Below are 72,089 nucleotides of genomic sequence, written 5' to 3' on the forward strand. Positions count from 1 at the left end.
GCCACACCTACAAGATCCCAATTTTATTTTTCATTTTTTTGCACTGTTTCCCGAAGAAGCAGCGGGAACTACTATGTTGTCGCTTGTGATCACATACGGCAGGCAGCAAGGAGGAGCAGGCAGGGCAAGGTGAAGTTACAGCATAAGTTACGGAGTTTAAAATTAGAAAGGTAGCAGTGGATATAATGCTTTTTGGTTTACATGTTTCAGTAGCATTAAGATAAATAGTGTTGATGAGCTTGCCAGGTTTCCTCCCCCCCACCAGGCTAAGCATCACTTATTCATGTAAAATTTATTTATTTTTTCGTGTTTGACTTTAACCGCATCTAATACTGTATTACGGCGTGAGCGCAACAGCGACAACTTAAGATCGATGTGTGAGCAGCCTGAGAGGTCGGGTGTTTTCATCTGAACCCTTAAAACCTCCAGCAGGCTATGCTGCACTTTTGACGTTTTAGTGCGCGGCGCTAACAACTTAGCGACGAGACATGTCTCGGAGAAAGCGTAAAAACACGTTGGACGCTTTTTCTGAAGTGGGAAAATAACACTTGTTCTTAAGCAGAGTACGACGTCGCTTTGGGGGGGTGGGGGGTGGACTATAATTTCTCAGCAATTAAAAACACATTGTTTTGTATTTGCAGACTACCTTTTACGTTGTGGTTTTAGAAGACAATACAGGTTTACTGATAGCATTTATGTGTTTAAGCTTTTGTGTGTGTGTGTGTGTGTGTGTGGGGGGGGGGGGGGGGGGGGGGGGGGGTCCCCCGGGATCTCCGCCTATGGTTGTGTATAGTTTTTGTATGTTGCTCCCCAAATTTCTACACAATAAGTCAAGTATGGAACAATCAGTGAATTGTACAATGCCAACAAACCAGAATTAGTCAGTAAAAACGTGACTATGTAATACCCCTAAGGATGTGGCAATTTTACTTTTTATGTAACTAATATGGGATTTCCATGACAAGTCTTCATCAGTAAGTACTCCAAGAAATTTAGTTTCTTTTACTTTTTGAATTGAAATCCTATCTATTTCCAATGACACACCACTGTTCTTTTTATTATTAAACTGTGTAACATTTGTTTTATTAAGATTCAGTGTCAATCTATTTAAATGGTAAATGGCCTGTATTTGATATAGCGCCTTCTAGAGTCCTGGAACCCCCAAGGCGCTTTACAACACAATCAGTCATTCACCCATTCACACACACATTCACACACTGGTGGGGATGAACTACGATGTAGCCACAGCTGCCCTCGGGCACAATGACAGAGGCGAGGCTGCCGAGCACTGGCGCCACCAGTCTCTCCGACCACCACCAGCAGGCAATGTGGGTTAAGTGTCTTGCCCAAGGACAGCAACAGCGACAGACTGAGCGGGCTCGAACCTGCAACCTTCCATTTACGGGGCAAGCACTTAACTACTGTGCCACCATTGCCCATTTATATCAAACCAGTTTTTAATTTTAATCAGTTCATTATCACTTTAGCCACCTCCTCGATATTTGATCCTGAGCAAAACAGTGTTGTATCATCTGCAAATAGAATGGTACCGAGTGTCTTAGATACATTTACCAAGTCGTTACTAAACAAAATGAACAATTTTGGTCCGAGGGCCAACCCTTGTGGCACTCCACAATTCATTTCACATAGTTTTGATTTATGGTCCTTTATGTGAACGAACTGTTTCTTTTTTTCTAAATAAGTTTTAACCCATTGATGAGCCACACCTCTTATTCCATACTGACTTAATTTTGAAAGTAACCTTGCGTGATCAATGACGTCAAAAGCTTTTTTTCAAATCAATGAAAACACTAACAAAGTCATTTTTATTGTCAATTGCTGTTGATATTTTATCCATTAATTCCATTATTGCCTTTGCTGTGGAATGTGTAGTTCTAAACCCATATTGTTAATTGTTAAAAATATTATTTTTTTCGATGAATTTATCCAACCTTGATACAAATACTTTTTCCAATATTTTAGAAAACTGTGGAAGCAGTGACACCGGCCTGTAATTATTGAAACAATGTTTATCACCATTCTTGTACAAAGGAATGACTTTCGCTGTTTTCATTGCATCAGGAAAATTTCCAGTAGAAAGTGATAGATTACAAATGTGAGTGAATGGTTCAATGACAGATTCTATGATGGTTTTAACAGTTATCCTATCCAGGTCCTGATAATCGGCTGATCGTTTGTTTCCACAGTTTTTTTTACAATGTTTCGTATTTCTTCTTTATCTACTTTGTCAAGGACAATACTATTGGCATTACTAATCATTATGGTCAATTTATCTTCTATTATTGGTTTGTTCTCCATCAAACTCCGACCTACATTTACAAAAAAATCATTAAACTCATCAGTGATTTCTTTATCATCATAAGTATCTTTTTTTTTCCCTTGACAAAGTGATTTGGAATACTGGATTTTGTTTTCTCTCTATTAGTCACACTGTTTATTATTCCCCAAATAGCTTTTGTGTTATTTTTATTCTGATTCAATAGATTACCATAATAATCTTTTTTTTTTGCTTCCTAATTATTGTTACCAATTCATTTTTATATTTTTTATATCTATCTTCTGCTTCCCTTGTTTGCAATAAAAAAACTCCTATATGAATTATTCTTTTTTGCACACGCATTTTTTAATCCCTTGGTCATCCAAGGTTGATTTTCCCTTTTACCTGTAGATTTGATTAATTTGCAGTTATCATTATATGACTTCAACAGTATTTTCATGAAGGATGTGTATGCAGCGTTGACATCGCCGACGTATACCTCCTTCCAATTTTGTTTATTAAGATCTTTGTGTAATGCCTCCATGGCTTTAACTGATTTATCTCTTCTGTAGTTCATGGTGATGTTTTGTTTTATGGAATATTTATATTTGAAGACTGCGAAAACAGGTAGGTGGTCACTAATATCCAGAGGTGGAAAGAGTACTAAAATGTTGTACTTAAGTACAAGTATAATTACTTTCATGAAATTTTACTCAGTTACAAGTAAAATTACCTGCCTCAAAATGTACTCAAGTAAAAGTAAAAAGTAGCTTATTTCAAATGTAGTCAGAGTAAAAGTTACTTAGTTACTTTTTTGACTGTGCAAGGACGGGCTCTTCTGAATAGTTAAAAAAAAGACAATGGGGTATAAATGTCAAAGTGGCCGTTTTTTTAATTAAATGAACAAATATGCATATTGAAGTACAAAGGCAGTTAAACTGCAAACTAGTAACATAAATTAGGTTATAGTCACAAGCCCATGACTTTTCCCTGAATGCTTATTTAGAGCAGCTGATTTTTAAAGTTAGCAGAGTTCATCCTTGGTAGTGGGTTCACTCACTCATTTAAAGATATCGGCCAGAGGCAAAATTTGTTTGAACAGCATGTGTAAATGTGTATTAAAATCTCAGATGAAAAAGGTTTTTGGATTTTGATGGCTGGAATTGTAAGAAAATCTGAAGTTTGTGACTGGCGCAGGAAAAACAGAAACTAACTTCCAGTCTATGCCCTGGGCAGCAGTTGACGTTTCACATGGAGCTCTGCTGAAACAGCAGTAGTAAGCAATGCCTGGCTCCGCTGTTTCTGCGTTAGCGTTATAGCAGAGAACAATGTGTCATCAATCAGATGTAGCTTCTGAAGCCTCTACTAGTCCATCAGATTTGTTTTTTTCTCTGGGATAAGGCGACGAGAACGGATATTAGATTACTGGAGAAGTTCAACCGAACTTCAACCCCGCCAGCTGGATATCACTACCAGAGGTGCAGACATGTTTTAGACCGTTTGACTCAGAAGACCTGTGACCTGATTTGGACATAGAGGAGGATTCTGTTCCTCTTCAGAACCAAAATCGGAACAGTTTGTTTACTTTTTTTAAATATTTCATTTCTGTGCTCCACTGGAAGCTCTAAGCTGACAAGTTTTCAGCTGGTCTTAGCTCCATCATGTGTCCCAATATAGTTCAGTAATCTACAGTTTTACTGCTGTGTGTATTTACTGACATAACTCTGGAAAATAATGAACCTACAATTTACCAGAATAAATCTTCCTGATGCCGGAGTAACTCCTTAGCTCAACTCGTTGTTTGCACTAATCCAGGATGTCATGGAGGTTTTAATGTTGAAATATAGAGATCATCTTTTAGATTATATCTGTGTGTGTGTGTGTGTGTGTGTGTGTGTGTGTGCGTGCGTGCGCATGTGTGTGTGTCGTAGCTTTCCCAAAGGACTTGTTCTTCCCTTACCGGAGCCAACACGGTTAGTTTTGCTGCAGTCATGCTAACGGGACTCGTCTGGAGTCCAGAAGTAGCGGTGGGTTCTAGATGGATTTATAGATGTAGGTTATTATTTTAGATCAGACCTGTTATTTAAAAATGCGTGTAGGACACAGACACATGGCTCAGACCTTTTGCTGCAGCTGTAAACGCAATTTTACGTAATAATTAGGAGCATGAAAGTAAGCAAATAACAGCGATTCACAATATTAGCATCAGCAGCTAGCTTGTTTTACGTGCTGGAGTGACGTATGCGAAACACAGTTCTTCACTGTCTGGAGGAGAGGATTTGGATTTTCTGTAATCATTTATGACAAAAGTCCTTAATAAAATAAAAAACTGGACCCATACATGTTTATATAGATAATAAAGTGTAGTTATTTTGCATTTCTACAATTTTAATGCTGAGCCAATACCTTTAACCCTTCACCACTGAAATCAGTTTGTTCATTCCAGTCCTCCTAAATAATCCTCCAATCATCCAACTGGAATCCTTAAGGGTCCCGTAACATCCATCCTGTCAGAGTAGGCCTTGGGAGCCCAGGTGTTTCTAGAACTAATGGTGTCTCCTCACCAGCGTGAGCCTCCAAACTGTGAAGGTTGGTCTCCAAACATGAACTTTAAATTCATGCATTTATCTCCTCTTGTAACACTTAAACATGTTTTAAAAGGCTTGTATCATGATATGTTACACCTCCCAGACCAAAGATAGGTCCAGTATAAGATAAAATATTATCATAAACACTGCAAAGACATCATTGTTTAATAAATACAAGTTATTTTCCTGAGCCATTACTTCAGCCAAGATATAGGATGCATGGATTTGATGAAGCTATGCTGTCTTATGCAGTCCTACACACTCACAGAGCCGGATTAACGCAAAGGCAAAGTAGGCACGTGCCTAGGGCCTGATTGGCTGGATGGGGCCCAGACAGAGGAACAAAATTAAAAATAAATACATTAAAAATTAAATGCACAAATGTCCTATGACAGAATTTGTAGATAGGACTCCTATCTACAATTTATTTCAATATTTATTAATTAATTAAAAATAGTGACAATGTTTATCTTAACCATAGACCGTTTCATTGGCTACGTCACATTAAGGCGCCACCCAATTAAGGACGTCAGAGTCAGAGCGGGACACAACAAAGCTAGCAGGTGTTTTTGAGTAGGCTAACTTTCACGATGCTTTCGGGTGCGGCAAAACGTAAAAAAAAATAATAATAAAAATGAAGAGGAACAAAAGAAGAGACAGCGGTGGGCTTTTCAGAAGTTTCTGTCGGGCTGCTCGGGCAGCCGTCCGACAGCTGTGAACCTGCTTGAGTCAGCAGAGCCAGAGGCCGGGCCGGGCCGGGCCCAAGTCAGACCCGGAGGAGACACGACCCAAAGACGCGCTGGAAGATGCGGCGGAAGACGCTGTAGCGCCAACGCCGTCAACATCAACGCCTTCTCAGACGGACAAACTGGAAGAACAGCAGCCAGCCACAAGTGAGCCCAATATAGTCTTACAGCAGGAGCCTCTAGACCCAGAAAGGGTATTAACAACTAGCTACCCATCTGATCCTGCAGTGGTACCAAACTGATGACACGATGCGTGAGTACTTTGCACTAAACCATCCCTCTCAAAATATTGGATATTCTTCGGCATCACAGAGGAAATCTGGAGACATAAACCGAAGCTTAACCAAGGAACATTTCTTTAGACGTGTTTCTGCTGTGACTGAGGCCTGTGATGCTGGAAGGCTGAAGATGATCCCGGAGTGGAGAATGCGAAATGGTTTCCTTGGTAAGTGTTGCTGGTTTTATTAATTATTTTTCAAATAATTTTATTAATGTTCAAATAGCAAAACAATAAGTTCACACTCAGAAAATTGACACAGAATTTCTGATTCAGCAGAGGCAACAACAGCCTGAATGAGCATAAAGCAAGATCAAAACTTAAGATAATGTTTTCATTTTATTAAAATACTTTCTTTTAAGATTATAGATTGTATTAAATTTATACTGTAATAATTTAAGCTGCGTGTTTAAAGTTTGTTTTTGCACCTTTAAAAACATGCTTCAGTCCATTCAAATTAATCTATTTATTCTTGAATGTCTTTGCAATATCATGTGATTAATTTGTCAACATTTATAAATGTTGTAAGCTACTGTATTTAGCAGAAAATCTTTTTAATTAAATGTAGTGATTATATATAAACAGAGCAAATAAGAGACACATTTTTGCTCTGTTTACATAGTTTAATGACATCTAGTGATTTACTCGTACCGCCGTGACAATGACACTCTCAATGGATAAGATGAGGATAATTTATTAGCATTTAATACAGCTGTGTAATGATGTATAAATTATTAATATCAAAAATTTGTCTGATAGAATGTTTTACATACAACACATGACTTATTCTGGCATACAAACAACCAATTTGTAACAAAAAACTAGGCTTTGTAAAATGTGAATGAACTTTTATTAGTAACTTTGATAAGTTTCAGATTTCAATTCATTAAATAACATTGATGGAGGGGTGTATGTGTGTGTGTGTGTGTGGGTGTGTGTGTGTGGGGGGGGGAGCTAAAAATGCAGCCTGCCTAGTGTAGTCCATTTATTTAATCCGGCTCTGCACACACACACACACACACACACACACACACACACACACACACACACACACACACACACACACACACACACACACACACACACACACACACTGCAGCATGTTAGAATCATGTGAATGACTAATTTAACTACACTGAACTGCTTTAGTAATACTTTAATCTCTTATTCTGGAGTAAAATTAAAGAAACAAGCTAAATCATCACATATCTGTGGCATCAAGGAGCATCTTCCGAGTTCAAACACAGGGATGGAGCACAATGTTTACACCTGAACAGTATCAGGATTAACTCACAGAGGCCTGCAGGTCTTCTGTTTTATGAGCAGAGCGCTGATAATCCGCTTCTTAGGAGCGCTAAACGTAATTTTGCCGCTTCCGTGCGCGGTATGGAAACACATTTCAGACACGGAACCGAGTCTGGTTGCCGAACCGAGCAGAATTCTGATGACGTCACACCGGTGCGCGAAGGTGCGGGTTCCAACCCACAGGAGAGGAGGGAGAGAGGAGGTAAACTGCGAGTGGATCACAAGGACTTAACTGATGTTTTTGAGCAAAACTGCGGTAAAAATGGCTGTTTGTCCTCATCATAAAGCGTGTAGCCCCCCCCCGGTTTAGACGTGGCGCTCATGCAGGTGTCTCTTTCTGTTCCGACGCTGCTACACGTAATATTTTTAATTTATTAAGCCTACAATTTATTTTTACTCAGTAACGGATATGATTTAAAATGTAGCGAATTACAATTCTTTTTTAAAAACTTACTCAAGTAAAAGTAAAAGTACATATTTTAAAAACGACTTAAAAAGTATAAATTTACAAAAAAGCTACTCAATTACAGTAACGTGAGTAAATGTAATTCGTTACTTTCCACCTCTGCTAATATCCGTCATTAATATCCCTGTTTTCCTGACATCATCCTTCTTGTTAGTGAACATATAGTCAATGATTGCTGCAGTCCGAGATGTAATTCTAGTTGGCTTGTTTATCAAGGGAAAGAAACCTACACTATACAGTGAATCTGCAAAATCCTTAGTGATCTATCCAGCCTCATGTTCTAAATTAATATTAAAGTTCCCACACAGAAATAATGTTTTGTAATTAATGTGATCAACCAATTCAATATTTTTTTCATTAAATGCCCCAATACATGATCCTGGTGCTCTATAAATACAACAAATTAAAGTATTTTTAGCAGCTTCATTGCTGATTTCTACCGTTACAATTTCCATAACATTATCTTCCATCATTGTCATTTCCTTAACTAGTTTACATTTTAGATCTGATTTAATGTACAGGGCAACCCCACCACCTCTTTCATTTTTTTCTATTTACAAAATAAAGTTCATACCCTTCCATTTGTACTTCATCCATCATATCACCTTTGAGCCAAGTCTCTGTTATAGCAATCACACTAAATTTGTTTTTGAATTTATTTAAATTATCTTTGATAATTAAAAACTTAGGAAATAAGCTTCTACTATTAATGTGGATAAGTGACATTGTGTCCTTAGTCATTCTCCCACAGTTCAATTGTTCTTCTCCAATATAATCACAACTTATGTTTAATTCATATACATTTCCATCTATTTTATCATCAATATCATATATTTTATCATCTTTATCCATTTCAGTTGAGTGATGTTTGCCAGTTTGAATCAAGACCAATATCAAACTGAGTTATCCATGTTAGTTTTTACAGTGTCCTAAATAAGTTTGGATGCATACATTCTGATGATCTTAACCATAGTTTGTAAACTTGTTTATATACTCATTTATCACTTGTATTTTTCTAGTTCTGTTAGTTTCTTAATGATCAGAATCTTTGCCTGCTCTGGAGACCCATTCAGTTTAATGAATACCTTACAGTTTGAAGTCCATGCTGACTGTATTTTCTTTTGCTTTCTCAGAAGTCTCGCTTGCCTCGCAATGTCTGCATTTTTCTTGATTAGGTGTTCATTTATATATACATTGGTTCCCTTCAGCTTCCTTCCTTGTTTAAGCAGTTCTTTCTTGTGTTTTCTGTTCATAAATCTGATAAGGATTGCAGGTTTCTGATTTTTATTTTTACGTGGAAGAGGATGACATCCCTCTATGTCCTTGGCCTCTAGATGTATCCCTTTGCTACCAAGGAAGTCCATTACCTGCCTTTCTAAGTTGTTAAATTCTTGTTCAGGTGGTTCTCCACTCTCTGTAGCTGTTGCTCTTGCATAAATTTGGTGTGTTGTTTCAAGTCTTGTCACTATTACATCATTTATTCCTGAATATTGTTCCAGTTCTGACACTCTCTTCCAGTAAGGTGATTTTCCTGTCCTTTTCCTCATTTTTTCTTCTTAGGACTTTAACCTCCTCCACTAATTCCATAATCGCTTTCTGTTGTTTAGAAACTGTTGTAATTTCTTCTGACATAAAGCTCAGTGAATTCTTTATCTCTTCCAGTTCCTCCTCAGCAACATTGTTTCTTTTTGGAGGCATTGTTACTGACTCACCCCAGTAGAGCTTGGTCTGGTAGCTGGAGCAGAACCTGGGCCTGATAGCTAGAGCAGAACTTGGGTCTGGTAGCTGAAGCAGAACCTGTCGCTGGAGCAGCGCCTGGGCGTGGTAGCTGGAGCAGAAACTGGGTCTGGTAGCTGGAGCAGAACCTGGGTCTGGTAGCTGGAGCAGAACCTGGGCCTGGTAGCTGGAGAAGAAACTGGGTCTGGTAGCTGGAGCAGAACCTGTCGCTGGAAAAGAACCTGGTCATTCATTGTTAACTTAAAAGTGAAACTAATCTATGAGACTGACTACATGCAAATCCAGATATTTCACGTGTTTATTGGTTATAACTGATGACTATGGCTGCAGCTGATGAAAACCCCACATTCACCATCTCAGACTATTGTGAAAAAGGTTCAATATTCTAAAAGGTGTCACACTCTAATCAGCCAATGAGCCCAGAACACCTGAGCCTTTATGGTGTCGCAGATGAATTACTGACATAAATGAAGTTTTTCGGGCTGCGCAGTGGTTAGAGCTGTTGCCTTGCAGTAAGAAGGTCCTGGGTTCACTTCCCGGCCTGGGATCTTTCTGCATGGAGTTTGCATGTTCTCCCTGTGCATGTGTGGGTTCTCTCCGGGTACTTCGGCTTCCTCCCACAGTCCAAAAACATGACTGTTAGGTTCATTGGTCTGTCTACGTTGTCCTTAGGTGTGTGTGTGTGTGTGTGATTGTTTGTCCTGTGTGACTCTGTGTTGCCCTGCGATGGACTGGCTCCCTGTCCAGGGTGTACCCCACCTGATTGCCCATTGACCCCTGGAGATAGGCACCAGCCCCCCAGTGACCCTATGTGGACAAAGTGGAATCAGACAATGGATGGATGGATGAAGTTTTTCACCATATTGTCATTTTTCCAGATTCACCTGTACATGAGAACAGTATGCCATCAAATTATATGAAGTGCTGCAGTTTAATGTATTTGAGAGGCGCTGAAGCCATCCCAAACAGACACTCTTTTATTTAGGATGGTGGGCAGTAGGACTCAGGGGAATTCTGAAAGAAGCAGTGAAGTTTCTAATCATGACAGTTGTTGCTGATGTCAGTGACAGTTAAGCTCAGGTGAGTCTGTCCGTATTCACTGCCTTGAGCTCCACCCAGCAGGTGAAATCAGATGAAGTACAGTCATCTAATGATCAAGCTCCTCGATGTTTATCTGAGTTGATCAACCCTCACGTTCATTAAGATTGGCTGATCACCTGCAACTGTGCACCCCCAGAGTGAAGTACAAATCATCTGGATTGTGAATCTACTTGTTTGCCACCGCTAATCCCTGGAGCACGATCCTGCTCTCTGTGAGGTAGGCGCCCACATTTGCGAGAATTAAATCAGGTACTTTTGGTTGGTGATCAATTCTTCGTCTGTTTCTTTTTATTCCTACTTTTGTAGCCTTCTTATTTTATATGAATCTAAATGTTTCAGTGTTTGGATCATTATCTGGTTCTGGTAGAAAAACCTCCACCCAGCCTACCACAAGGTCTCAAATGGTGGAAAGACCAACATGAACATTGAATGAACAGGACACGCTGTGCTGGACTGGAGACCTGTCCAGGGTGCCCCCACCTGTTACCAGATATAGACACCAGCCCCCTGTGACCACAGTGAGGAATGAGGAGCAATCTATTGTATTATGAGAGATCACCAGTTAAATAAGTGAAAAAAATTGCTTCCATTCAAAAGTTTGATTGGAAAAATTTAGAACAAAAATAAAAAGAAAGCCAGGTAATGTTTCTGCTATCACTTTTAAATGGTAAATTTTTCCTGAGAATAATGTTGAATAAAACAATGAGGCTGTTGAACACCTGCACAAGGCCTCATCTGAAGTGACCACCTGGGTCTGGTAGCTGGAGCAGAACCTGGGCCTGGTAGCTGGAGAAGAACCTGGGTCTGGTAGCTGGAGAAGAACCTGGGTATGGTAGCTGGAGCAGAACCTGGGTCTGGTAGCTGGAGAAGAACCTGCGTCTGGTAGCTGGAGAAGAACCTGGGTCTGGTAGCTGGAGAAGAACCTGGGCCTGGTAGCTGAAGCAGAACCTGGGTCTGGTAGCTGGAGAAGAACCTGGGCCTGGTAGCTAGAGCAGAACCTGGGCCTGGTAGCTGGAGCAGAACCTGGGTCTGGTAGCTGAGGCAGAACCCGGGTTTGGTAGCTGAGGCAAAACCTGGGTCTGGTAGCTGGAAAAGAACCTGGGCCTGGTAGCTGGAGCAGAACCTGTGCCTGGTAGCTGGAGCAGAACCAGGATCTGGTAACTGGAGCAGCACCTGGGCGTGGTAGCTGGAGCAGAACCTGGGCCTGGTAGCTGGAGCAGAGCCTGGGCCTGGTAGCTGGAGCAGAACCTGGGTCTGGTAGCTGAAGCAGAACCAGGGTCTGGTAGCTGGAGCAGACACAGGGTCTGGTAGCTGGAACAGAACCTGGGTCTGGTAGCTGGAGCAGAACCTGGGCCTGGTAGCTGAAGCAGAACCTGGGCCTGGTAGCTGGAGCAGAACCAGGGTCTGGTAGCTGGAGAAGAACCTGGGTCTGGTAGCTGGAGCAGAACCAGGGCCTGGTAGCTGAAGCAGAACCAGGGCCTGGTAGCTGGAGCAGACACAGGGTCTGGTAGCTGGAGAAGAACCCGGGTCTGGTAGCTGGAGAAGAACCTGGGCCTGGTAGCTGAAGCAGAACCTGGGTCTGGTAGCTGGAGAAGAACCTGGGCCTGGTAGCTGGAGCAGAACCTGGGTCTGGTAGCTGAGGCAGAACCCGGGTTTGGTAGCCGAGGCAAAACCTGGGTCTGGTAGCTGGAAAAGAACCTGGGCCTGGTAGCTGAAGCAGAACCAGGGTCTGGTAGCTGGAGCAGAACCTGGACCTGGTAGCTGGAGAAGAACCTGGGCCTGGTAGCTGGAGCAGAACCTGGGTCTGGTAGCTGGAGAAGAACCTGGGTCTGGTAACTGGAGCAGCACCTGGGCGTGGTAGCTGGAGCAGAACCTGGGCCTGGTAGCTGGAGCAGAGCCTGGGCCTGGTAGCTGGAGCAGAACCTGGGTCTGGTAGCTGAAGCAGAACCAGGGTCTGGTAGCTGGAGAAGAACCTGGGTCTGGTAGCTGGAGCAGAACCAGGGTCTGGTAGCTGGAGAAGAACCAGGGTCTGGTAGCTGGAGAATAACCTGGGTCTGGTAGCTGGAGCAGAACCTGGGCCTGGTAGCTGGAGCAGACACAGGGTCTGGTAGCTGGAACAGAACCTGGGCCTGGTAGCTGGAGCAGAACCTGGGCCTGGTAGCTGAAGCAGAACCTGGGCCTGGTAGCTGGAGCAGAACCAGGGTCTGGTAGCTGGAGCAGAACCAGGGCCTGGTAGCTGGAGCAGAACCTGGGCCTGGTAGCTGAAGCAGAACCGGGGCCTGGTAGCTGGAGCAGAACCAGGGTCTGGTAGCTGGAGCAGAACCAGGGCCTGGTATCTGGAGCAGAACCAGGGCCTGGTAGCTGGAGCAGAACCTGGGCCTGGTAGCTGGAGACGAACCAGGGTCTGGTAGCTGGAGACGAACCAGGGTCTGGTAGCTGAAGCAGAACCTGGGCCTGGTAGCTGAAGCAGAACCTGGGCCTGGTAGCTGAAGCAGAACCTGGGTCTGGTAGCTGGAGAAGAACCTGGGTCTGGTAGCTCGAGCAGAACCAGGGTCTGGTAGGTGGAGCAGAACCAGGGTCTGGTAGCTGGAAAAGAGCCTGGTCATTCATTGTTAACTTAAAAGTGAAACTAATCTATGAGACTGACTACATGCAAATTCAGATATTTCACGTGTTTATTGGTTATAACTGATGACTATGGCTTCAGCTGATGAAAACCCCACATTCACCATCTCAGACTATTGTGAAAAAGGTTCAATATTCTAAAAGGTTTCACACTCTAATCAGCTAATGAGCCCAGAACACCTGAGCCTTTATGGTGTCGCAGATGAATTACTGACAAATGAAGTTTTTCGGGCTGCGCAGTGGTTAGAGCTGTTGCCTTGCAGTAAGAAGGTCCTGGGTTCACTTCCCGGCCTGGGATCTTTCTGCATGGAGTTTGCATGTTCTCCCTGTGCATGTGTGGGTTCTCTCCGGGTACTTTGGCTTCCTCCCACAGTCCAAAAACATGACTGTTAGGTTCATTGGTCAGTCTAAGTTGTCCTTAGGTGTGTGTGTGTGTGTGTGTGTGTGTGTGTGATTGTTTGTCCTGTGTGTCTGTGTTGCCCTGCAATGGACTGGCTCTCTGTCCAGGGTGTACCTCGCCTGATTGCCCATTGACCAGTGGCGGCTGGTGAAAAATATTTTTGGTGGGGCTGTGCTATTTTTTTATTTTTAAACAAACTTGTGCTTTCTGAGCTTTGTGCACAACTTCACTATTTCCTGAATTAAGCACAGCTCTTTTATTTCCTGTCTTACATCATTGGACAAACTGATTAATCCAGGTGTGTCTGACTATTGGCACGCTGCCTTGCAGACCAAGGTTGAAAAATACTGCATTAAATTGCACATAAAATAACATGACCATAAATGGTAAATAGGCAATGCAAGAGGCAAGTAACAAAAACATTTTGTTTAATTTCAACATTTGAGTGAACACCAAAAATTATGAGCAGGTCACTGTTACAGTAATGGTAGTAAACACTACTTAGACAAAATGCCAGAAATTTACACTGTTAAATATTTCTGGAGTGTTGTGCCAAGGTCAACTTTATACAAAGATCAAGTGGATGCATTTGTGTGTGTGTGATACCTCATTTGTACAGAAATTTTGCCCTTCTGTCCTTCTGAGTGGCAAAGCTCTCGATTAGCTTTTTATTGAAGTCAGGAATGTTTGTGACAAGCTTTTTTTTCCATGGAGAGCATGGCAAGAGCATTCAGCCCATCCTGTGTCATGGTGTTCCTCAGGAAAGTCTTAATCCTCTTTAAAGTAGAAAAGCACCTTTCTGATTCGGCTGTGGTCATGGGTGTGGTGACAAGAATCTTCTTTTGCATGGCTCAGGATGGTGTGAAAAACCTGTCATATGATAAATAAAAAACAACAGATAAGTTCATAGGAAACACTTTTATAGGAAATAATGTCATCAGTATCCTCCTACAAATGTCATATTTCCCAGTTTTTGGGACAATAAAACATTTCTGATTCTCAATCAGATGTTTTTACATTTGAGGTAAAAACATCTAATAGAGAATCAGAAATGTTTAATTGTCCCAAAAGCTGGGAAATTTGTTTGCTGCAGCAGAAGTGTAACAAGTAAACTGGAATCAGATTGATGTATGTACAAATTTACATGAAATACACATTTACATGATTAAATATGTATAATAGGTATGTGTGTTGAAATTAGTTTTTTACAGTTATTGCACATTAAACATGTTATTAAACAAATGTCCCGGTTTGTGGGACAACCAAGGATTTCTGATTCTGATTGTCTTGTTCACAGAAATGTAATGTACAGCTTACCTCTGCACCCAGCTGCTGTTGTTCCCTGCATGGCAACGTTAGCTCTGCTGCCTAGCATGGCTAGCTTCACCGTGTTGTTGTCCATGTGTGCCCGGGATGACTCGTGTTTCTTCACCTTCTCAGAAAAATGTTTCATGTCTGTAACTCCTGACTCATCCATGCCTTATCTGTCCCAGCCGTTTTGAATAACAAACACGGAAAGCAAAATAACGCATTAGGGTGATTGCATCCAGCTAGCCAAGCCTCCCTGGTGTACCAATTTCGGGAGAAGCCTAGTGTGTACAGTTTACCTCTCTCCTTCTCCTGCTGGCTTATCTTTACGTCGGGCTGATCTGGTCCAAGCTCTTTGACATTAAGTTTTTCCACCATAGTTCTCCTCTCGAACGGATACTGGAGGAGACCGAACTGAATTCAGTGGCTGCTGAGATCCGGTATCCATGCTGGTTGTAGTCACCGGCGGCGTCCATGTTACATCTGCGTCACGACCAAAAACGACTCTGCCGAGTTCTACCGAACACCAACGAATCCTTTGGCGGTAGCTCCATCGCCCATCATGCTTCTGAAACGTTCTGAAACAACGTCGACGCTGATTGGATACATTCCCATTCCTACCCTTTGATATTCTTGTCAGCAATTGGACAGCTGGTCTTGTCCTGTTTGGGCGATTGAAAAACAGCACACAGCCTCCACCGCTCGGCAGAAACCGGCAGAGACCAATATAGATATATATTTATATATATGATTTATTTTTGTTACAAAACACACAATTAACTTAGAATATGTGATTATTGTTAATTTTATTTATTTATTTTTTAAAATAAAAATTAAAAACACAGAACAACTGGGAGGGCGGCGCCCTATCGCCCTCTACTTGCCAGCCGCCACTGCCATTGACCCCTGGAGATAGGCACCAGCCCCCCAGTGACCCTATGTGGACAAAGTGGGCTCAGACAATGGATGGATGGATGAAGTTTTTCATCATATTGTCATTTTTCCAGATTCACCTGTACATGAGAACAGTATGCCATCAAATTATATGAAGTGCTGCAGTTTAATGTATTTGAGAGGCGCTGAAGCCATCCCAAACAGACGCTCTTTTATTTAGGATGGTGGGCAGTAGGACTCAGGGGAATTCTGAAAGAAGCAGTGAAGTTTCTAATCATGACAGTTGTTGCTGATGTCAGTGACAGTTAAGCTCAGGTGAGTCTGTCAGTATTCACTGCCTTGAGCTCCACCCAGCAGGTGAAATCAGATGAAGTACAGTCACAACTAAGTACATTTCAGCAGACTATTAAGGAATTGATTAAATTATGAGGATATAAGCATGGATCAGTGGTTAGCGATGCTGTCTGCAGCAAGAAGGTCCTGGGTTCAAATCTCAGCCTGGGGTCTTTCTGCAAGGAGTTGGCATGTTTTCCTTGTGGGTTCTCTCCAAGTACACCAGCTTCCCCCAACATACTGTCAGCTTTATTGATCTTTCTAAATTGTCTTTAGGTGTGTTTATGTGTGTGTGTGCATGGTTGTTTGGTCTGTGTGTCTGTGTTGCCTTGCGATGGACTGGTAACCTGTCCAGTATGTACCACGCCTGCTTGCCTGGAGACTGCTGGAGATAGGCACCAGCCTCCCGCGACCCTGCGTGGAGAAGCACATACAAAAAATGGATGGATGAGGATATAAGTGGACACTAACACCAGAACTGTACTTTCTGGAATTTATCAAAAGGATGGATGTATTTCTACGTCCATGAACCCAGGAGAACGGATCAAGTCAAGTACCAGCAGAGGTCAGGTGATAATTCTTTGTGTGTAGTAATATGGCTCTCTGGTGATGGATTTTAATTCCTGGTTAAACATAAATAATTCTAGGGGTTTAAAGGCTATGAGCCAAAGACAATATAAACCAGAGATGAAGGTTTGTGCATTTAACAAGAAATTCCATAAATAATCATCATGGCTGCTGTAAAATCGAATCCAGGTTAGAATTATCCTATCAACTCTCTCATGATCAGAAGCAGATGGATGTTTATGACCACAAAGTTTCAAGTGAAGCACACTCCTCTTGTGACATTTAATTTCTTGAGTTTGCTCATGATCCATATTTCCATTTAGAAACCGTCTCTCCTCCATAGATGTACCTGCATGTCAGAGCATCTAATCACTGGTTGGTCAGATGATGCTGCTGTCAGTCATTGCAGGAATGTGTACGGTGTGGGAGAACAATTTTATTTTCTCTCCTCTGCCTGAGCTGAAGGTGACGTGCGGCGAGCCTCGCGGCAGTGATAAACCTTTTGCGCAAAATGTGGTCCTTCTCTGAGATTTCGACTAATGAATACCTGGAAAATTTACCGGTATGCACTGTACCCTAGAAAAAGTACTGCCATGCTGAAAGGTTATATTTAGAAGTGGCAGCGGTACCGGTACAAAGCACTGCTCTCTGTCCCTAATGGATATAAGTCTGATGATCTGATCATCAGAACCTGATCATCATGATCAGTTCCAGACAGCCGCTGTTTCTCCCTCCCCAACCAACCCCATGTGTCCAGCATTGCGCACTGCACGATAATTAAACTGGCCCCAAAACTCCACCTTAAACCAGTTCTCCTAACATGACCACATACAGGCCAGCCTGGACATGCATCTGTGGCCAGAGCTTTCTTCTTTTTCAATCTCTCTTTTTCTGCTCCACCTTTCCTGGTCCGTCTAGGTCCATTTTGCCTCTGGGGCCGAAGATGCTCGGGGGGGGGGGGGGGGGGGGGGGGGCGGCTTTGCCAGACCCCGACAGTGAGAGGAGGGCATGTCTTTGTGCCCATTTCACTCCATTTGTGTGAGCATCAGGAGAGCAAATATTATTTATATTATATATATTAGATATTACACACGTCATGACCGGCAATCAGTGAGAGGGGCCAGTTTAACAGCCAGGCCACCGGGAAATCTCCCGTTTCTCCCGATTACCAGTCCGCCACTGACCACCTCCCTTACCCATGGTGTCCCACAAGGTTCTGTGCTGGGGACTCTACTCTTCCTCCTCTATCTGCTTCCTCTTCAGCACATCCTGAGCTCCTTTAATGACATCATACACAACGGCTCTTTTAAGAGCCACTGAACAGCCTTAGATGCAAAATAGACACACCAGCTCCCTGCCATCACCTGAAGATAACACAGACTTGAAGGGTCGTATTATAAGCTAGCTACGAGCTCAGGTAAAGGAGGTCCATGCAATCGGCAGTGTCCATCTCGACTTTCTGACCCCCCTGGATTGTTTGGGAGTCTTCACACAAGCGTGCAGAAATCGGCACAAATTGCGTCAGATGATTTTATAAACAAACTTTAGCTTATCAAACCATACAGCCAAACGGATTTTACAACCCAGATACCACAATGCAGACAGACATAGTCATGTTACACCTATCCTGGAGGATCTCCATTGACCAGTTTTAAAGTTCTGATCTTCCTCTACAAAGCTCTGAATGATCAAGCTCCTCGATGTTTATCTGAGTTGATCACCCCTCACGTTCATTAAGGTCGGCTGATCACCGGCAACTGTGCACCCCCAGAGTGAAGTACAAATCATCTGGATTGTGAATCTACTTGTTTGCCACCGCTAATCCCTGGAGCACGATCCTGCTCTCTGTGAGGTAGGCGCCCACATTTGCGAGAATTAAATCAGGTACTTTTGGTTGGTGATCACTTCTTCGTCTGTTTCTTTTTATTCCTACTTTTGTAGCCTTCTTATTTTATATGAATCTAAATGTTTCAGTGTTTGGATCATTATCTGGTTCTGGTAGAAAAACCTCCACCCAGCCTACCACAAGGTCTCAAATGGTGGATAGACCAACATGAACATTGAATGAACAGGACACGCTGTGCTGGACTGGAGACCTGTCCAGGGTGCCCCCACCTGTTACCAGATATAGACACCAGCCCCCTGTGACCACAGTGAGGAATGAGGAGCAATCTATTGTATTATGAGAGATCACCAGTTAAATAAGTGAAAAAAATTGAATCCTTTCAAAAGTTTCATTGGAAAAATTTAGAACAAAAATAAAAAGAAAGCCAGGTAATGTTTCTGCTGTCACTTTTAAATGGTAAATTTTTCCTGAGAATAAAGTTGAATAAAACAATGAGGCTGTTGAACACCTACACAAGGCCCCATCCGAAGTGACTGATGTTGCTCCAGAGCCAGCCGCAGAGCTGGAAGTGAGCAGGATGAGTGGAGCATCAGCAGCCTCCAGCAGAGCTCAGCGGACGTTAAAGTAGTTGTGGAGTTTTCTCCGGCAAGTTTTCCTGTTGGCTCTCGGGTCATTGACTCCACAGCACTGACTGCAGCTCTTTCCACACTACATTGGTCAGCCTCAATCCTCTCTCACACACACACACACACACACACACACACACACACACACACACACACACACACACACACACACACACACACACACACACACACACAAGGAGCGAGAGCCATAAAGGCAGAAAAGAAACATAAAAAACAATAAAAACAGCAAGAGTCTGAGGACCTAATTTAAGGAAAGAGACATTAAAAATTGACAGTCTGCATTCTTTAACTTGCCTGGACTTTTCACAGAAATGCACACAAATATCTCTTTTCACTATTAATGAAAGGAAGAGCAAATTATAAAAAATAATTTTATGTTTTCCTAATATACAGACTCCACACACTAGTGTGTGTGTGTGTGTGTGTGTGTGTGTGTGTGTGTGTGTGTGTGTGTGTGTGTGTGTGTGTGTGTGTGTGTGTGTGTGTGTGTGCTCTGTCTTCTCGATCCCCAGTGAGTCATCGTGGAGGATGGCTGCTTATACTAAGCCAAGATCCTCTGGAGGTTTCTTCCTGTTAAAAGGGAGTTTCCCTCTCCACTGTCACTGCATGCTTGCTTAGTATGAGGATTGCTGTAAAGCAGGGGTGTCAAACTCAAACTCACAAGGGGCCGAAATGAAACTCTGGGACGGAGTCGAGGGCCAAACTTAATATTTTTTGAAAAAGTGACGACAAAATTGCACATTTTCTTTATCAACATATATGCAATTTTGAACCTTAAAATTTGGAAACAAACATATTTCTGCATTAACACTGAATGTGGAATAACCAAATTACACACGAGCAAGTCCGTTTTAAATAAAAGGCATCAGTGGTATTCATTACTTGTGGTATATTCAGCATTTTTAAAATCTATTCAGGATTTATGTTTTCTTGTTTATTCATTTTTCTTATTTTTTATTCTCTTTTTTTTCTCCTGTAATAAGTGTCATCGCTGCTGTGACGTCTAGCTTTCCCCACTGAGGAACAATAAAGGGATTTTCTATTCTATTCATCTATCTGCAGCCTTTCCACTTCCTGTTTTACTGTAGGTTAAATCTTTTCTCACGGGCCAACAACAAAATAAAAATATTATTTTATCTTAAATGAAATGCAACATCTCACCTGTTAACTTTCATGTTTTGGAGCAGAAAAAGAGCATAAAACCAGCATATTTAAAGCTCAGTTTGTTCCACTGGTTTACTGTGATGCTCACCTGTTCCAGCCAGATACCTGCATCATGGGGTTGATCTGAGCTGAGGAGACTCCTGTAGTTTTGTTCATCTTCATCATAATAATGACAACATTAGATGACAACAGGTGCTCACATAGGTTTGTGCTGCTGAACATGCCTGAGCAGCTTGACCACGTTGTTGTGTGTCGGGGAGGAAACACGACAGCAGTCACAGAGTCGTGCTGGTTTGAGCGTGTTGCTGCTCGCTGGAGTTATATCAGCTCTGTCTGGACGTTAGTTGGAAAACTTTCTCTTTCAGTCGTGAACACGTTACTGAGCGGCTAGAATGTCAGTTTCTGGGCTTCAACGTCAGAAAATAGCTGAGTGAACTCGGCGCTGAGTGAGAGGAGTGTTTAGTTTGTCCGAGACAGCGGAGCTGCAGACGCCGGCAGCAGACGCTGGAAAAAACACAAAGGAGGGGGCACGTCGGCTCTGCGCTAACGCCGCAAAGCATCATGGAAGTTGAAGTCTTTGCGGTAAAATCGGCCAGCGGGCCAGTTTTAATATATTTTTGATATTCATCTCGCGGGCCACATAAAAATGCTCCGCGGGCCGCATCTGGCCTTGTGTCTGACATATGTGCTGTAAAGACTCTGACACTAGTCAGTGACTCGATGCAACCTGCTGGGTTCCTGATATAGGAAACTACTGATTGGCTTAATGAACTGACCTGTATTGAAATGTTTACTAGGTGAGGTGCCTTGAGACGACTCTTGTCGTGGTTTGGCGCTATATAAATAAACTTAAATTGAATTGAACAAACAACCATTCCTTTTGTTTTCTATAACCCGGCTGCATGGAGGCTTATCCTGTTTAACCCTAACACACACACACACACACACACACACACACACACACACACACACACACACACACACAATTGGGTGCCTCTACAGTTTCATGTCCCAGCCCAGGTGGGAAACAAGGCCATTTTAAATTGTTATAAATTAAGATACAATGATATTTGAACTTTATTTTAGAAGAGCATCGAGCCTTCACTGGTGTCTGCTGGAAAAAGAAACTTGAACAAATTTAGTTGAGGACCCCTGGAATAAATAAAACAATTGTCTAAGTTTCCTAAAACAACCTCCATCCTGTCAGCACTTTCATACAGGGCATCTCTTCTAAAATAAAGTTCAAGCATTATTTTATCTTAATGTATCAAAAACCAAAAATTGCTTTGTTCACAACCTAAACTGTTTTGATTGTAGCTGTAGCTGTGCTCAGGTAATGCAAACAATCACTGACACTTGGGATATGAAACTCCAAAGGCCCCCAATTGGGAGGCGCCAGGGCCCAAAGTAAAAAGGCCTAGGGCCTAAAGGGTTAAACAGGGGACTGGATTTATAAAAGACTAACAAATAACAGGCTGCACTCATGCAAAGTAATAAGAAGTAGCCCACTGTTCACATGAGTTGAAAGAGTTTCTTTAATAATCTATGAAGGAAATATGTACTGAACAAAAACATCAGCTGTGTAGAAGGTTTGCTTGGTAATTTAAGTGTAAAGTACACCAAAGCCCTTCTTTTGTAGGGAAGATAGAAAAATATTCTGAGGCTGTTTTTTTTAATCTCAATTAGGAATGCCGTCTTTATACAGCCGAGGTTCCCAACCCTCGCTCACAAGGACCCCTCTCCTGTGTCCAAGACAAGTAAGCCCCCCCCCCCCCCCCCCCCCACACACACACACACACACACACATGACCAGGATTAGAATGGAATAATTACAAATGTTATGCAGACAGAGTTCTTACAGAGTTTTGATTTCACTATTGGGAACCACTGATTCACAGTTTACTAAAGAGGTGATAGTTTAGTGCAGCTCATTCAGACATACACGATGGGTGGAGACAGAAGTTATGCAGATTAGTATGGGGGGACCAACAAAGACCTGTGGACCGGTGCTGAATATGAGTGAGGCTGGACGGTTGTGCTTTAAAGAGCCTGAAACGAGTGGATGATGGAGCTGCCGTAAGGAATTACACACATGGTGATACTGAGATGATCTAGTGGTGACAGCAGCAAATCATATATTTTACTCTGCTGAGAAATTGCAGTGATTTTGAGAATGTGCCGCAATTTTGAAGGAAAGTGGAGAAAGGAGAGGGTGATCCTTTTCTTTTTACCTAGAGAGCTAGGGCAACCCGATCCAAGCCAGCAGAACAGAGGACAAAGAGCCAGTTTATGTGGGACACGGTAAATACTAAACGCTTTTGTACATTTAGCCCTTTATCCTTTTGAACACAGAAAAACAACCAGGCTAACCATGCTATAAGGAGAAGGCTTTAAAATCCATTTAAATTTATTTACCTTCACTCTACAAAACATTAGTTTAGGTCGGGTTTTGAATTTAGATAATCCATGGAATGGATTACTGTGTTTGGAATCAGATTAATAGTGTAAAACAGTCCAAAGTACACATGGCTGTGTTGCAGAAATCATTGTTCCCGTCATATTTAATGATGCTTTCAAAGTGAAACCTAGCCTGGCAAGCCAGACTAAATAAATATGTAGTTTAGTCTGGCAACACTCCATTGACCGTTCTCAGTCATAGGGCAGTTTCTACCACTGTCTTTCAAATGATCTCCGCACTGTAGAGTCATGAATGGCCTCTAATTTGTGACAAAGGTCACATTTTCCCAGCTGGGTCAAGCTGGGTCGTTCTGCAACTTTGCCCCACAGATTAACCACCAGGAGCCTGCTGAAACCATGGGTGTGTCCGAACCCACGGGAAGGATGCTTATGAGTACGGGTCCTCACCGGTCCAGCAAGGCTGGGTCCTTTAAGACCGCTAAAACCGGATGTCAGCGGCTCTGAATTCGGCCAGTCTAGCCTTCACCTCTACGGTGGCCCGTAGGTCCCGTCACAGCCGTGGCGGCAGCTACACGCAAAGGAAAAATGCTAAAGCTAGCGAAAATCGAGCAGGAATATTAAGGAGCTACAGTAGCTTCACGTCCATCAGCAGCGTTTGTTCACAACCGTTTTCAGGTAAAGTAATTTTGTTTATTCTAGAAGCTTTCAGGACTTACATGTTAACTTTAGATGGTTTCATGTATGTTTTAAGCTACAGAATGAACTTGTTAAACGTACACAACACATTTCTACAGAGTATTATTAATATAAACCAAATGCATTATAAATGTTGAATGCAGTAGGATGCTTTCTAATGTAAATTGGACCTTAGAACTTATTTTGCATCAAATGGGGGTAAAATGCTTTAAAAACAGGCTTTTTAATAAAATAGCATTGAAGTGTTTTCAATGTGCATTTGTTTTTTCAACTTAAGCCTAATAATGATTAGATCTGTCTTAAAAATGTAAATTCTCTGTAGTTTTTATTTAACTATTCCCTGCTGCTTTTCTTTAAACTGAACAGAACCAGTGTGCTGCAGGTTATGTTTTGTTTTACATTTTTCTATATAAAAACAAAAACTCTTATTTAATCTATTACAGGTCATCATGCACTGTGCTGAACATCTGCATCGGTGCTGGTGAAGTTGTGGGTCTGGAGGATGAGCCCGAGGAAGATGTGTGTGGAGGAGGTCAGTGGTGCCCTTTCCTGGAGGAGGTACCAGCAGACCACCACTATTGTTAACAGGCAAGTCATTCACAGATATGTAACAGCCGTTGTCTGAGCCAGCCCAGCAGGCCCTGTAGATGGACGATGGAGTGGACAGTGAGAGGAAGCGTCCCAAAGCTCTCTCTGCAGACCGTCCTGTATGATGTTCCTCTGACCAGAAGCGTCCAGCCACGGGTCTGCTCCAGCCCTCCATTCATGTCTGGATCCTCCTGCAGCAGATCCAGCTGCACTGATCCGGGTCCAGGTCGTGGGGGCAGCATCCCAACTAGGGAGCTCCAGACTGTCCTCTCCCTGGCCTTCTCCACCAGCTCCTCCAGCAGGACCCCAAGGCGTTCCCGGACCAGATTGGAGATGTAACCTCTCCAACGTGTCCTGGGTCAACCCGGGCGCCTCCTGCCGGCAGGACATGCCCGAAACACCTCCCCGGGGAGGCGTCCAGGAGGCATCCTGACCAGATGCCCAAACCACCTCAACTGGCTCCTTTCGATCCGGAGGAGCAGCGGTTCTACTCCGAGTCCCTCCCGAATGTCCGAACTCCTCACCCTATCTCTAAGGCTGAGCCCAGCCACCCTACGGAGAAAACTCATTTCGGCCACTTGTATCCGCGATCTCGACAACAATGTGCTTCTATTTTTTTTTTCAGGCTAAATCTACCCAAGACACTGGCTGTCAGACTGATTTAGTAGTCTGCAAGAATGCACTTGTCCAGGCTGACGTGAAGCCTTACCGGCGTAGCAAAGGTGAATTATTTTTAATATGTCTATGTAAACATTTTTTTATCACCTTCTAGTTTTAATTTGTTTTACAGATTATTGTTACACGTGATTTTATGCTCTTTTAAACATTTATAAATGTGCTGTTTCTTTGTTTTTGACAAAGCCACCCAGTTTAGAGCTCACAGCCGCAGTGTGTCTTGTGACACAGGGACCATGATGGAAATTCATCTTCCTGGAAAGTCCCAGAGCAGCGTCCACACCCCTGAAAAGACCAAGATGTGAGGTGTCTGCTGTTGATTCCAGCTTCCACCTCAGTGACAGTGCAAGCTCAGTGAACTGTTCAAGGTAAAAAAAAAAATTAACATTTCAGAATTTTTAAGATATTAACAATTAAATAAGTATGTGATTACATCATGACATCATGAAGGAGGCTACTGATTCTGCCCCTGTGACACTTGGTGGCGACGTGTGAGCTGATTCACCTGGTAAATAACTTTTACATTAAATATTTTGTTCTTTGCTATCAAAAGTAAATTAACTAATAACCTGCATTATTGCAGGACACTCAGCAAAATATGGACTCTACACCATGAAGCAGGCACACGTTAATAACTCTATAAGAGCACATAAGTTGAGCAACATCACATATTATTGTTATTACTGTATACTGTCCTGGATTTGTTTTCTTTCTGCATCTCATCATTAGCCTGGCTGATCACCTGATAACTCCTGTCATCTGGTTATGACAGCATGAGGATGTCCTCACACACCTGTAACCTATCAGCTCATCTGGCAGAACAGAGAGAGAAGAGACAACGCCACATTTCCTGTTCCTGGAAAGCCTTCAGCCATCCTTCGATGACTGAGAACCTCCATCAGCTCTGTCTCCTGTCTGCTTACAATTATTATAATAAATATTGTGTTTGACAAGTTTTTTGTGCTGCCAAATATCTCATTTTGACATTTTAATGGATATTTATAAATTACATGAATTGAATTATCACATTGTTGCATGTTTAACTAGCTCTATTGTGATAACTTAAACTAGCAACTCACTGTTAAACATGCTTGAAATTAAAACAAGCTTTTAAGTATTTATGGACATGAACAAAAACAGGAAATATATAAATTGAGATTCATTTAATATAACAAATAAGGGGGAAAAAGTCATTGAAAGGCACATTCTTCTGGAAGCTCCTGATCCTGACGACACCAGCAGAGACCACCTGCAGACACCAGAGGATCACCTACGACCAAGAGAGCAGCTGGTATCATTAAATAAATAATGAAATCAGGGCAGTTTTAGTGGGCTGAACACATTACAGAATAATTTTCTCATGGGGTAGTTTCATAACTTTATGCAGCAGATTGTAACTTGAGCCCAGGGCTCCTGGAGAGCTGCTATCCAGCAAGTTTCAGTGGTTTTCCTGCTTTAACAGGTTAGATTAGCTGTTAAGCAGCTCAGCTATTTGTTGCTGATTAAAACCAGGTGTGTTGAAGCAGATAAATATCTTAAACATACTGAATACTAGCTCTCTAGTGCCGTGGAGCCAAATCTAATCTAATGCTATGGCTAACGGCTACTTACCATTGAGAGCTGGTTCTGTTGGGTCGGTTCCGGTAATTTCAGGCAACTCACAAGCTCAAAACAATAAGGCTCAGGTCTGCTTGTCTCCTCCAAGTAGACTTGGTTCCTTTCTTCTCGAGTGTCTGGGTAAGGAGGGGGAGAAACGCCCTCCACTTCTAATGACTGCTCAGAGTGAAGGGAGCTAGCATCGTCTCGTTACCCATCGTCTTTGTCACTGCCGCGGCTCCGCCCTCTCGGTCCGCCAAGCAACACCTACTAATGTTGCAGTTTTTAAAATTGATATGTGGGTGGAGAAGGACTCTGAGGCACACCTGACCCGCTCTTTAACGTGCAAGATGACCTTCTGGTTTACTGAACACACGTTACGGATCATCCACAATAATTATCATTATACCCAAAGCATAATAAGTCATTTCAGTAATTAAAATACATTTATACTGAATCAAGAGATTATTTATGATGGTTGTAATAACAGTAATAAAGTCACGAGTTTATTAAAATTATTATTTAAAATGATTATTGTGAAACTTAAAGTGTCCTTCATCTTGGGACGGAACAGCAGTAGATAAAGATGGGGTGTGTCCGAATCCACGGGAAGGATGCTTGTAAGAGTGTGATGACGTCACAGCGCAGCGACGAGTACTGTCCGAATTCCGAGAATACTCATTCTCACGTCCTCAAATGCGTCCTTGCTCCGCCCACATTTCGAGGACAGGTCTGTTGTATCCTCACAGAACAAGGCTATCCCAGCATGCTTTGTGCGCCTGCTGTGGATTTTCAACAGGCAGAGAAAATGGGGAGAGCTACGAAGTTTTAAATGTAAGTTTGTTAAAAATTTGCCATAGAAACCTTAAAAGCTTAAAGCGATTCAGTTTATAGACATTTTTCGTTTGTATATTTGTTCTTTAAACTACATTTTAGGCAGAAATCAGCGAGAACGAGTTTGTATCGCGGGTCCTAGTTATTCCTGTGTGTGTGTGTGTGTGTGTGTGTGTGTGTGTGTGTGTGTGTGTGTGTGTGTAGCGAATTAAACTTGTCATTTGTTTTAAGGACAACACAGCAAAGAAGCGTTTTTATTAAGCTTAGAGGTGAAGAGTGAAGCTGTTTACACACAACCACAGAAGTTCTTCTGTGAAAAGTAGTTTTACATTCAGGGATTTACACAGCTGACACGTTTTAATGAAGTAAAAAGTTTGTGTGAAGAATATAATTTTTATCTTCTCATGTGGATAAATGTAAAAAAGTGTTTATTGCCTTTTTGTCACCTGTGGTCTCTGATTTTCTCTGTAGGACTGCAGGTGTCCAGAGTCAGGAGAGGCTTTACCTGTTGGTCATCCTGGGAGAGAGGCCTTCTACTGTCATCATGTTAACGTTATTTAGCTGTTTGATATTTGAACACGTATTAAAACAAAGACTAATAACTTTCTGGTCATTGATTTTATCACCAGTTTTGTTATTACAGATGTTTTTTGAACATGTTACATGAACAGAAAATGAAAAGATGGTAAGGAGACAAGATTATTTATAATAGGTTAAACTTATTTACAGATCAAAACCAGTATGGACCAGTTTTGTACGGTTAAGGCAGGATTAACCCGAGAACAACATTGTTGTTGGAGTTTATAAAGTCATAGATAATATACAAAAGAAACTGTCCTATATAGGCGCTTTATAACATTCCTAGTGTGTGATCGTTATTACGACGTAAAAGTCAGTCACATGATGTGGAGAGTCTGAAATGCGACCTCCTGAACTTAATTCCTCACAGAATCGGGTCACGCTGTGGTGTAAAGCTGGATTTCACGCTGTAATGAGTCAATGTTGCAGAATTACCGACTGACACAAAAACAACCCGAATTTTCTCAGATCCTGACAGTAATAGTCAGGTGGACCATTTTTTCGGCCAGGGCTTCGAGATATGTTCCGATTCGCCGCTGATTCTAACCTCACATCCCGATCCACATTTAGTGAACTTGACAAATCAGCCCGAAGGCAGCGCAGGCTGATATTAGCTAAATGGAGTGAACCACGTCCCTCAAACTTTGCATTTAGGTAGGGAATTGTCTTTAGAAGATGTTAAAACTTTTATTTAGCTTACTCACCTCAGACTGGAGCCCGCCATGGTGGGGGAGCAGAGTCGGTGGGCTGCATCTAAATCGTGGAAGAGCCACGGTGGGCACGGCCTCCCTCTTCAAACGGAGACTTGCAGAACAACCCAGTTCAAACTCCATCATGTTGGCGAAGGAATCGCGGGTAAAATGCTGGTTGCAAACTACAGCACCAGGCGGGAGCTGACTGTTTTCCAGACACCGATTGCGCGCAATCACTGGCGCCTAATTTCTAAGTCCAGTGGAAAGGAGTGCAACCCCACAGAGCCACTGAACCCACTACACTACACCTTCTCACCATACTAACATGATATGGAGCACTAAACCCAAACTACTTTCATTATAGACCCTTTTACTGTTTGTTAACAATATGACGTCAGCGAGATTGCGAGTGCAGCTTAGCAACAGAGAATGGCCTTGTGTCAGGCTTTATCAAGCTACACTGCGGGGTTATCACCGGCAAATCTTGAATGTTAAATTATTAAACTCACTTTAACGAATGGCAACAGACTCCCGGATCCCTGTGGCATTACGGAATGGGTGGAAGATGTAGGTGCGTGGCCAGATATCCAGTGGCCCGATATATATATACGTTTTTAGTGGAGAGGCCCAGTAAGTACACACGTGAGAAGCTACGGACATACAAATCGTTAGATGCATACAACTATGTTGTCTGTGGCCACGTACAGAAAGTAAAATATCACGACATGGACTCTGAGTTTTGCCTCTTGAAGGCAGACGTCCTTCCTAGCCAAAGACAAGGACACAAGACTGCTATGTATGAGGCTTGGGTCATAGTAAACAAACCAGAGAACTACGTCTTCACAGCCAACTGTACCTGCATGGCAGGGTGAGTACAGCATAGGTTTCTTTTTTTAGCGTGCTCAGAGTACAATCGTGTTAGATTTAGAGAAATACAGTTTATACTAATATGCCGTGGGAAAATACAGACGAATTAGAATGAAATGTTAATTTGAAGCATGAAATAAAGCGTATAAATTTATATGTAATCTTAGCACATAATTACCTTACCTGATATAAAATGGGCGCTACAAACTCGAGCATTTCGGATCGTGTTTTCAGTCCAGTTATCATCAACCCTTTTGATGGCCTGCAGCCACAGACCCCTCCGATTTAGTTGAAATGGATGTGTTCCCTTCGGAATTCTGTAAAGTTTCAGTCCACTGCTTGAAGAGAAGCGATTCTGGCATCCATACACGCAACAACCCGATATTTTTATGTGCTCAGAACTTCAAAACAAAGGGTTTAAAACGCTGTTTTAGTATCGAGTGTGAATGAGGAAGCCTTCACTCTCGTTGCCAGGCTGCGCGCGCAACTTTTGATGACGTAGGTAGTAAAAGGGTCTATAACACTAACAGCTAAACACTAACTAAACTACACTATCCAACAGCCAAGCTAACACTAAATAAGTATGTATAACACTAAAAGCTATGCTAAAGACTAGGATATGCTAATGCTATATGCTAATGCTGAACTACCGCTAACCGTCCTACACTCGCTTACAAATCCACCTCCCTACTCGCCACAAGGCGTGGCCAAGACTCTCAGTGTTTTATAACTTTGACACAGAGCTGCTACGTAGTACTCTACTGGTTTACGTAGTATCTTTCTCTTTAGCCATTGGCTAAAGTGTATTCAAAATGACTCAAACTCTGTTTTAAGCCGAAGGTGGTGCTATACTGTGGTATTTAGGCAGAATTTTTAATTTTTAAAGAAAATGCACCACAATGCTAAAACAATGAATACACACATTTAAAACACGATTAGACACTCATTTATACAGTTCATCAGCAAAAAAAAGTTAATTTAGACGTTACTTGCTCTTTAACCATCTCATCCAGAAGAAGGGATCCAGGGTAAAGGGTAAACCATCTCACATGTCGTTACCTCATGACCAAGCTTTCTGATGCTGAGAGGGCATGTTCTGAGGGTTTTGTTGAAACCAAATCCCGCAGCAAAAAGTTCAGTTCTTGAACCCACCAGAGGATGAGGGTCGGCCGCCCCAGCCTCACTAAGCATTCTGTCACGCCGATAGAATTGCTTTGAATAAACGCACTGTAACCAGCTGACGCAAAACTCCTTCAGAGTTATTGATTTTCAGACGCAAATAGTTTCACCAGTCGAGTGACCCACAGAGACATCTCAGGACCGATTTGGTCGCACTAAGGTCCTTCTACCAACCTCGTGCCTGGAGGACATCATCTCCACCTGACATCTCGGATCCAGAAGAGGGTCTCCTGATCTGGGTGAGGTAGACACTTTTGACAGATTGCGTCTGTATGCTGTTTCTTCTAATAAACACCAGTTAGCTGCAAAACAACTTTCCACCCAGAACGATTCTCTCGCTGAAAGAAACCTTCTGATTCATTCACGCAACCGAAACTCGCATTTCATTTAGTTTCCATTCAGTCACAGGTCTGCTTTTTAAAAGAAGTTTTAATATCAAATTGTCTGTTAAAAATTGTCATTTCTAAACTGTCATTTCAAATTGTCATTTTTAAAGTGTAATAAATTCTTAACTTTAAAAACCTGACTCTTCTTTGAAATTAAACACAGAATGGTGTATATTTTTGTTTATTGGAAAAGCAAAGACTCCTTTAAACTTCTGATTAAATAAATAAACTTTTGCTATTAAATTTAATTATCTTAAATTAAACATTAATCTTTGGATTAAAACTAGACCAAGCTCGTTGGCATATTAACTTCTATCGAATATATAATATCCTAGACATTTATATATGATAGAAGCTTCATTGTCAACTTGTTTGAGCTTTTCTCAGAATCTAACAAAGCTGATAGCAAACGGTGTTAATTCTAGTATGTAGTTAAACACGCTACATAATGTTACTGGACAACCAACAACATGACGCAGTCACCGCAAAAGATGTTGGTAAACAAGGCAGTCTGCTGTTGAGGAAGGTGAAGATACATTGTTTTCTAAATAAAGGACTTAAATACATCTATCTGCTCCTGATTGTTGAATAAAGCCCAAGTCCAAATAGTCATAAATTGATGTAAAAGGCATTTCAAACAAGCTGCTGCCATCTTGTTCCACTCCGTCACATTATCCTACCCACCAAACCAATAGTATTGTTCAGTAAAACAATGTTGATTTTATATTTTCTCATCAGGTTGACTCAATAAAATTTTTCTCTAGTTGCATTGTTGTGTGTCCCTTTATGTTTTTTTTCTTTCTGCAGGTCTAGAAGCAGATTCTTGTTCATCATTGACTGCCCCCCCCTTCCCCCCTCTCCTTTTCTCTCTTCCTTTCTTATGTCTAGTTGGAATTAAAAAGCATACCAAAATATTGACAGTAAAATTTTAGTATCAGGCATGGCATTAAAGCAGAAGCTTTAACTCTCCACCTGGGAGTAACTATGTAAGGCTTGTCTCAAGCATTCAGACATCAATTATGTTTGCTTCACAGCTGGACCGGACAATTAAAAAGAAGAATAAACTCAATTCCATAAGGTTAACATTAGAACAGAGAGGCTGGCTGCGTAGTGAACCAGCCCTGGTGACTGGCTTCTCTGGCACGCTGAAATTCTTTTGTCACTTTAAACAACAGAAATAAAAGCAGATATCCCCTGAATGTGACTTAAATCCCTCAAAAAAATCCTTTTCTATTTGAAGTTTCATTTTCCCTGAGTACCCAACATGAACAGGCCTGAAGAGTTCACGTCAGTGCAGCTGCTCTCCCTGAGTACAAATGGGCCATGCCATCTCCGAGTGGTCCATTTTCCTGGTGAGGTAACTGCTTCCATTAGTGTTCATCAGCCTTACGCATCGAGGGACCACTATACTGGCATCTGTTAAATGCTAGCATTCACACGCTAAAAGGCAAAGCGCTGGTGTACCCACAGACACGGAGAGCAGCCCTTTGGCTCTGGGTTTCAGGGCAAAAGGCTCAGGGCATTGAGGAGGAGAGACAATAGATAATATACGCTGCAGTGCTGCGTTGCAAAGCCTTCAGTGATTGGTGGAGAGCCGCTTCATTGAAACTTCAGCAGAAATTCTGCTTCTTAAGGAACCTAGATTATAAAGAAATGTTGTTCTAAAGATGTTACAAAGTATCTTCTACATAAAAACACAGTTATAAACTCCAAAAATGTGTTTTTTATTCACACAATCTTAGCTGTTGTCAAACTATGTTTGAGGTATGGGGCAGCCATGTTTTCGAGCGCACAAAGCATTGTGGGATGCTGATGCAAATTGGTTGTAGACATTAGCTTTGGCATTTGCATTTAGCTTAGCTGTTGTTACAGAGTAGGGTGACCATACGTCCTCTTTCCCCTGGACATGTCCACTTTTCACTCTCTGTCCGGGGCGTGCGGGGGGGTTTCTTACATTGATCAAAATGTCCGGTTTTTCATCCAGGAGCAGGGATCGAGTTATGTGGGGGCTAGATATCCAGTTTCTGCCTATATTACAATATTTATGGACTCTAAGCGTAGTGGGATTCTGTTGAGCTGAGAGGACGCAGTGCGCTGATCATTGGTGCGCATGCGTCCGGCGCACAATACATTCTCAAGGTGGCGCAACAAAACCTTATTATTAACACATGATCGTTCATATCTGTTCATATCCTCTGGTATTCTGTCTTTTACTCGTTCCTGACGCGCTCCGCTCATCGTGTGCTGTGGTAATTTCACCTCACTGACGCAGCATCGAAACGCGCACTCCACTTTGCGGTCAGGAGATCCCTTTGATCTGTTCAAAAGTAACTGATGAGGTGAAAAAGTAAGAATCAAGGCAACAGTTTTTCTGGAGAATTTAGAGGAGATGCAGGAAGATGAGAGACAGACAGGACAGGAAAATAGTTAAATAAAAACAAGAAAACAAAACAAAGTGTTTGAAAGTAAAATGTAGGTAGATTTATCTCCACTACACTGTTTATAAAACAATAAGTTATACACATGTAACATTTATACATTTGATACAATTCAGATGATCTGAATCAGATCCCCTTCAAAACTCAGTCACACAGCCAGGGTCATTTCAAGGCATTTTGGGGGCCAAAGCAAAACGGAACGCCCATCAATGGTCGTTCCATAGTTTTACCCCAACTAAAGAAATACAAAATTCCTTCTATTTAGTCCTAAAGCTAGGCACCTCAAAAGCAGATGTTCCTCTCAAATTATACCAACTCTATTTTCTGAATTTTGGCATGCAAAATATTTGTACTAGCTTTATACATAAATTGTGGTATTTTTAAGTCCACCAAATCATTAAAATTCAGTACATTATATTTGATAAATAAAGGGTAAGACGGATCTCTAAAGCGAGTGTTACTGATGACCTTCAAATCATTTTCTGTAAATTAAACAACAGTTGAGTATAGGTTTTATATGTTGATGCCCAGATTTCTACAAAGAAGGCCAAATATGGCCCAATTAGTGTGGTATATAATGTTAACAACCCTGAACTGTTAAGTAAATACGGCAATGGCTTTGGCAATTTTCCTTTTTAAATATGTGATTTCCAACTAAGATCCTCATCAAACATAACTCCTAAAAAATTGGTTTCCTTCAATCTTTGAATTTCCATACCATGAATTTTAAAATATATTTCATTATTACTTTGTCGTTAAACAATATAAAATTTGTTTTACTAAGATTTAATGTTAATCTATTTATATCAAACCAGTTTTTGACTTTGATGAACTCATTGTTTAGCACTTGAATTACTTTATGTATGTCCATCCCAGAATAAAACAATGCTGTATCATCTGCAAACAAAACAGAATCAAGCAGTTTACATACATTTACAAGATCATTGAAAAACAATATGAACAGTTTAGGACCAAGGACCGACCCTTGTGGTACTATACAACAAATATCACTCAGTTCAGGTTTTTTGTTATTTAACTGTACAAACATCCTCCTGTTATGTAAATAACGTTTAACCTATTGATGAGCAACTCTTCTTATTCCATATTATTGTAGTTTTTGAAGTAACCTTGCTCAATAGAATCAAATGCTTTCTTTAAGTCAATAAAAATACTAATGAATAAAAGTTTATTGTCTATTGCTGTTGATTTTTTATCGGTTAATTCCATAATTGGAATTGAAGTTGAATGTTTGGGCCTAAATCCATACTGTTCAAAAATAATTTCTTCAATGGATTTATCCAACCTTGATACAAAAACATTTTCAAGTATTTTGGGAAACTGTGGAAGCAGTGACACTAGTCTGCAATTAGTGAAATTGTGTTTATCACCACTTTTAAACAAAGAAACTAGGGCTGAAACAAATAAAAAAAATGTTGTTCTATCTTATATAGTTTCAGTTTTACAAGCATTTGAACACAGATATGCAAATGGGAACGCCGGCCCCCCCGCCGGCCTCAAAGGGTTAAAATGATGGACTACAGCATTCTTATCGAAACACTCCATTTTGGTTTGGGAAAAGGCAAGAGCCTCTTTAGCCAATGCAGTTGCCTGCTGTAAATGCTTTCTACAGTCTGCAACAAAATCTGATACAATAACCTTAGGGGAAGTGGAAGAAAAAAGCCGTTCCTTGAATACTTTAAGTGGACTCTGCACATTATGTCCAAAAACCAGTTCTGATGGGCTAAAACCTATCGATTCTTGGACTGCATCCCTCACAGCAAACAGGGCAAAAGGTATCCCCTCATCCCAGTCTCTACCCATGGAAAAACAGAACTTACTCAGCATGGTTTTAATGGTTTGATGCCATCGTTTCATGACACCCTGGGATTCAGGATGATACATATCTTATATCTTTGACCAGGACATATCATTCAAATCCCATGTTAAACAGGTTTGTAGGATTTCCTTTTTTCACCTTTGGAATATTGCTAAGATTAGAAGCATCCTTTTCAGGAATGATGCTGAAAAACTAGTTCATGTACAGTATTTATTACATCGAGGCTGAATTACTGTAATTCATTACTACCAGGAAAGTTGACAGAATGTAGTTAGAAGTCTTCAGCTTGTCCAAAATGTTACAGCTAGAGTTCTGATGAGAATTAAAAAGAGATCATACCTAGATAGCAGACGACTCCGCCTGGATCCGGTATCAGGCCGGCACATCCGCGTACCCGAACCAGAGGACGGGACTAACACTCGGCTTATCTACGGTCTTGGCTCTGGGAAATGGAAGTGCCTTTTTTCCCCCTCCTTTCCCCTTTTTTCACCCAGAAGGAGAAAAGAAGGAGCATCTTTGCTGTAATGGAGCAGCCCTACTACCTCATGTTACTTTTGTCAGTGACTTAAAACAAGTCCAGTTGGTTTCAGACAAACTTGAGACAATTGTATGTTTTCCATGCCTGTTCAATGTGTTGTGTATGTGCTCCTGTGTTTGAGAGGGTGCTCGCTGCAGAACTACAAAGGCGGAGCTGCACCATAAGGTGGAGCATCAGAGTCAGCCCCGCCCATTCACTCAAACCCAGCCTAGCCCACTGACTGCTTCTGCTTTTGTTTTTTAACTTTAGCGCAAACTAACCTGACCCACATGAATTACGGCTGTTACTAGTTTAGAATTGTTAATGCTATGTTCTATGCTCCAATTAAATAAGACAAATATAACTTGCTACATGACAAAGTCTGAATATATCCTGAAAACGTTGGTTATGTATTGTAACCCCAGATTCTATGAGTCTAGTCGCAGCCCTTAAGCTAGCTGCTATTGGAAGGATGATCTCAGCATCAGCCAATCATGAAGAGCTTAAATGTACGCCCACCAATGGTGGGCACCCCTGTGGGTATATAAATGGAGTGACTCCAGTGTTCGCCTCTGATGGCTCTTGGTCCTAACAGAACCAGTGGGGCCATTGGCTTAAGGGCTGCGACTAGACTCATAGAATCTGGGGTTACAATAGGTAACTGTAGCGTAATGGTTGTATGGCTCTTTTATGAAAGATGAACCATTCTACATAAGAATCTGGAATATTAATTTTAACAAAATTAATAACCAAATTTATAGAGATAAGAAGACTCAAAGGTTGTTTTCATCGATAAACTGACGATCATATCCGTGTGTCTGTGTTTCAGTTCAATGAAAAGGCAAGTTTAAATTTTAAGATTTTTAATTCTTCAATTTAAACTAACAATTTGAAATGACAATAATAGGAAAAACAATCAACATTGGCAACTTTGTTGGACAATCTTTAACAGTTGATATTTTAAGCTTGCCCAAATAGACCTTGTGTTGGATGTGCTAAGATTGAGGATGATATAATTATGAATGCATGCATGCAGGTGTCTGAGATTGCTTCAGGGAGAGAAAAGGTGAATCTGAGTGAAAAATGTTTTGTAATTAAACTTAGTTCTTATTAGAAAAACTGCATCAGAACGCTATCTATTGTGTTCTGCCTCACCGTACTCAGGACCCTCTTTCAGATCCGGACCTTGGAGGATGTTTATCCAGGTCGCACCTTGGCTGGCAGAGGAGACAAAGGTGTGCGACGATCTGGTCCAGAGTTGACCTCGGTACACGTTGCTGAAGCGTTCGGCAGATGCGCTTTCTCAAGTTTAAATTAACTCAGAAATCAAAGACTCTGGGACGAGTCTGCTTTAGCTGGTTGCATTTCTGCTATTCTGTCTGGCTTGACAGAAATAGCGTGGAGGGAGAAAAGAGTCATCAGGGCTCCTTTCCCCGTGGCGTTGGATCTGCACGTCCGCTCTCTTTCGTTCTCACTCTCGTTCTGACTAACTTACCAAAAAAACACTTCTCTTCCCAAAGCAAACTTGTTGTGCGTCAGAGCAAATGTGTTTTGGAGTTGCTGTGAATCCAGACCTGTGTGAGCGGGTGTGAAGGTCATCACTAAACATTTTCAAAAACATTATTTAATTAAGTATACTGATTCATTATAGTTCATTATGATTACCCAAAGCATAATAATCATTCATTTGATTAAAACACATTTACAATGAGCAAAATGATCAAATGATTATTTAGCATTAATAAACAAAGAAAGCGTAAGACTCTTTTATTATGACTAGATTGTGTGAGAAGTCCTTCTTCTGAAGCTGCAGGTGTTCTCGATGTTGTGGCGTCCTTCAGACTTGCTGTCGGCTCAGGTCTTAATCTGTGGGTGAAAGTTGCTGCGTGACCCAGCTTTGACCCAGCCGGGCAAATACGACCTTTGGCACAGAAAACCCATACTTCCTCACGTTACATAACCAACGTTCTATTTCGTCTAGTCTTAGCCCTTAAGCTAGCTGCTATTGGAATAATGCGTAGCTGGATGGGTTTACGCCACACTGGTTAGCTCAACCAAAGGACACACCCAACATGTCTCCTTTTAGCGAGGGTCGCTCAGCCCACGGATAAAGCATTTTTGACGGATACGAGCATGAAACGAGTAAAACTAGTAAATATCTGTAATCGTGCTGAAGGAAAATCCTCATTGGGTAACTGACTGTCTTCACGCTCTGTGATTGGCCAGTCACATAGAGCGCCCGCCCCTACCTACACACAAAACTGCAGACGGCCGGGAGCTCAGTCCTTCCTGTTCATCCACGCACACACACAGACAGTAACGGATCTCGCTGTGATTGCTTCACTGTTGCTCACGTTTCTTCAGTTTTCCCTAGGTTTTCTTCAGCTCGCCTCTTTTTCAGCTGAATATTTAAAGTTACTTTTGTCGTAACTTACATGGTGCATTTGACAAGACAGAGCTGATGTGCTGTGTTAGTCACTCACTACCTCCGCTCCGGTCGTTTTTTTTTATTTTTTTTAACTCCATCTCTCTCCCTCTCACCCTCTATCTCTCTCTCAGACACACACACACACACACACACACACACACACACACACACACACACATTAATCAACATTGTTTTGTTTAACTTTGTGTGGGAAAATGCCAAGAACGCTAAGAAAAAAAATCAGTTTGATCAAATTAAAATGAAAATATATACATAAAGTTGTGTCTGGTTCTAGCATTTCATATTTCCTAGTTCCTACTGCATGAGTTCAGATGTATAATCCATGCACTCAAATATTAATGTTCTGATTTTATTGAAAAACTTGTTCTGTAATAATTTCTTTACTATAGTGATCAAAAATATTTAATCTCAATTCTGAGGCTGCTCTGTAAATAGTTTTCAAATAAACAATACACATAGCAACTTCTGATCATTCCATATCAATTTCAGACTTAAAATAATATATTGATGTAAACCACACCCACTTCCGGGTTATGCCACGCCCATTCCGAGTACAGATACAGATAATTTAGTTGGTTGAACAGATACAGATACAGATAGTGGTGTACTCGCTCATCCCCAGTATAGAGTGTCTCCCAGTCTGTGGATTGGAAGCAATCATTCAGTCTCTCTAGATTCCTCAAACCACAAGTAGTGCTAACTCATTCACTGCCAGCCATTTCCTAATCAGAAAAGCCCTTCGCTGCTAGCATTTTTACTGTTCTTTTAACCCTCTGGAGGCAGACTTTGCAGATTTGCAACGTTAAAACCTACCTACCTGGTTACTCCACAAACGTATTTCATGAGTGTTGAGGGTCTGACCTCATGAGGAAATTACTATGCAGTGATTTTCTCCAAAATGACTGTGCTTAAATTGCTCTGAAAAGCAAATAATCACATCAGCGCCAAGAAACTTCATTTCCCATGATGCTTTGCACACGGAAGCATTGTGATGACGTCACCGCTTAGTACCAGAAACACGTTCTGCGCATGTGCGGGAAGCCGTGGAGCTTTTCCCGCGAACTAAGACCATAAATCTTCAGCAGAGACAAAGAAACCTCGTTCTTTTGCCCAGGATACCTGGCGGTAAGGACACGCTTATCGAACGCTCCGATTCCCTTGAGCACGCGGAAGCTCTAAGTGCCCAAGTTGAGGACACAGAACGGCGGAGGAAAGCAACAACTCCATCCAGCTCTCAGAGACGCTGTAAGTTGTCAAACTCAGCACAAAAGAAACTTGTTCTCTTTGTGTCCAGCCCGTGGAGAAACACTCGTGGAGGTAAACAACGGAGAAAGCATCAAACCGACGGACGACGCCAAACTGCGGAGAAACACGGAGAACCGTCAAATCAAAACAGTGAGGGACGCTTCACTGTTCTGGTGATCAGAAACTCATCTCTTTCTCTCATTCTTTCCTTCTCCCGTTTCCTCTATAGTCTCGAATAAGCAATAAACCGCGTCTATTGCTTAAAAAGTAGCTTCGTGTTTTCCTCTTTCGTCCCAAACACGTCCGTCGGGTCATTTTGAAAGAATAAACTGCTTATTGATCATTGTTTGGTATCTTAAAATGGTTTCAGTCATGGCCAGGCTGAAACTAAAAGATATTAATTTGTGATTAATCTTTTGTGTTGTTTCATGATCTTTTGAAATGTTTTGAGTGATTTAAGGTTAAGTTACTACTGATTCTAAGTGCTTTGGAAGTTAAAGTGCAAGTTGCCACCCACACTTTAGCCAGACAAAGGGGTCAGCCATCTTGTATTCAAGACTCCATTTTGAATCCATACACACGCACACACACACACACACACACACACACACACACACACACACTACTCCTTTGTGAGAACAAAGGACCCCATTCATACATCCTCCATCACATGCAAACACATCCATCTTCAATCATATCACACGGTTATTATTCATCTATTCCACTGTTTATTCATTTGACAAATTGTTAATTAAATGTTATAAAATTCAGATTTTTGTGTCCAGTAGCTTTGTTGTGTCGAAGAGAAGTCTCTGCTCCAAGGATTCTACGAACTTCAAGAAAGACTGATAAGAGTTTTGGATTCAATTTTTCCCCGGAAAAAGGGGAATGGTGCCCCGTATATCTAAGAATATCTTAATTAATTAATAAATCAGTAAATATTCCCATATTTACAGAATTTATTGAAGAATCCAAAAGTAAGTTGAAGCTTACTAATTGTTCGCTCCTAATAACCCCAACATTTTATTGGTGCAGCCCGCGTGAGGCTTGGATACACAGAGATTTCTATCCGGCACAAACAAACAAATAAATCCAAAGAGCTTGAATTAAAAATAATCCGTTGTTCAGCCTTGAACCAGCAACAGAGTGGTGCTGATTTCGCTGAGCAGGAAGCTGCATCGAACTCTCACCAGTAACTCAGTGCTTCTTTAAAGGTGCAAAGTGTAAATTAATTCTGGTTGACCTTTTAGGTTAAAAATTCAGTTTTTCCTTAAAGGTGCAACGTGTAATTAATTCTGGCTAACCTTTTAGGTTAAAATTCAGCTTTTCCTTAAAGGTGCAACGTGTAATTAATTCTGGCTAACCTTTTAGGTTAAAATTCAGTTTTTCCTTAAAGGTGCAACGTGTAATTAATTCTGGCTAACCTTTTAGGTTAAAATTCAGTTCCTCATTAAAGGTGCAGCGTGTAAGTAATTCTGACTAACCCTTTTAGGCTAAAATTAACTGCTAATTTAGCGACTTTAACTCACAGTGGCTATTATAACTAACTGAAACCTTCACTCAAAGACTGATAACACCCTGTTTGCTAATATTCTGAAGGAATAACTAGCATATTTAACACTGCAAGTGTTGTAAGACGTTGCTACGGCAACGCACCAGCTTTTGCTAAAATACTGAAAGGAATAGTATTTTAAGCGTCAGTCACGGCATTCCGTGCAATCTTAAAACGCTAAAACCTGTGCGCACAAAGGTTAATTTAGTGTTTTTCTGCTACAAAGCTAGCAGTTGCTGCCAAAGGTGCAGCCTTGAGCTATCTGCAGAAGCTCTACTAGGCTATTTTTGGTTCGGTTGTTAAAAATGGAGGGACAGAGTAGTGAACTGACCAACTCCCAGCAACCAGGTGGCGCTGCGGCCCACGACTATGAACCTGGCCTACTTTCTGGACAAATATTGTCCAAACTGGTCGCGGTTGCTCGAGAACCCGACTACCCTTCTAGGGATTTCACTGAAGAACAGCGTAGCGTCGAGCTAGAAGCTGTAATTGATCAAATAGAAAACCCGGATGGTACAAAACCAATCCAGGTTCACTTAGCTAAGTTAGCCCTGATCCTCTATCAGAGAGGACTCCAACGTGGTCAGAAGATCATGAACCTCCAGAGTATGCTAGCTGAAAAACAGCGAAATGGAAGGCTGATCGAGGAAGACGACACCCGCACCGATTCTGGGGAAGATGGGGAGGAGACCCCGCCCCCCTCTGCTGATGACAACAGACAGTGGGAAGGGGGGAAACACCAGGACTCTCTGGACGGACGCATGCCGCAGGGGAGAGATGAAGCTCATCTGTTCCAACCTTCGGCCCCGTTCCCTACACACACTATAGGGCATTCAGGACCACCTAGGGGCCGAGAGCAGTTCACCCTCGAATCCCAGGTTGGACCCTCATCTTCACGGCCTTCTCAATCAGTGAGAAGTCGACCAGCTGAGCGGCACCTCTATTTAGACCGCTCCCCCAGTCCACGAAGGGTGCAAGGTGCCGATTGGGGTTATGCACCCCAAGCTGCACCTCAACCATCCACCCATCCTAGCTACTCCGGTATTCGGCATGCCGATAACCAGCTGCATGACCAAGCATCATACGCCAGTCCGTACCCGGACAGAGCGTATTACGCAGAAGCCCCAGTTGAAAGACGCAGGCTGCACTACGCAGACGTGCCCCGGGAGGAGGACCTCCCAAGACACCCACGTGACGTGCCAGCAGCCCGCCACAACATGCCGAACCCCGATTTGGGCCCCAGGAGTCAACATTGGGAGCCCAGAGCACACCAGCGATATCCAGCGCCTTCTGAGACAGACCGTGGGTCAGAGTCAGAGGATGACGCGCCGTACCGTGAGTCAGGGCTCCGTGTACGTCAAATTGAATCGCTAGCTAAAGACATAGAACGCTTTGATCCTAACACCAATGAATCCAACGTCGACGATTATCTCAGGGAGATAGAACGTTGTCTGCTTGATCTTCCAGCACCCTCTTCAAGGGAAAAGCTCAAGCTAATTTGGAAAACCACATCTAGAACGGTGCACGGTTTCATGGAAACTCTACCACCTGACATTCGTGATCGGTACTCCTCGCTCTGCCGAGCGTTGAGGGATGAATACGCCACGTATGCAGACTCTGCGTCAGCTACAATGTGGGCCTTCTCCATCAAACACTGGAGAAACGAACCCCCCAGAGAGTATTATCGCAGACTCAAAAGTGCTTATTTCCAAGGTCGAAACGGCCCTGGGCTCGAGGAAGACCCTGCCTTCAGATCCCTGTTCATTCACAACCTGCACGAGTGTGTTCGATCCGAAGTCTCAATGTATTGTCGGATGAAAAAACTGACAACTCAGGAGATTAGGAGATATGCTCAACAGGCTTGGGAAGCCGGCGGAAAGCCCCAAAAGCCTGACGCACATCACCACGTCATGCACCTAGCTCCCGACACCGAGCCGCGTTTGGAGCTCGAAGGCACAGAAGCTCCACCCACTAAGCCAAAATCTGCTAAACCTAGACCTGTTAAACCGCGAGAGCAGTCCCAATCTCCTCAACAGGGGAAGGGGGGTGCTGATTGGCTGCCTAGGTCTGGACAATCAGACAGGAAGTGGCCCAACCAAAACCAACGGCAAGCAGGTCGGAACAGTGGAAGGTTTAAGGAGCGCCGCCCACAGGTAGGTCCCGAACACAAGTCCGCAGGTGAGTACTTGACCAAAGCCGACCTCCAGGAGATGTTTCAGCAGTTCCTAGCTAAACAGAAGGAACAGCTGAGATCTGCAGATGAGACCCCTGCACCAAAGTCTGCTTCTAAGAAGCCAGACCCAGAGCCAACGTCCGCATGACTAGGCGTGGCTCAACCTCCCAGCGTGGCCAGGACCTACCTGATCAGCTGGGGGAACACTACTGGTAGATCACAGGAGTCTCCTGAAATCTACCCCCCAGAGAAACCTGATACTAAATTTCTGAAGTTCCTTGGTGACTTAACAAACCATGATCATGCTCGCCGTTTGTACTGTAGCACCAACGTAGGTGGATGCATACAGGTTGATGCTCTGCTGGATACTGGCTCAGAAATCACCCTGATATGCTCCACACTGTTCCATCGCTTGTCTGACACCATGCGGTCGCTCGGGAAACCAGTCCAGGTAGAACCCTGTGACCTGAAAATCACCAGCTACACCCAGACCCGGGAGTGTATCACTCACCGGGCGTGGCTGGACATCACCTTCCAAGACATGACTCTGGTTCACCCGTTTTATGTCTGCCAGCTAGACACTGAACCACTTCTCATTGGTCAGGACCTGCTTGAACGTCTAGCTCCCCTCATCGACTGCCAGAAGGGTCAACTGTGGGCCCAGGTGGACACACCTAAGCCCTGGAACCCGGATAGCAGCCGACCATCCTCCATTCTTGAAGTCAGCATAAGTGAGCAGCAAAACCCTTGTTCCAAGGTCATGCCCCTCCCTACAGCTCCCACAGACGATGTCCGCCTGCAAAGGCATGAAACCGCTCCTGGAACTCCGTTCCGCACACATTCATCTTTTCTCTGCTCGCTGAAGAACGTCAGCCTGCAGCCATATGCACCACACATAGTTGGTGGTCTTACCATCAACTGCACCCACATCTCAGATGCTCGCCTTGCTCTTTGGTCTGAAAAGTCAGCCATCAGCCAGCAGACGTTTGAACACCTGCGTCAGAAGGACCCCCTTCTGGTCAGTGTGACACGTAGCCATCGGCTCTTGTCACCTACTTGGCCGCAGAGGCTCCTGAAAGCGCCAGAGGTCTGCTCTCTGACTATCCAACTTGGAGCAAGACAGCTCACACATACATTCAGCATCATACCACAGCTTGATCCACCTGCACTCATCGGAGCAGATCTGCTGGTTCGACTCGGTGCCCAGCTGGACACTTGCAATCAAGTCCTTTGGGCCCGAGCCACACCATCCTCTGAGCCTCGCTCAGAAGGCCCTGAACACTTGCTGTCCGGTCAGACCATTCCACAGGCCTGCCGTGCAGTGGTTGAGGCCAGCACGGTTCTGCCCCCACAGGTCAAAGGAGTGCCTGTTCGTCTGACTCTGATGAAGCATCAGAAGCTGCCAGGCACACAGGCCTTCTTCCAGCCATCACCACACTTCTTGGAGCTCAACTTAGCCGTCTGTGGCACGCCACTCTTGGAGCTGAACAATCGTTCTGCCTACTTGTTGGTCGAAAATCCGACCCGGAGTCCTATCCACATGCCGGCAGGAAAGCCCTTGGGCATGCTGATAGATAGCTCATTCCATGACTTTGAACTTTCAGTCCCCGTAATCGGACAACTTCCGTTGTTCTTGAACGACAGACAGGTTGGTGTAGACACATTCAGTACTTTCCCTTCACAAATGATTACCATCAAGCGGCATGAAGCCCTTCCTGAGGAACCCATTTGCAGTGCAACCTTAGATACTGACGGCGGTCAGTGTCTAACGGTTTTTGCAATAAATACTCAACCCTCTGAGTCACCGGTTGAAAGCCCGGAACATCAGAGACCCTCCTCCTCTGAACCTTATGACGGCTTCGAGGCCGAAGTCAGCCAGCAGCTTGACAAAGCGGATGCGCTGGAGTCAGAGGAGCAGAGAGCAGAGCTTAGAAGCCTGTTCTACGAGTTTCAGTCCGTCTTATCCAGGGACTCCCTGGACTGTGGACTCACAAACCTGCATACGGTTCGCATTCCAACGAACCCGAATGCCCCTCCTACTTTTGTACGTCAGTACAAGATTCCCCTCGCTGCTTATGAGTCGATCCAGGAGATCCTCGATCAGCTGAAGGAGAAAAACATCATCAGAGAGTGTAACTCCACTTACAACTCTCCCATCTGGCCGGTTCTGAAACCGACTGGGAAATGGCGTCTCACCATAGACTATCGCGCACTGAACAAACAAGTACCTCTCTCCAGGTGGCCTATGATCCATTTAGATCAGGAGCTAGCCAGAGTCAGAGATGCTCGTTTCTTCTCTACGGTTGACGTAGCCAACGGCTTCTGGACCATGAAGGTTGAGCCGGCGGACCAGTATAAACTGGCTTTCTCCTTTGGAAATCGCCAATATACTTGGAACCGCTGCCCCTTTGGCTACTCTAACTCACCTGCCGAGTTCAACATCTTCCTCCACAAAGCCATGTCAGATGCTGCTTCCAGAGGGAACCTCATATATGTCGATGACATCTTGATGAGGAGTCGAACCTTCGAGGAGCACCTGGCCGAACTCCGTCACGTGCTGCAACAGCTCGCTGACGCCGGAGCTAAATTGGCGATTGTCAAGGGACAGTGGTGTCGAACCAAAGTGGAGTATGTTGGACTGCTGGTTGGCCCTAATGGAGTCGAGCCCCAAGCGGGATGCATTAGAGCCATTCAGGACATCAAAGCCCCAGCTAATCTGACTGAACTCAGGAGCTTCCTCGGACTCTGCAACTACTCCAGGCAGTTCATTGAGGAGTACGCTGAAACAGCGAGGCCCCTCACTGAGCTGCTTCGGAACGACACACCTTTCGTGTGGGACAGACCCCAAGAACTCTCCTTCCAGTTCCTAAAACAGAAGTTGGCGTCCGCACCCTGTCTGGCTTACCCAGACAAGGATAAAGAGTTCTACATAGAGGCGACTTTCTCCTCTCACTGCCTGAGCGCTGCTTTGAAGCAGAAACACGACCAGGACATGAGAGTTGTGGCATACGCCAGCAAGCCTCTGAGCAAGGTGGAACTCCAGTTCTCAGACTGTGAGAGAGCCCTCCTCTCTACAGTCTGGGCTGTCGAACACTTTCGTAGTTACATCGGTGGACAGAAAGTGATCATTGAAACGTGTCATCAGCCTGTCACCTTCCTAAACAGCCAGCGTCTGCGCGAAGGAAGAGTGTCAAACAGCCGCATTGCGACGTGGATGATGGTGCTCCAAGGATACAACATTGAGGTCAAGTATGGTCAGAACACCAAGCTAGCGCTAGGACAAGGGCTAGCAGGCTGCCAGCACTGTGACTCTGACTCCGTCATGGCCCCCCTGGACACACCTGCCGCAGTCTACCCAACCGCATCCAATCATCGCTACTTTGAGAATGTTTGCCAAGGGCTTCCGAAAGTTTACACTGACGGATGCGCCTACCTTCACGAAGGCCAGCTCCGTGCCGGGGTTGGAGTCGTTTGGGTGGACTGTGACACTAAGCAACCAAATCACTACCGGTTGGGCCAAAAGTCTAGTCAGTACGCCGAAATTGCTGCAGTGTTGATAACCCTCCAGCAGGCTGCAGCCTTGGACATAACTCAAATCGTCCTTTGCTCTGATTCAAACTACGCTAGACACAGCTTCATCTCTCACTTCCCCATGTGGAAGGAGAACCACATGAAAAACGCCAGGAACAGAGACGTGAAACACTCGGAGTTATTCCTAGCGTGTGATCTGCTCACCACTGAGAAAGGCATAATGGTCTACTGGAAAAAGGTCAAAGGTCACTCCAGGACCCTAGGTCCAGAGAAAGATGGTAATGACGAAGCTGACCGCCTTGCTAAGCTCGGTGCTGACCAGGGAACCTGCTGGGAATTCAAAGACGAGTGGCTTCCACCCAAGGCCGTTCACGAGGTCTGCGCGATTACTCGTCGCCATGCTAAACAGGCAGACGAACCTCAGAACGTTGGGGTACCCGTGTTTCTAGGCAGACAACCACATGATGCGGACCTAGTCACCATGCAGGAACAAGATCCTGACCTGAAGCTCATCCGCGAGCTTCTCCAAAAGGGCCCGATGCCTGAACAACCGTCACCACCTACTGGCGCAAGCCGAGATTTGGTAACCCTGCATCGTCAACTCGCGCATCTGAAACTACAAAACGATTTGTTAGTTTACATACGTGACGATCACAGACCGCCGCGCTGGGTTGTTCCACTCGACCACAGAGGAGTGATGCTTGCCTACGCCCACGACACTCCGGTTGGAGGTCACCGCGGAGCAAAAGCTACCCTCGCGTCACTGACAGAAGTAGCATATTGGCCGTCGATGTCCAAGGACGTACACAGCTATGTCCAAGGCTGCCTCATCTGTGCCCAGTTTCAACCCTCCCAGCCGCTTGCTAGAGCACCACTGCAACGCAGGGGAATAACCTTCCCTTGGTCCCACCTGCAGATCGACTGGGTTGGACCGGTTCCCAAATCGGCAAGAGGAAACAAATATATGCTAACTGTAACTTGCAGTTTCACGAAGTGGGTGGAGTGCCTTCCAGCGCCAAACGATACAGCCGTCACAACCGCTGTACTGCTGATTAACCACGTTTTTAGTCGATGGGGACTTCCACTCTGCATTGACTCTGACCGGGGAACTCATTTCACATCCAGTGTAATGACATCCCTGTTTGAACTTCTGGGGGTGGAAGTGAGATTCCACCTCCCCTATCACCCACAGTCATCCGGACAGGTCGAACGGATGAACCGCACGGTCGTCTCTATGCTCAAAAAGTACGTCTGCTCCACTGGGAAGGACTGGGACGTCAAGCTCCCTCTGGTCCTGATGGCCATACGGTCCACTCCACAGCGATCCACTGGGGTTACGCCCTTTGAGATGATGACCGGCAGACTGATGACTCTACCACTGCACCTCCTGTATCACCCAGAGGATGTCAGTGTTGCCACTGCCTATACCGCCCATCAGTATGTGGCAGACTTGAAAACACACCTCAGAGCTACGTTCGCGCACGCTCAGAAGAAACTGGAGACCAACGTAGAAGGCGCTAAAGCCTACTACGACCAAAAGACAACCAGCCGCGAATACGAGGTGGGTGACAAAGTATTCTACTTTCGGTTCGCCCAACCGGCACGCAAACCTAAGAAGTTCCTGCCCTGCTGGTCAGGACCATTTGAGATCGTGGCAAAACTCTCTCCAGTTGCATACAGGTTACGCATCACCAAAGCGAGACAGGAGCCTGTCTACAAATGGGTGCATGCAAACCAAATCAAACCCTACGTCAAACCATCCCCGCGGGTACAGAGACCAGACTCCCCGCAGGAGGTAGACGTAGTCGCTACATAGTTCTATGCATGGGAATGGAAAAGGGGGGAAGTGCACGTTTAACCCACTAACATGTACTAACCGACAAAGAACCAAGCCCCCCCCCCCCCGCCGTCATTTTCACTAACCAAGAGAAACTCCTCCTAGAACGCTAACAGGAAGTACTTACTAAAACCTTACAGGGTACTCTTGTAACTGTCAACCTACATTCTGCTCTGATTAATGAATCTCTACGTGCAATCAAGACTTTGTCTGAAACCATACATCAGGATATTGTGTACACATGAGTGGTGAGAGATTTGATGCAGGACCTGCTCAGGGAAGTAAGTTCCACGCTGGACAGCTTGGTTGAAAGTCGTATTTCCCCGTACTTGGTACCACTGGACCTGCTCAAAGATAGCTTGACAGCTGCTACCCCTCTACTGTGCACCTTTCACAAATCCACCTAGCGTACAGCCTAGGCAGTGCAATTCCCATTCACGTTGGAAAAAAATTAGAACTCGGTTTCCTGTTAAACGTTCCCATAATTGTGACACCTCACATCTATAAGTTTAGGTCGATGCTGAACATTGGTATTTGAAAGGACGGTAGGCATTTCCACCTTGAACTAAAAACCTGGCACTCCATCACCTCAACCTCGAACAGCATGATTCGGAGATTGAGATCATGGACGCTTTCCAGGGTTATAACTTTACCATCGATTTAGAAATTGACCAACAATTACTGATTGAAGGAACCAAATTTGCTGAGTTCACACAAAACCCGCGTGAACTTACTTTGACGCCCAAGACGCTACATTGACACAGATTATACGACTTTAATCTGCACATTGGTCGCCCTGGGGATGGGATGGCTCATCACGGCCGTGATAGCTTATTCCGCCTACAGGCGTGTTAATAAACTCCAAGATAAGATGCACTTGCTCACCTACGGTGTGCCTCGTGACCGCGTTCGGGGAGAATCCAAGCGTGAATGTACCACACCTGTCTAAAGGGGGTGAGCAACATTTTCTTTATTATTTTGTAACCCTAAGAGTAGTTCTCACTTTAGTCTACCTCACATTTTTATCTGAGTGTTGCATTATGTCACATTCTTTATAAGCTACACACTGAATGTATGACCTAAGAATGTATTTTATGAGACCTCAAGGTTGCTATGAATTTTCTTGGATGTTATATGTTACATGTTTTTTTTTTTTTTTTGGGTTTTCTGTATTTTTGTTTCTTACTTGGTCACATATTGACTAGTGGTTATGTGCCGGCCCAGCTCAGTCTGTCAATGACTCTGTCTGACGCACCAGCACATTGTAGTGCCTCTTAGTTTAATGGTCCTTGTTTTAGCACAAAGACTGTCCTGATCCGCCCTTTGGACCAAAAAGGGGGGAATCTTGGGACCACATAGGTCAATGCGCGTTTGCGAACTATGGACCTCGTACATCACCGCGTGCTCCATAAACTGAACTGTATGGCCGGCGGTGAGATGCCTTTGTGTCCACTCGTGGAGTTAACCGCCCACCGACCTTCCTCCTTCTACACTACTACCTCTCGCATGGACGACATCATCATTGCGTACCACCTGCGTGAGTGGCTTCTTCTCGTTATGCGCGTTGGGGACTATCCCGTTTCCTATCCTCTTTGTGCCTGACAAAGACAAAGACCAAAGGCGCCAGGATCCAAGACAAAGACCAAAAGACAAAGGCGTCCAAGGAGACCAACGTCCTAAGGGACAAACCCACCTGTGCTTCCGACAATCAAGTCGACCTACGTTCATGAGGAACAAACCCATCTGTGCTTCCGACGATCGAGCTTTGGGCGCGATCCCCGAAACCAAAAGGGGGAATGTTGAGGGTCTGACCTCATGAGGAAATTACTATGCAGTGATTTTCTCCAAAATGACTGTGCTTAAATTGCTCTGAAAAGCAAATAATCACATCAGCGCCAAGAAACTTCATTTCCCATGATGCTTTGCACACGGAAGCATTGTGATGACGTCACCGCTTAGTACCAGAAACACGTTCTGCGCATGTGCGGGAAGCCGTGGAGCTTTTCCCGCGAACTAAGACCATAAATCTTCAGCAGAGACAAAGAAACCTCGTTCTTTTGCCCAGGATACCTGGCGGTAAGGACACGCTTATCGAACGCTCCGATTCCCTTGAGCACGCGGAAGCTCTAAGTGCCCAAGTTGAGGACACAGAACGGCGGAGGAAAGCAACAACTCCATCCAGCTCTCAGAGACGCTGTAAGTTGTCAAACTCAGCACAAAAGAAACTTGTTCTCTTTGTGTCCAGCCCGTGGAGAAACACTCGTGGAGGTAAACAACGGAGAAAGCATCAAACCGACGGACGACGCCAAACTGCGGAGAAACACGGAGAACCGTCAAATCAAAACAGTGAGGGACGCTTCACTGTTCTGGTGATCAGAAACTCATCTCTTTCTCTCATTCTTTCCTTCTCCCGTTTCCTCTATAGTCTCGAATAAGCAATAAACCGCGTCTATTGCTTAAAAAGTAGCTTCGTGTTTTCCTCTTTCGTCCCAAACACGTCCGTCGGGTCATTTTGAAAGAATAAACTGCTTATTGATCATTGTTTGGTATCTTAAAATGGTTTCAGTCATGGCCAGGCTGAAACTAAAAGATATTAATTTGTGATTAATCTTTTGTGTTGTTTCATGATCTTTTGAAATGTTTTGAGTGATTTAAGGTTAAGTTACTACTGATTCTAAGTGCTTTGGAAGTTAAAGTGCAAGTTGCCACCCACACTTTAGCCAGACAAAGGGGTCAGCCATCTTGTATTCAAGACTCCATTTTGAATCCATACACACGCACACACACACACACACACACACACACACACACACACACACTACTCCTTTGTGAGAACAAAGGACCCCATTCATACATCCTCCATCACATGCAAACACATCCATCTTCAATCATATCACACGGTTATTATTCATCTATTCCACTGTTTATTCATTTGACAAATTGTTAATTAAATGTTATAAAATTCAGATTTTTGTGTCCAGTAGCTTTGTTGTGTCGAAGAGAAGTCTCTGCTCCAAGGATTCTACGAACTTCAAGAAAGACTGATAAGAGTTTTGGATTCAATTTTTCCCCGGAAAAAGGGGAATGGTGCCCCGTATATCTAAGAATATCTTAATTAATTAATAAATCAGTAAATATTCCCATATTTACAGAATTTATTGAAGAATCCAAAAGTAAGTTGAAGCTTACTAATTGTTCGCTCCTAATAACCCCAACATGAGCATTTTTTAACTCAGAAGTACCCCTGAAGGACTTAGTTGTTTGTCCTTTTATCAAAACTTATTTTGAGCCTGAGACGGTTGTCACAGAACATTGTGCGCTAGAATGATGTCAATGCCACAACTACTAAAACAAAGAGTCGACTCACCTCTTACATCGGCAAGAATCCGTGCATTTCGAGCATTATCCATTCTTTCATAATCCATTTTCGAATTGTGATCGGCAGAAGCTTTTCCGGTTTGCGCCTCACATTTTTTTACAGCAGCGGCCCAAAATGATTTCTAAACCCATGGATTTTCTGCTTCCTGATCACGCTGTGTGTGACGTCCACGACACTGTAGCCTTTTAGCTTTAGTCAAAAATGGCGTCTGGCGACGGCGCAAACATTTTTCTTCAGAAGAAAGGCTTTTAGTGCTTCTACTTGTTATTGTTTTAAAGACGTGTCCAAGTCATTTCGACCAGAGGAAAGAGCCGCAGCGAACTCCGCTTCAGTCGCCGTGTTTATGACTAACTCGGCGTTATGGTGTGTGACGTACGCTGCTCAGTGCTGATTGGCTCGGTTAGAATTCTCACGGGGTGGGGTTATTTGAATAGGAGAGTTCCCAGACCCTTCCTCTGTGCAGAATTAAATAGAGGAGGAGTCTGGCAGGCCAGGCTAACACTACATTTGGGACTTGAATAAAAAACATTTGTCTTTGTACTGATTTGTGTGATTGCATTAACTGCAGACTGCACATAATTTCAGCATTTTAACACCCAGTCACCAAAGTAAATAGGATTCTGTGCAGTGCCAGCAACTTCTGTACCCCCTCTGCACTTGGTGAAGTGGATGCAACATCATGTAAAACCCAGCAAGATGACACGCCTCATTCACACCAACGTCTATGTCAGCCAAATTGCACTTGGAGGAAATGTGCAGGCTTCAAGTGAGTGGTACAAAAGCCCACATCAGCAAGAGCATGGTCAGGGGATGACTGTGGTTTAGAGCCAGAGAAGCAAACAGCAGAATATTTCAAAAAAGGCAGGTAAAAGGTGGAGGGCCATGGGCAGAGGTGCAAGAATAATCCAGTTGCGGCAAAACAAGCTGGGGAAATCCAAGAAGCAGAAATAAGTTTATGTTTGGGAGAACAGGCATGGACATGAGTCCTGGAGAATTTACTTCCATGGAGCTTTCAATAATCTGGCAGAGTCAGTGGTTGGATGAGACTTGAGTAGCAAGAGAAGCAGGTGAGTTGCATCAGTTCGATAAGCAGGCACAGGTGTGGGAGATGAGGCTGATTGGAAACAGGGCATGGCTGGAGCCAGAACATGACGTGATTTTAATCTGTTGGATGTGACACAGAGCTTCAACCCTTTAGAGGTTTTTCTAAACCATATTAAATTTTGATGTGACTATTTCAAAAAGTTTTAGCTGGTAAATGGTTAGAGATAAAGGTACACTTTAAATGAGAAAATCTTTATTATGGCCCAAAGTTGGTTGGGAGCAAATACACGCATTTAATTAGCATATTATGATATTGTCACAATGTGCCGGTGAGTGAGACGGAGGTGAGGATCCAAGTGCAGGGGAAGAAACAAGCAGGGAGCCAGACAGGAACATTTACAACACTGATTTAATGGAGGACACACAGGACAATGAAACAATGAACCAACCAAAGGGCGGATTCCAGATGCCCACAGGAACATAGAGCAGGGCTGGAGGAGGGGGACCCAGAGGGACCGACAGAGAGGAGGCAGGGACCAGTAGAGTCTGGGGGCCTGCACCTGGGGCAGAGGAGGCGACGACGGTCTCTTGGGTTGCCTGCGCCTGGGGCAGAGGAGGCGGCGACGACGGGCTCTTGGGGGCCTGCGTCTGTGGCAGAGGAGGAGGCGACAATGGGCTCTTGGGGGCCTGCGTCTGTGGCAGAGGAGGAGGCGACGACGGGCTCTTGGAGGCCTGCGTCTGTGGCAGAGGAGGGGGCAACGACGGGCTCTTGGGGGCCTGGGTCTGTGGTAGAGGAGGAGGCGACCAGGGGCTCTTGGGGGCCCGTGCCTGGTGAGGGCAGGACTGGTGGTGACCGGAGGCAGAGACACTGGATGACACGTCTTTGACTTCTGGACTGGAGGCGGCGGTGACGACCTCAGGGCTGGAGGCAGCAGCGGCGACGACCTCAGGGCTGGAGGCGTCGTCGTCAGCCTCTGGGCTGGAGGCGGTGGCGGCGGTCTCTGGGCTGGAGGCAGTGGCGTCGACCACTGGGCTGGAGGCGGTGGTGTCGACCACTGGGCTGGAGGCGGCGGCGTTGACCACTGGGCTGGAGATGGCGGCATCGACCTCAGGGCTGGAGACGGCAGTGTTGACCACGGGACTGGAGACGGCGTCGACCACGAGACTGGAGACGGCGTCGACCATGGGACTGGAGACGGCGTCGACCACTGGACTGGAGACAGCATCGCCCACTGGACTGGAGATGGCTTCGCCCACTGGACTGGAGACGGCGTCGACCACGGGACTGGAGACGGCATCGACCACTGGACTGGAGACGGTGTCGACCAATGGACTGGAGACGGCGTCGACCACTGGACTGGAGACGGCGCCGACCAATGGACTGGAGACGGCATCGACCACTGGCTGGAGACGGCTTCGACCACTGGACCGGAGACAGCGGAGACATTGGACTGGAGGGGGCGTCGACCTCTGGACTGGAGGGGACGTCGACCTCTGGACTGGAGGGGACGTCGACCTCTGGACTGGAGGGGACGTCGACCTCTGGACAGGAGGGAATGTTGACCTCTGGACTTGAGGAAACGCCGACCTCTGGACATGAGGGAGCGTCGACCTCTGGACACGAGGGAGCGTCAACCTCTGGACACGAGGGAGCGTCAACCTCTGGACACGAGGGAGTGTCGACCTCTGGACACGAGGGAGTGTCGACCTCTGGACTGGAGAGAGCGTCAACCTCTGGACTGGGGAGAGCGTCAACCTCTGGACTGGGGAGAGTGTCGACCACTGGACTGGGGAGAGCATCGACCTCTGGACTGGAGAGAGCATCGACCTCTGGACTGGAGAGGGCATCGACCTCTGGACTGGAGAGAGCGTTGACCTCTGGACTGGAGAGAGCGTCGACCTCAGGACTGGAAAGGGCGTCGACCTCAGGACTGGAAAGGGCGTCGACCACAGGACTGGAAGGGGCGTCGACTTCAGGACTGGGGGCGTCAACCTCCATCGACTTCTGGTCCAGAGACGTCAACTTCTGGTCCGGGGGCGTCGATTTCTGGTCCATCGACATCTGAACCGTCGACTTCTGTTCCGGGGGCGTCGACTTCTGGTCCGGCAGCGTCGGCTTCTGGACCGTCAACTTCTGGTCCGGGGTGTCGGCTTCTGGACTGTCGACTTCTGGTCCGGGGGCATCGACTTCTGGTACGGGGGCGTCGACTTCTGGACCGTCGGCTTCTGGACCGCAGGCTTCTGGACCGCCGGCTTCTGGAGTGGAGGAGGAGTTGCTACAGACGGGACCGCTTGGACAGGCTGGACCGGATGGGGTGCGACCTCCGGGACCACCGCTGGGACAGGAGCGGACTGAACTGGTGGTGCCAGAAACTGGGAGACTAGGGAGGATAGATTGTCCAGCTGGAGCTCCTGGAGACTGAGGCTCTGATGGAGTTGGGCCAGCTCAGCTCGGAGACCGGCAAGCTCTGCTGGGTGGACTGCGGGTTCGATCCTTTGGCCAAGAGCTGCAGACTGGACCAGAACCTTCTCCTGGTAATTCTGGGAGGATAGGGTGTCCAGCTGGAACTCCTGGAGGCTGACGAGCTGACGGATCTGGCCAAGCTCCGCCTGGAGGCCGGCGAGCTCTGTCAGCTGGGCTGTAGGCATGGTCCCTCCGCCTGCAGATGACAGAGGTGCTTATTAGACCGGAGACGGGACTGCTAGTCTGACTGGGGGCGGGTCCAAGCTGGCGCGCCGAGCTAGAGCTGCAGCAAGTTCGTGGCTCCGTCCTGGGACCAGGGGTGACAGTGGAGCCCAGCATCCTTCCCAACGCCGTGGGCCAGCTCCGGGGGAGCACACAGCCAGTCTGGTGCCCACGTAGCAGGAGCAGTCTAGCTGTGTCTCCTGGTCCAAACCCACATCTAGCTCCAGGAGGGCGGAGGGGATCGTCGCAGTCGGGGTTCGGCAACGGCGTCTGCGGCGAGACGAGGCCAGAGGAGGAGAAGCCGGCCGGTGATCTGCAGTTACAAACTGGAGCAAACACTCCCAAGGAAGAACCTTCCCGCTGAATCCTATACTGGGTTGGTTCATTCTGTCACAACGTCCCGGTGAGTGAGACGGAGGTGAAGATCCAAGTACAGGGGAAGAAGCCGGCAGGGAGACAGACAGGAACATTTAAAACACTGATTTAATGGAGGACACACAGGACAATGAAACAATGAACCAATCAGACAAAATGGACTAACAGGGTTTAAATACAGGAGGAGCTGGGACCTTGGGTGATTGGAAGATGAGAGGCAGGTGGGAGCAATTAACATGGACACAGTACTGAACAAAATGGGGAGACAGGACAGGGTGTGACAGATATCATCAGGCTGCAGTCTTGGACTGCATATTTTTTTAGAGATGTACTTTTTTTACGTTATTTTGAAATGTTCACTATATTATTTATATTTTAAATGTATACACATGTAGAGGGATAATTATTGAATGCATTTGGGTGCTTTTAAAGCTTAATATACTACTCTACACTTTGACCAATGTGATGTGAATTTCCATATAAATATGGAAATCCAGTCTGATTGGTCTTTAATGTTTAACCAGAAGATTTAGAATTCTTTGTTTATTCAGGGATTGTAGAACACTTCGCACTGATTCAAGAAGAGAGTCAGGTTTATAAAAAGTAAGAATTTATTTTCTAAACAATTAAACACATGACAAGTTAACTAATATTACTGTGATGGTTGGATCTAGACCAGAGGTATCAAACTCATTTTTGCTCAGGGGCCACACTGAGGGAAATCTAGTCCCAAGTGGGCCGAACCGGTAAATTAAAAAAAAACTTCTGATTGTTTTCTTTGTTTTAATACAATCAATATAAAACAAGGCTGGAGCCTGAGTACATTGTAGTACAAGTACAACACCTGAAGTGTACTTGAAAATTTGAAAAAAGTAAAAAAATCAACAAATAAAAAAAACATTCCTTAGTGATTCAAAGAGCTTACAGATCACATGGCAAGATCAGTTTCATGCAGCACTTAAAGTATATTTGACTCATTTTACTTTACATTTTTTAGCTTTCACCAGCACATTAATATCAAAGTCACATCCTGAGTGGCAGCCAACTTCAGGATGTGATTCAAGTTTGCATCTAGAAGGACTTTTAGGGAGTCGGAAAAGTATCAGCTTTGTTCTGCAGGAACCTTTTGCTGTGTCAGTGGTAGGCAGCTTTTAGCGGGGTTTTGACAGCTTGTCAAAAATGCTCTGGGTTAAAGAGGTTTCACTCCAGATGGCCATTCCGTAGCTTTCACTAGAACTGACTCACCGAGAGATGAGCTCTGTTTTAATATTCTCATATTATGAATTCTTGTCCAATCGGAACGTGCCATGTTAAGTGATATTACCAAGAACCTCACGCCTTCTTTCAGATACCGGACGCTCTGATTTGGGGTAAGGAAATATCTATGTGTCATGAGTTTAACTTAACTTTAATTTATCTCTCTAATGAACCTTGTGTCTGAGTGTAGGTGATGATTGCCTTGTCATATCAAACATTACTGATTATCATATATAAATCATTCAATGTACCAATTCATTTTAAACTTTCAGTAATTCAAGCACAGATCAATAAACCTTATTGATTTAAGCACAGATTAATGAAGACATTATTATTATTCCATTCCACGAATGATTAACTCATATGAGCTGAAAACAGTCACTCTTATAACAGTCCAGTCCGGCCTTGATAAGCAGACAGGCTTGGTACAGAAGGACCTTTAGAAGGGAACATGATGTTGAAGTCTTGCCAATCTGAGTGTAAACACTCAGTGTCGAATCTTTTCCTGCAACTTGGAAGCTTAATAGATGCACAGAGGCAGATTCATGTCTGCAGCCATCCGATGGCATGTAGATCAGTCTGTAGACGAAAAATGACCATTTCTGGACATTACATATCCCCCTTTTCAAGGACACGGGGATCTGGCAGAAATCACGGGTCGTTAAATAATTCCAGAGGCCCTGAGGACTCAGTCGAGGGAGGAAAAGGTTAGTTCCCAGGAGGAGGCATCAGGAGTGAGGAAAGGCAAACCCCCACACCGGAGAATAGTCAATAGCCCTGAGGGCGGTGCATCGTTGGTTGGACCAATCAGGGTCTACGCTGCAGGACTGTTTTGATAACGCGGACTGGGAAATGTTTCACGCGGCTGCTAGAGACATTGATGAGTACACAGACTCAGTCTGCGGATTTATCGGAAAATGCGTGGAAGATGTTGTCCCATCCAGAACAGTTAAATCCTTCCCAAATCAAAAACCCTGGATTAATGGAGGTGTGCGAATGGCGCTGGCGGCGTGGAGTACCGCCTTTGCCTCCGCGAACACATCAGACTACAAACACGCACATTACCAACTCCGGAAGACGATCAAAGCAGCCAAATGTGAGTACAGAGACAGGGTGGAGCAACAGTTTGACAACCCCCGGAGTATGTGGCAGGGACTAAACACAATCACAGACTTTAGAGGGAAAACCAGAACACCGCAGACCACGGCCTCTCTGTGTGAGGATCTAAACGCATTCTATGCCAGATTCGACACAGCAAACACCATGAGACCGGACAGTGAGCGCACCGTGGATGACGTCAGTGCGCACACTGTGTCTGAAGAGGATGTGCGGAGGTGCTTCAGGAGGGTGAACGCACACAAAGCTACTGGTCCGGACAGGATTCCCGGCCTCGTCCTCAGGTCATGTGCGGCTCAGCTGGCTGGAGTGTTTACACACATCTTCAACCTTTCCCTCTCTCTGTCTGTAGTCCCAGCCTGCTTCAAAATGGCCACCATTGTCCCTGTACCCAAATCCTCCACCATCTCCTCATTGAATGACTGGCAACCTGTAGCCCTGACCCCCATCGTGAGCAAATGCTTCGAGAAGTTGGTCAGGGACTTCATCTGCTCTGCACTACCCGATTCACTGGACCCTCTACAGTTTGCATACCGCCACAACAGGTCCACTGATGATGCCATAGCCCTGACACTTCATGCTGACCTGTCACACCTGGAGAAGAGGGACACGTATGTGAGAATGCTGTTTGTAGATTACAGCTCAGCATTCAACACCATAGTTCCCTCAAAGCTGGACAGGAAACAGCAGGATCTAGGACTGAGAAGCTCCCTCTGCAGCTGGATCCTTAACTTTCTGTCTGACAGACGCCAGGTGGTCAGACTGGGCGGCACCACCTCATCCCCCGTCACACTGAACACTGGTGCTCTACAGGGGTGTGTGCTGAGCCCTCTACTGTACTCACTCTACACCTACGACTGCACGGCCACTAGAAACTCCAACATCATTGTGAAGTTTGCGGACGACACCACAGTGGTGGGTCTCATCACCAACGACGATGAGACGGCCTACAGGGAGGAGATCAGCGCCCTGACCCACTGGTGTCAGGACAACCATCTCACCCTCAATGTCACAAAGACAAAGGAGTTGATAATGGACTTCCGGAGGTGCAGAGGAATACACCCCCCCATCACCATCAACGGTGACCCTGTGGAGAGGGTGAGCAGCTTCCGTTTCCTTGGAGTTCATCTGGCTGAGGATCTTACGTTGTCAGTGCACACCAACAATACAGTGAAGAAGGCACAGCAGCGCCTCTTCTTTCTCAGGAGACTGAAAAGATTTGGCATGAGCGGCCGCATCCTCAGGACCTTCTATCGCTGTGCCATTGAGAGCATCCTCACTGGATGCCTCTCCACCTGGTATGGCAACAGCACCGCTTACAACCGCAAAGCTCTCCAGAGAGTAGTGCGGTGTGCAGAAAGGATTATTGGAGGTGAGCTTCCCTCCCTCCAAGACATCTACAGGAAGCGGTGCCTGAGGAAAGCGGGGAGGATCATCAAGGACTCAAGTCACCCCAGCCATAAACTGTTCAGACTACTTCCATCAGGAAGGAGGTTCTGCAGCATCCGTTCCAGAACCAGCAGACTGAGAGACAGCTTTTTCCATCAGGCCATCAGACTGCTGAACACTTCACAGACACCTCACCCTCACTACTGAAACTCCAACATCACACACTCCATACTGTACATTAATGCCACTGTTTTGCACATACCAACCTCTGTATATTTTATATCTCTTATTTTATTGTTTACTTTATTCATTTGTTAAATATGTATATACACATTACACACACTCACACGCACACACGTAGAAAAATAAAAAATAAAATACTTAGCACACACATTTAGTAATGTACATACCTTACATACTATATATATTATTACTTAGATTAGCCATTTTAATATTTTGCTTGTTTTTACGTTATTGTATTTTTGCACAACTCTGTTGCTGTGAAGCTCACACACAAGAATTTCACTCGCATGTACTGTACCAGTGTACCTGCACATGTGACGTGACGATAAAAGTGATTTGATTTGATTTGATTTGATTTGGTACTCTAAAGCTTGAAGAAATAATTCCAAACAGGCAATAATAATTCCACTTAGCGTAATCCTTAGGAAGGAAACATGATGTTGAAGTCTTGCCAATCTGGGTGTAAGCACGCAGTGTCAAATCTTTTCCTGCAACTTGGATGATTAACAGATGCACAGAGGCAGATTCACGTCTGAAGCCGACCAATGGCATGTAGGTCAGTCTGTAGATGAAAAATGACCATTTCTGGACATTACACAATCATACATCATTCAGTGTAAATGTTTGCATGCTTGCTTAGTATGAGGATTGCTGTAAATGTAATTTCGATGCAATTTGCTGGGTTCCTTATATAGGAAACTTCTTTTCTGATTGGCTTAATGAATTGACCTGTATTGCCAATGTCAAACTCTATAAACTGAAAATTTCAATCGAAACACAGCCGTAAGTGTTCCTCAGATTGACGTTACACACCTCCACCATCTTCTGGAGTAAAGCAGTAACTTCATGAGCTGTGGCTCGTTAAAGTCAGCAATGAGGCTTTTCACAATATAGCAACTTTAGCACCAAGTAACTACATCACAGTTGGTAGAGAAAGCAGGAATGTGACCGTAATTTCACATTTTTACTATGACAAAACCTTACTGAAAATGTCAAGAATTAAGCTGCTCGGGTAACTTTATGTGAGAGGGACTTTGTTCAAATAACTTCAGAAAGAGATTCATAGTTTCCCGAGCCTTTTTCCCAAAAAGTAGGTAAGTAAGTAAATTTTATTTATATAGCACTCATTACAGGCAGAAAACCAGTGCTTCACATGGTCAAAACAAAACCAAAATGTCATAAAATCATCATGATAAATAAGTTAAAAATGACAAAATACTGTAAAACAAGTAAGTAAGTAACTTTATTTCTATAGCACCTCTCACAGACAAAAAAGGTCACAAAGTGCTTCACAAGTTAAAAGGCAACAACATATAAATACAGTAAAATACAGCCACAATATACATAGTGTCAAATAAAACCAATCTGAATGAGACTAAGTTTAAAATGCCTGGAGAAACAAATGGGTTTTAAGATTGCTCTTAAAAACATCAACTGAGTCGATTGAGCGTAAAGACAGAGGTAGCTCATTCCAGAGCCTAGGAGCGACGGCCTGGAATGAGCGATCTCCTCATGTCCTGAACTGAGTACGTGGGACCATTAAAAGGTTTTGATCCAGTGATCTCAGCCTGCGAGAAGGCGTGTAAGGGCAGAGCATTTCTCGAACATACAATGGAGCCAGACCATGCAGCGCTCTGAAAGTCAGCACAAGAATTTTAAAATTTATGCAAAATGTGATTGGAAGCCAATGAAGAGCTTTTAAAATGGGGGTAATGTGGGCCCTTCTGTTGTCACGGGTCAGAATTCTAGCTGCACAATTCTGGACTTGTTGTAAGCGGGACAGCTCTTTTTTGTTTAGACAAGAAAATAAACTATTACAGTAGTCTAAACGGGATGATGTAAACGCGTGAATAATCAACTCAAGATCAGCTTTAGACACCATTGTTCTGAGTTTAGAAATTTGTCTCAAGTGGTAAAAACTGTTTCTAGTTAACTGCTTTGAGTGATGTTCAAGAGACATTCCCTTGTCAAAGAAAACTCCAAGGTTTCTAAGGGTAGGTTTTACAGACAAACTCAGATCACCTAACTGCTGGTGAATCCCTGGAACAGCATCATCGGGGGCAATCACCAGTACTTCAGTTTTGTCTGAGTTCAGCCGTAAGGCATTTGCACCGAGCCACTGTTTGATTCGCTCAAAACAAGATAATAGAGAATGCAATTTTTTAACGTCAGAAGGCTTGAAAGAACAATACAGCTGAAGATCATCAGCAAAGAGATGATAGGAAACATCATCGGCAAACTCCTGGATTAGGTTTCCTAAAGGAAGGATGTACAACAAGAACAAAACCGGGCCCAAAACTGAGCCCTGGGGTACTCCACACCGTAGATCAGTTGGGTCAGACAGGATCTGGTTGACTGAGACACTTAGGCTTCTCCCGGATAAATAGGACGTAAACCACGCCAGGACAGAACCTGACAACCCAACCAACTCGCGGAGCCTACACAGCAAGATCTCATGGTTAACCGTGTCGAATGCGGACGAAAGGTCTAGTAAAACTAGGACCGTGCATTTCCCAGAGTCTGCGGACATCAAGATGTCATTGGACACTTTAAGCAGCGCAGTTTCCGTAGAGTGGTGCTTACGGAAACCGGACTGAAACCTGTCAAAGATATTGTGATCCTGTAAGAAGGAAACCAGTTGTTCAGATACCACTTTCTCTAAGACTTTGGACAGGAAAGGGAGTTTTGATATCGGTCTAAAATTTTTAGGATCTGTTGGATCCAGATTAGATTTTTTGAGTAGGGGTTCCACAAAAGTATGTTTAAAACAGCTGGGGAAAACGCCAGTGAAAGATGATTACAAATTAGAGTTAAAAATAAGAACTTTTGTTTCGACCATAAAACTATAATAACTTTAGATAAGTTATATCTCCTCTTTAAAGCATAAAAATGAAAACATTTTAATGTCTTGAGTTTGCCTGCATGTGTTGGGTATTTAACCTGTTTTACCTCCTTCCTTAGACTTTCTGCCTGACTTCACTCATTTTTGGGTTTTTATACAGCTCAGGCTTTGCTTCACTTTTTCTGTAGTTCTGACAGCCCTGGTATTTGGCAGTGATCTGATCTAGTCATGCCTTGTGGCTGTGGGCATCCCTCCAGTACCAATCCCACCAAGCAGGTCTGATCGTTTTTCTGTCTGCCTGGGAGAATGAAATTAAGGAAGACATGATGGCACAGTCATCCTCTCCCCCACTCAAGGATGATTGCATTAGCAGGGCATAAACTCGATTTGGTGCTTTTCTATGGCCACTGGAGAGGAACTGATTTGGATTTAGCCTAAATGGTTCAGCCTTGTGTGCTCAACCTAGACAGATCCTCTCTGAAGAGGGACATTGGTGTTATAATGACGTAATGGTGAGAAAAAAGGTGAATGGAGGGCTTGAAAGAATATCAAAGTGTAAAGCATCATGTGTTTTAGAGAAAAAACATATTTTGCGTCTTGGATATTTTAGAAAAACCTAAGCTATACCTATTCTAAAGCAGATCTGTCACATCATTAGATTTTCTTTACCCAGTTATCACAGTCAAAAAACATTAAAACAAAAGTGAGCATTCTAGCCACTGACAGAGTTCAAATCTGCTGCTTAGAGATTATCTGAGCTTTGTGCATGATCCTGCTGGAAGTAGCTGTCAGAGGATGAGTCCATGAAGGGATGAGCATGGTCAGAAACAATACTCAGGTAGGCTGCGTTACGGTCACATTCCTGTTTTTTCCGTGGTGTTTAAACCCGGCTCAGGTGGGACTGAGGGGTCCAGAGTGAGGCATCACAGTTTTGTTTTCATTCCTGTTCTTGCTCTGTTTTTATTTTCATCCACCGTGTCCTTCTGGACCTAGCTCATCCCGATAATGTTTAGTCAGGACGTAGGCCTCAAAGAGCTCATCACATTTTCTGACAATGGTAACATGTTGTTATTTCACATTCCATTTATTCTGAAGTGTGAAGGATGTTCACAAAGAGACATTCTGACAGTAAAAACCTCTCTGGAAGCTTTCTGCCAGCTGTAATTACAGGAGGTCACGATTCGTTATTGACTAGTAGCCAAAGCATAGCCTGTTGCTTTGTGTCGTTATGCTAATTTAACTCTATGATTACTCTGCTGTGCCTTTTAGCTCTCAATAGAACAGCATAACCCAGTATACGGCGTGTGTGCATGTGTATATCTGCCTAACATTTCTAGTATCAACAAAGGAACCTAAATTCAACCCAAAGCTCCACAAAAAGATGTGAATCAAAATTTTGTTCCTACCATTTTCTACACATCTAAAGCCTTTTAATCAGGAAGTGAATGAACTGGTCTATTGTCTATGCAGAGGACAAATATTTGATGAACAATTACAAACAAAACCTTCCAGAAATACAAAATAATAATCTTTGCTATTGGATCATTTTCAAGTAAAACTGCTGTTGATACTTTTTTACCTTAAGGCACTCTGTTCACATCTCCTGACAAACTTGATCATTCCAGTAATCAAGTCTGTATGCATTGACTTTGATTGGATAATGAGAACTGGTCAATCACCTTGTGGGACATTGATCTAAGGTGAATTTACCTGGCTGGCTGAGGTATGATTATGACAACCAATAATAAAAGAAAGCCAGAATAAAACTGAGTTTGACTGAGAACTCAAGGGAAAACGAGAACAATATGAAGATAAAATCACAATAAAACCAAATTTGACTTGGGACTCAAAGGGAAAATGCCAATCAATACAAATGTGTCTTAAACTAGACTTAAAAGACTGGAGGGAAGGTGCCTCACAAGTAAAGGTAATGGTAGATGACTTGTTTTTGTATAGCACCTTCTTAGGGTTCTGTGAACCCCCCACCCCAAAGCGCTTCACAATACAATCAGTCATTCACACACACACACACACACACACACACACACACACACACACACACACACACACACACACACACACACACACACACACACACACACACACACACACACACAGTCACACATTGCAAGGTTTGGGGCCACCACAAACATAAAATACCCCCAAGAATTGTATGTAGCAGAGGTGTGGACTCGAGTCACATGACTTGGACTCAAGTCAGACTCAAGTCATTATTTTAATGACTTCAGACTTGGCTTGATAAAATCTATAAAGGCTTTCAACTTGACTTGGACTTGAATGGCAATGATTTGCGACTTGAACTGACTTGCTCTGTTGGCTTGATGATGACAAACATATTTGACATTTTAGCACAAAAGTCACACGACATGGACAAATTCATAAATCATTCTTCATTCTGGGTTTGATCTTGTCCTGCTAAATGCAGCAGCACTTTGTTTATAATCAGTTGCACTTTCTGCTTGTTTGAGCAAATAATTAAGAGTTAAGAAAATTTATTTCTGGAATTTATTTACATATATATACATATATATATATATATATATATATATATATATATATATATATATATATATATATGTATATATATATGACAAGTGATGCTAACATAGGCAGTGTTAGTTGATTAGTTACCTGCAGTATTAAGGAGGGAACGTGCAAACATCACTGCTGCTGCAAAGTTGATATTCACAAGTCAACACCAAGTCAAATAGACAACAATCACTTTGTTAGTTTGTATTTTGTGCACAAACGCGTTTGCATATTCAGAGTGTTTCCTTCCTTAGATGAAAGATCTACTTTGAAACCATTACAAGTTACCCTATTGTCATTCTTCCACATAAAGTATAACCAAATATTCTAGTGTTTGTACCACCTTGGGCGCCATTTTTTCTGCTGAGTAAATGTTTAAGCTATGCTACGTAGCTTGTGTAAGCTAGGCAACGTGCATGGTGACATCATTCGCGCTGCCTGGATTTGTTAAGAGTAACTGATTCCTAGGCATTGAAACAGTGGCAACCAGTTCTTTTCAATTCTCACCCCTAGAGCTCACAGCAGCATACACAGCGCTACAGTAGTCAAGAAGTGACAGTAAAAATGCATGTAAAACGGTTTCCAAATGGCCCTTGGCAGTTGATTCATGACTGCATAGTGATGCTCTTGGTAGAACAGTTTTCTCGTAGCAAGAAGGTCAGAAGCTCTGCATCTTTTCTGCATGGAGTAAAATGTTAGCTTTCCTTCTACAGGCAAGATCATGCATGTCAGGTTGACCGGAAACTTTAAATTGTTCCTAGATGTAAGTGTGACTGGTTGTATTTCTCTATGAAGACTTTTGCAGGTTGTCGCACTCCTCCCCAATGTCAATATCAATGACGTGTCAGTGATGTAAATGTTACAATTGTTTTTGAAGTGTGTGGTCATTAGACCCCAGTTACAAAATGTTTTACCTCATTTCAGTAAAAATTAGTGGAAATCATGAATGGACCAAACCTGCCTTTATGAAACAATTCCACCTGCCAAAAGTGAAGCCAACGCAGACGTGACAAAAACTGCTGTTCCTCCCTCATCCACTAGGATGTTTTTAGAGCCAAAGTGTCATCATCCTTCTGTTGAAGTCAATTAACTAACATCTTTTGCTCTTTTCTCACTAATCATTGGTGAGAGAGCACCAAGCCAGGATGACATTTTGAAGAAAGATATCCTTCATGTTATAATATGCAAATTCCAGTATTGCTGGTAAGGGTACATCACGACTCATGTTCCTCTTCCTGTCGTTTTATTCTTTCTGCACGTCTCTCCCTTCAGGGCAGTGAAGTGTGACACTATCTATTACACAGCTCTGTGTATTTGCATTGCTGTTCAGAAGTCAGTGTTTTTAATAGTCAGAACAGATGATGTTCTGCTGGTTGGTGGTGTAGGACAGTAGGGGTGTAGTGTAAAGGAATGGCATCAAAGTTCTGAAACACACATGGAAAAAAGATACGCTGCCATCAAAAGGGATGGTAGGGGGCAGTTGAATTTTAATGATGTCTTTATTCATTTAGTGATGCGTGAGCAGGAGTGTGTGCTTCTAGTTCCTATTCAGATGAAATTGCTTTAATACAACACTGTGACTGTTGCTGACTGTTCTAGTTGTCCTTAATGAGCTGAATAATTGGGCTCTCTCTCTTTCTCTTTCCACCAGTGTTATTTTGAATGGTTTTCATGCAAAACAGGTAATTTATCTCTGATTAATAGATGCAAAGTGAACGTAAGTAGGTTTTTTTCTTTAAGAATTTTCAAGCATCTTGTCTTTATATTGTCAAATCATTTTATTCATTATTTACCCAGATCTTCTTTTTTTTTTTTGATCAGCAGCTCTGTAGGACGGTGAGAGTGATGATATATACATGGTGCTGACCTGTGGCACCTGTGCTCAGCAGCCTCGCTTCCGTCAGTGCACCCTAGGGCAGCTGTGGATAGAATGTAGCTCATCACTATCAGTGTATGAATGTGTATGCATAGGTGCATGACTGACTATGTTGTAAAGCGCCTTGGGGGATTGTAGAACCCTTGAAGGCACTATACCAAATACAAGGCATTTACACTTTGGCCACATCATGACTGAATTCATCTGCTGTGTATAACACAGAAAGAGATCCTCATTAACATGTTTCCAGACTGGAACCTGAACTTATGTCAGAACAAGGTTCGACTATGGTGTGAGTAACAAGAGGATGCAACGGCTCACAAAAAGAAATCCAATATCACATACCATGGTCCCAGTTAAACAACATGAAGAAACAGATTTGAACTGAATTTGGTAAATTATATACTGACTAAATGAAGTCAGATTACATTTTTACCTTTTACTCTCCTCTGCTGCTTCCTGGTTCTGGTGTTGTAAGAAGACCAAATTGTGTACGGGTCCCAGCAAACAATTAATCAGTTCCGGTTGGAGAAAAATATGAGAAGGTTGGGTGGAAAGTCCTTTTATACATGTTAGGGTGATATATTTGTCAACGTATAGAATCCTGTCTTTATCCTGAAATGTTCAGTCCAATCAGTGGGCTAGTCATGAGGTTATTCACTCCTGTCTGTGCTAGCCAGTCAGGACAGGTTGAAGGATGGTGCTCTAGGTAATGCTATGTATAAAATAAACCTCTGAAAGGTTCATCCTGACTCTCTGGTCCTTATGTTGGATGACTGCCTGCCTAACTGCTCAACTAAGCTGACCTCATAATGACATTGAAAATACACTGGAAATGTACCAAAGAATGGCCACAGTGTGTTGTTGGCCAAACAAGGTGTAAGCAATTCAACTTATTCTTTTTCTCACGGGCAAAGCACATAGTGCATATGTGCTAATAGACATGGTTGATTCTGAAGACCTTGGGAACAGTAAAGAAGTAACACTGGCAAAATGCAAACACAGCTCTCACCTGCAAAAGACGGTTCTTAGACCTAACTTTCCCAAAACTTTGTATAGAATCCTTACTAACATCTACCTACGCTCAGCAAAAAGAACGTACTAACACAAATTAGTTTTCTGACCTGTAAAACACAGTGAGCACACAGCAGTACACACGTACCACTTTATAAATAACACCCGCCCTATATATGAGCTCAAGAGCATGTAGCGACAGTCGTGAGGAAAACTCACATTTAACAGGAAGAAACCAAGCCATCTGTCACAACTCACTGGGGATTGAGAAAACAGAGCAGACATGCACACACACATACTTCATTTATACCAAGTAGTGCTTCTATGGCTGCATACAGTTGCGTTTCTTATTAGAAATTATATTTCTAAACAAAATAAACTTAACTGTCTTTGAGTTAATCTGTAAGTAATCCAAAAGGTTCAAATGAGGGCAACTGGACTTCTTTGGTTTCTTGAAGACGTTTCGCCTCTCATCCAAGGAGCTTTGTCAATTCTGACTTGAATAAGGGAGATGATGATGATGGTGATGTTGATGTTTTTTTTCCCTTCTTTTTTTTCTCTATTAAACACCTCCCACTCGACTTTCCCATGTGACATCATTGGGAAAGTCACAACTTCTTCAGTCATTTCATTCAGTTTGTTCTTGTTCCGCTCTGGGTAGTAGAACAATGAGTCGTCTGACATCCCTCCGGAGAATAATAACCTTCGGTACCTCTTCAGTTATAGAATGTCCTGGACGTTGTTGTTTTAGTCCTCTCGGTCCTTTCGCCATTGAAACACAGCAGCTGGGAATGATTTTAATTCCCACATCCCTTACGATTCCTTTGCCTTCAGGATTTGTAGCCACGACTCTTCCCAACATGAATCGGCCTCTAATAGCATTCTGATCACATACCCAGATTATGTCGGCAACAGAGATGTCCCTTTGTTCTGTGTGCCAGTTTTGTCTCACAAACAAATTTGGACCAGCAAGTTGTCTCCAGCTCTTCCAGAAATTTGTTACTTCAGTTTCCATCTCTCTTAACGGCTTGTAGGGGTAGATGGAGAAATTAAAGTTTTTACTTCCCCAACATGGGATGCACATCCAAGCAGAAGGCTATTAGGTGTAACATACCAAATACATCCCTCTCTGCTTTGCTATGTTGCAGCTATCGCTCACTCATTTGCAAGGTTTGCAGCCATGTAGAGCACTGTGTGAAACTCACTATAGCTGAGCATGGTCCCATTGCCAAGATTCCTGAGGGCTCTTTTCATGACTCTGACTGCGGCCTCAGCCGCTCCATTCCAGTGTGGAGAGTCAGCTGGAAGCACAGTCCATGTCCACGCTGTTCCATTTCTTGCAGCAATCTCCTCAAGAGCTACCTTATTTTGTGTGTTAAGGTAATTATAGAGATTTTTCAAAACAGGTGTGGCCCCAACAAAGTTTGTACCTGGGTCTGACCAGACTTTCTTTGGGTGGCCCCGGATAGCTGTGAACCTTAAGTAGGCCATCAAAAGGCTTTCTGTGGATAGAGTATTAGCAATTTCAGTATGAATGGCTCTACTCGCCATACAACGGAAAATTATTCCCCAAACCTTGAGTGTAACTCTTTTCTTGACTTCATCTCTTACATGATAGGTGTAACGTCCACAAATGGTCAGTTTGTCATGTATGTGTTTGATCCCTGAAAAAGCAAAGAATCCTAGAATCTTCTGATTAAACATCCAAAGACCAAGCAGTTTGATATTCAATATTTGTATAGAATATCACATCTTGTTGGTCGTAAGTAAAGGTAAAAGCTTAAAAGCAGTAATATTCAAAACTCTACATAGGGTTCAAAGAGGTCTGATGAGACGTAGTAACATGGGGCTGCAGGCTCAGTTCTTTCTGATGGTGGGTCTCCCATTACTTGCTGACACTTTTGAGCTCTTGCTTTTCTGCAGATCAAACAGCTATCAGCAACTTTTTGGGCAATTCGTCCTCCCATTATAACTCAAGCCTTTTGTCTCATCTTTAACAAGGTTCCAGCAACTCCATCATGTGTTACTTCATGGGCTTCCCAAGCTAACAAAGTTGACACCAAGGAACTGTAGGGGATTAGAGGAACAGCAATGTTGTCTTCTCTGCAAATTTGCACTCTTCCTCCTCAGAGAAGCAGTCCAGACTATTTATCGTGATAGACAACCAGTCGGTCCAATGTTGTTGTTGGAAAGGAAGTACCTTCCTGGACAGTGAAAAGGATGTCTTTCAGGGCATTTTCTCGCTCTTGTACAGAGATGACACCTGTAAGATGAATTTTCTCCCACTTTGGTTTCTTCAGAGTTTGATTATGTCTAAGGAACATCTTAGAACTTCTTCAGTCATATGCGACTGTTTTGACTAATTTGGTGAGTATGCTGAACTGACACTGGAGCTCAGGAACGGAGTCAAGCTCGGCGAAAGAAGGCAGATGAGTTGTAGGATCAGAAAGGTACAGGATCATCCTGCTTATAGCAGGGTCCTGGGACTGAAGACTGACAAGATCGTTACCAGAAAAGACAGGTTGAACAGACACAAATCTGAACCCGTATCTAAAAGCGCTTTGCAGGGATGCCCCTGTTGCAATATGACCGACACTGTGGGCTTACCACCCATCCCCTGTGGCAGGAGAGGTCCCAACAGTAGTTTGTCAGGCTCGACACCAGGGGCGCCGGGCCACTGTCCGTGGAGGTTGCACTTATCATCAATGTGGATGGAGCGCTATGGGACATGTTGTGTGTTTCCTGTAGTTCAGAGCCAATCAGTACATCCGGTTGCAGCGTTTCCATCTTATCTGGAGACAAATCAGCAGAGCACAGGGTTAGAGCCCCTCCCCTGTGGGAGACATCTCCAATAGCTTGGACTTTTGTGACTTCCTGTTGCAGATTGAAAAGCTGCATCTGCATGTTTTTAATTTCAGCAAGCTGCATATTTAGCTGGGTCTGTGTTTCAGTTTTCCACTGGAGAATGAGAGAAGTCAGATGATTATATTGCTCAGAAGCCATTGTATAGACGTAACAGATCCTTTAATTCGTTATAAAATTAATGGAAGCTGAATAGGAAACCCCTGCTTACTGGATGGATGTATATGAACTTTGTTACAGGAGAAATTGCAGTGTTTTGAATGACATTCAGGACAGAACAGTCTCTGCAATGACCCAGAGATGTCACTCGGCGGACTGTGCCAAGATGGCTGTCCGAGAGGTTGTGTGGGCTTACCAGGCAAGATGGCGGCATGTGTGCGCATGCGCCGTCCCTCCAACTGGCGGTTAGTAGAAATGGCTAACCGGAAGTCCGTTTCTCACACCAAATGTGTTAAAAATGCCGCTAAAACTACTCGAACGAAGCGAAGTTTTATCCCTCGGGTACTAGCGGATTTTAAGACACAGGTTCGCTGTGTCAATCGATATTCAGCTGCGGGTAGCTACTCCGTTTTTGCCGAAATCGAGAGCTAAACCTTAGCAGCTGAGCATGCTAAGCTAGCGGAGCCTGTCAGCTGACCAGGACTTTGCAGTCTAATTCTGTCGTAGAACTGACCAGTCCGAATAACCGAACGTCCGTGACTCATTTGTGTTAATATTTCAGACTATTTAGCGTGTGCAATTCGTGCTGCAGTGACACTCTTCCGTTTTAAATGCCTATAAGACTGTCGCAATTCAATGCTAGTCAGGCTACGGGCTGATTTACCGGTGATCAAACGGCAATCAGGGGAAGCGAACTTCCGGTGGAGAAATTCTTTTATCTCCGTACACAAGAAAATACACAATGTCACGAAACACTCAAAAAATACAAATAAACATGTATTTACATTGAAGATGTCAGCAGGAAAAAACCCGTGTTTTTTTTTTTTTTTTTTTTTTTTGTGCTAGAAGCTCCAATATAGCTTGAGATGACGTCAGCCTTAGTTGATGAAATGAATCAGTGCCTCTTTGTGGGAGGTGAACAGTGT

The 72,089-nt window shown here is 43.8% G+C and overlaps 1 protein-coding gene and 1 long non-coding RNA gene across 2 annotated transcripts; one reads left to right on the plus strand and one right to left on the minus strand.

Annotated features, from left to right (window-relative positions):
- Nucleotides 1-13,666: 13,666 nt before the first annotated feature.
- Nucleotides 13,667-15,479, minus strand: LOC129167052 (uncharacterized). The gene is made up of 3 exons (XR_008565883.2): nucleotides 15,131-15,479; nucleotides 14,841-15,007; nucleotides 13,667-14,393 (listed from the first exon to the last, which is right to left on the minus strand). It is a non-coding gene; the product is annotated as an uncharacterized lncRNA (long non-coding RNA).
- A 23,407-nt stretch (nucleotides 15,480-38,886) lies between these two features.
- Nucleotides 38,887-43,151, plus strand: LOC139070565 (uncharacterized). The gene is made up of 2 exons (XM_070553034.1): nucleotides 38,887-40,492; nucleotides 40,555-43,151. Exon 2 carries the CDS (start codon nucleotides 41,136-41,138, stop codon nucleotides 43,149-43,151), a length of 2,016 nt encoding a protein of 671 aa, XP_070409135.1. The 5' UTR covers nucleotides 38,887-40,492; nucleotides 40,555-41,135.
- The last annotated feature ends 28,938 nt before the right edge of the window (nucleotides 43,152-72,089 follow it).

This window comes from Nothobranchius furzeri, chromosome 7, assembly GCF_043380555.1.
Source record: "Nothobranchius furzeri strain GRZ-AD chromosome 7, NfurGRZ-RIMD1, whole genome shotgun sequence".
NCBI lineage: Eukaryota > Metazoa > Chordata > Actinopteri > Cyprinodontiformes > Nothobranchiidae > Nothobranchius > Nothobranchius furzeri.

Coding starts and splice junctions, on each gene's coding strand:
- LOC139070565 (XM_070553034.1), top strand. CDS start 41,136: ATGGAGGGACAGAGTAGTGAACTGACCAACTCCCAGCAACCAGGTGGC.